This window comes from Zalophus californianus, chromosome 1 (genome assembly GCF_009762305.2).
Source record: "Zalophus californianus isolate mZalCal1 chromosome 1, mZalCal1.pri.v2, whole genome shotgun sequence".
In the NCBI taxonomy this organism is placed as follows: Eukaryota; Metazoa; Chordata; class Mammalia; order Carnivora; family Otariidae; genus Zalophus; species Zalophus californianus.
Genome location: NC_045595.1, coordinates 110,524,941 through 110,597,029, shown reverse-complemented (window position 1 = coordinate 110,597,029; position 72,089 = coordinate 110,524,941). Strand labels below are relative to the sequence as shown.

The window sequence follows — 72,089 nt, the reverse complement described above, 5'->3', positions numbered from 1 at the left end:
TCACTGGCCAACTTTTGAGAAAATGTCTGCCAGATATCCAAGTCAGAATACCTGTCATTTGTCTCTCAGCCATTCTTCCAGGTAGAAGTAGTGCTCCTCGAAAAGCAGCTAGTTTAGTTTGTAACTCAAACAATGGCATGAGTGCTTTTCCTCAGGAAAACATGGTACTTTGGGATACAGCAGATTTTTTTTAATGTATATTTCCCATTTCATGACATAGACTGTTAAAAAGACCAGTACCTAAAGGCCGAGATTTAATAAAATGAGTATTTTTTATGGTTCCTCAAGGACATTCTTTAAGGAAATGAGCAGAGGTGTCTCTGGACTGCAGGGGTGAGGCAGTGAAGAATGCAGTGCCTACTGGAACAGTTTGGTGCCATTGCCTTTACTCATGCTAAGGCACTGGTGATTTTCTCTGCCATCACTTCTATGTCATCAATGCAAATGTCAGTACAGTGAAAAGAGCCAAAGAGCATCTTAATATTATCATGAAAATGGCTTTGACTCGTGGGCCAGCTCCAGTAGGGTTGGGCTTCCCAAGGGTCTGCAGCCCACCCTTGGAGAACTGCTACTCTAGGTGGTCGTGAGGCCCATGACAGCTCCTAGGAAAAACCATGGAGACAAAATGATTGTTGCCAGGCCCTGGAAGAGGCTGAGCTCTGTCACACCATGGTCTGGCCTCTCCTCTGAGTCAATGTGACTTTTGCCTCAAGCATTGCTGACATGGCAGGGCTTTTCAGAGGCGCCTTCGGAGTGTCCTGGTGCTGGGGTGCTTGTGAGGCCTGGGGCCAGGGGGCACGGGAAATTGGCTCACCCAGTCCACATGCTGCCAGTTACACACAACAGTGCGGATTCACAACTACCTTGTTGCCCTATGTAGCCCGTTTAGGTAATTTAACTTGTATTTGGCTTAGAAATGCACTATTTAACATGCTCTGATTTCTACTCGTAATTCTTAAAATACTCCTATTAATGAAGTTATTGAAGGCTTTTCCTTGGGATAAAATTTCTCAGATGCTGAAGAACTATTAAATAATGAAGGTTTTGTGTCCTTCTGGGGGGTATCGAGACTCCTTCTTTCTAGCAGCCTCTTTCCTCTGTGGCTTGCCAGAACGGGCGTGTTGGCAACACAAAGCACAACTCTGGGGGCGTCTCACTGAGCCAGTCCCTGTTTCCAGGAAAGAAAACCCATGTCCTTGAGCCAGAATGAATGCTCTAAGGGCTGGGATTTTTCTTTCTCCTGCTAGAGAGGGAAGAATGACAATGGTTTGCTTGAATCCCCACAGTGGGAAAAGCCATCCAGAAATTCCAGCCTGCCAGACATCTCCAGGCCAGAGATGCTGCTCAACTCATGAATACGCTGAGGAATTTGCCCTGGCACCCTCTGAAGGGTTAAAAAAGGCTCCTGTTCCTGATTAGCCATGATGCTTGAGCTAACTAAAACTGGGGAAAAGGCCAGTCATGCTGCTGGCCTGCTAGAGTGACTGAACACATTTCTTAAAGCACAGAAGCAAGACAGACAACCCGAAAGATTGACCTGAATTTGTCCTGCAAATGGTAGTTTCTGCCTTGTTGCTGCGCTGCTGTGGAAAAAAAAAAAAAAAAAGTCACAATCGGAATACAGCAGGGAAGGAAGTTCCCAGGTCCTCAGAGGAATGGCTCTGAGTGTTAGCAAGTTTTTCCTAATATTTGACCTAAAATGTTCTTTCCTTCAGGACCACACAGGCTTTTTTTTTTTTCCTTCTTAAACACAAAACACAACCGCATCATACATTCTTCCCCTCGCTTCTGTGCTGGGAGTACAAGAGTTATAATGATGTCCTTGGCTCTGGGTCTTTAAACCTTCCCATTGAATTTCTCTAACCTCACGCAACAGGACCAGCCCAAGCCTTGCAAGAGAGGGAGGAACTATACTCAGGGCAATAAGTCCCCAGATCTGGATTGAATTAGTCTGATCTGTGTGCCATTCCTGGCCTCTATGCTTTCAGGTTTGCATACGAACAGTGCTCCGTGTGATCTGCCTTGGAACCCCTTCCCCCGCTGCCCCTTTTCCTTCTCACCTTGAGCTTCGTACTTTAGCTCTTATTATTATGTTGGCAGAATGCTTTCCCTCCCCCCCCCCCAAGCGCAGTTGCGGTATATTGTTTCTGTGCTGTATTAGAAGGAATAATGGATGAATAATTTGGGGGAATGTATACTCTGGTTGTGTCATTAAATAGTCCTAGATGTTGGAGAAGTCACACCCCTCTTCCAGGCTTCACCTGACAGGGGATTGGGAGAGGGCTACATTCGAGGTGGTTCATAAACCTGGAGACCAGAAATACATTTTTTTGCAAGTCCCCTCCCCTACCTCCAGCACTTCCTTCGATGGGTGCTTTGAGGACAGCAGTGTCTCCCGGTGCGGGGGCCAGCTTTGAGGCCCACTGCTGGACTTGTTGGGTTCTAGATCCTTTTCAGTCCTAAAATTTGTCTTCTCCCTGTCTCTCCAGATGCCGGGCTAGTGCACCACTAGCTTGTACTTAACTTGCCAAAGCTTCTGCGCCTTCTAGGTGGTCCACATGGTTTCAGACCACTGCCTGTCACTCCAGGCTGGAGTCCGGACCTTCCACAGCCTAAAAGAGAAGGGCAGTTTGGTGATTTTTAAGGTATTTCCTTTATTTAAAAGAGTGAATTGGGGACTCTGAGAAGTCAGGGGGTGGCAAGCGCTCTGAGCTTGGGTCAAAGGACAGCAGGTAGGAGAGGCACCCACATGCCTCAGGTGCCATGTCCCAGGAGCCACACAAAGAGGCTTCTGGAAAGAAAAGATTCCTACCAGTTTCTGAGGGAGCAGATGGCCTCAGAGGGCTGCCCGCCCCCAGGCTCCAAGACCAGCTTAGCTTCCTACTCCTGTAGGAAGCATGACAAGCCCCCACCTACACTGCTGGCCCGAATGTTGGAGAACTTAGAGCAGTTGGGAGCACAAACATTTACTCTCTGGAGGTGTTGTTTGGTGCTGCTGTGACCGAGGCCAAAAATGCAGCTTCCTAAATCCCCTGTTCCTATTGTAGGGCTCACACTACAGATTAAAGAAAAAGAAAAGAAGTACGAGAAAATAAACAGCGAGTGTGCCAGTGGGCTAGGCATCTGTAGAAAAAGAGGGAAAATCTGGGTGGCTTTAGGGAAAACAAAGACAACCAAACAGGAAAAGATTTCAAAAACACACAAAGTGTGAATCAGACGCGTGAAAACACAACATAAAAGAAAATCCATTCATATAGAAGATAAACATTGAGAAGAGGATTCTGTGTGGTAAGTAACTTAAAATGTTTACTCCAGAAGGGCTAGTAAGGTCTCCCATTTAAAACAGAAGCATTTAGAAATATGATTTGCCAGTAAGATAAATGCTGAAACAAAACATAAAAATTTGAGACAAAATTCTTTTTTTTTTTTTTAAAGATTTTATTTTATTTATTTGACAGAGAGACACAGCGAGAGAGGGAACACAAGCAGGGGGAGTGGGAGAGGGAGAAGCAGGCTTCCCGCCGAGCAGGGAGCCCGATGCGGGGCTCGATCCCAGGACCCTGGGATCATGACCTGAGCCGAAGGCAGATGCTTAACAACTGAGCCACCCAGGCGCCCCGAGACAAAATTCTAACCACATTTTACTTAAATATCTCAAGTCACTAAAAAAAGCAAGATACTTCCAGTTACTCTACTTATTAATCTACACCTTCCCAAGAGAACTTAAAATGATAACATTGATCAAAGAGTTGGCATCAAGAACCAAAGGATAACATTTCAGCTAGTCAGAAAGTTAACAGTGGCATAACTGCTTAAATATTTGGGAGAACATGATGACCGAAAATCTTAGGTTACTCAGTGATTAATATATAACCTTGGAGAAATTTTCTAAAATTTCCATGCCTCAGTGTGCTCATACATAAAATGGGACATTGCTGTTTCATGACTCTGTTGTGAGAAAATAATCTAAAATGCCACCATAATTCTAATTAAAATGTAATTGTGAGTGCAAGTGAGTGAAACCTTCTCAAGAACCAAGAGAATTTTTTTTAGGAAAAAAGAAAGTCTTCCTGAAGTTAGCCAAACAACAAGGAAAAATAGTAATTCAGTTGAGAGGGGAAAAAAATGGCTGACCCAGCTTTCAGCTCTATATCCCCTTCCTAATAAAGACACAAGGCAACCATGTTTTATATCTTTTACTAAGAATTCATTTGGAATGTTTTCCGTATACATTATAAATAAGTTCCAGAATCCAGGTAGCCTAAAGAAACCACATTTTCCTGATGGGTTCTGTTGCTTATAGAAATCGTTCCTATTACCTATTCACAGGAACGTTTGGCCTATTTAAAGGTCGCAGGTGTGTGAGAACAGATGGTATTGAGAACCGGGACATATTCAGGCTGCGAAAAGACTGCCAACAGTCAGCTTGAGGGTAATGCTTTAAGAGCAGCAGTGTTTTTTTCCTTTCCCTTACTCGTGTGTGCATAGTGAGCAGGTTCTCTGTGAGAGCCATGTCCTGGAGATTTAATTTGTTGTGTTTTTTTTTTTTTTTTCTCTCCTTTTCTGTTCTTTAGGAGACAAGTGCCAGATATTTCAAAATATAGGCTAGCTCAGAAAACCACCTTGGAGTCAATGCAGTGAGCTTCCCTGAGAATGGTAGGTATGGAGTGAGTTGGTTGTGCCTACTATTGGGGGTTTAAAAAGGAAGGGGAGGATGGAGAAAGAGATGGAAAAAAACAGCAGAGGAGCTGTTTCCTCCTGGGCAGGGTGGGGACAGGGTTCGCTATCTGGGACAGGAGGGTGGTTGGGGTCGAGGGAGGCAGAATGATATTGGCACCGGTCCTGAACCATCACTCTCAGGGTCTTGGCCTCTGCAGGTGTCTGACTACAAGAACTGAGTGTGCAGGTCAGGAGGAACGTCCACGGCTTAGTGTTCTGCCTGATAACGTGTGCAAGCCACTGGCAGAGTGAATGTGATACAGCAGATCACCCACACCCACAAACCACTGTGAACTCACCAGCTCTGGCCGGCGTCCACGGCCGTGGTCCTAGCAGAATGCCCTGCTCCGGGCTCTGCCCCCAGACCCGCTGCCCTTTAGGGTTGGCTTCACCAGGGAGAGTCAGGCACTCTGTGCCCGGAAGTGGCATTCCCATCCCAAAGGATTAGATCACTCAAGGCTGGAACGTCCCCCACTGCCCACCTGTGAGTCCACGGAGACTAGCAAAGAGCTTAGCGCTCCAGCCGGGGCCAGGTGCTGGGAGCCCACTGCCAGGTCTTGCCAGGGCTCAGCAGCCACTCGCTGTGCACCACGAGGACACCAGAACATGGGGGGACATTGCTTGAAAAGCCAGGAAGCTACTGCCCGCGGTGCTGGGCTCTCTGTCCAGCTTCTGAGAATCAGCCCGGCCCCACGGGGCCAGCGCTGCCTACAGCCCTTCTGTCAGCAGCTCTGTGCCACCTGATCCAGACAGCCCAAGGCAGACCAAAGGGGGGGGGGCGTGGAATAGAGTTTTCCTTTTACTCTGGGACTGACATTTAGAGTCCCAGCTGGAAAGAAGAGGTGCTAAATGCCTCACATCCAAGACAGTTATTAGAAACCCAAAGCCAGATCTGCTTCTTCCCCTGCCCTCACTTCCCTGGGTTTTCTACGGGGCAACATCTTAGGTTCCACAGTCCCCAACCAACAGCCACCACCATCACCTCGCTTCTCCCTTTATGGGGTGGGGGGCCGAGGGGTTGTTGGGTAAGCAGGAGGAGTCATCTAGGTCAACCACCTTGGGCAGGGTTCACAGTGATAAGTGGATCCCTCCCTGTGCCCCACCGGCCACCCCTGCCCCAAGGTGAAGAAGTGGGAGGGGACGGGCTGCAGGGAGGGTGGCATCTCACTGGCCAGGTGGACATCTGCTAGGCTGTGCTCTTGCAGATCTCCCCCTCGCCTACCTGAGCGGGAGATGGTGACAGGGGCTCCATAAGGTCTTGAACTGTCTTGCCAGGATTCACCCAGAGGGCTGCCGCCTGGCAAAGGAACCCAGCAGCAAAAACTGGGAGAGAGCAGAAGAGGCCTCACCAAGCCAGCTCGCCCACATCAGGGAACAGTGTGTTCCTTCGTCCCTGCCCCTTCCTACCCCAGCAGCCTGGAAGATCTTAAAACTGAGCAAGAGAAGGAGCCTGACGGGGAATTCTGAATTCAGCACGTGAATGAGGTTTTTAATTGGACTGCAAGTGACAAGAAAGTAATGGAATCTGCCCGAGATGTGCTAAGGGAGAAGCTTTTCATTTTTCATTTGTTAGTTTGTTTTGTTTGGCTAGGAACAAATCCAATTTGAAGGTAGTGATTAGAAAAATGAAAACCGTTTCATGTTCATGTTTTACCCCACTGAGTTGAGGCTGCTCAGTGAACGGTTATGGAATCATAAGCAGTGAACAGCCCATGGAAGCTTGGACTAGAGAAGCTTCCAGATCCACCCCCCCACCAGATGCCAGATCTCATTGCAGCAGGGTATCCATCTTTAAGAGGGCCACGCCCATCGCCAGGATTCCGGTGTGTGTGGGCACGTCTGGAACACGGTGGGATTAGTCAATCCTGGGCTCCTGTCTGGGCCCTGAAGGGAAGGCGGGAGAAGGTGCTGCGAGTCAAACTTCCATTCAAATTGGGTACGATATTGGAGCGAAAGCATTGCTCTAGAGTCGCCTTTATCTCCGTGCAAACTCTGTGCTCAAGATGAGAAGATTTTGCTTGGCAACCATTGGATCCAAAGCTGTGCTGTCCAATACAGAAGCTACTAGTCATCTGTGACGATTTAAATATAATTAAAACTTCACCTCTTATATCACACTAGTCACATTTCAAGCGCTAAGTAATCCCATGCAGCCAGTGGTTACTGTGTTGAATAGTCAAGATGTAAAACATTTCCATCGTGGCAAAAAATTCTATTAGGCTGCTCTGCTTCTGAGAAAAAGCTGTTTGTTCCAATGATGGCAGAGGAAATCGCCAAGCTGGACTTCTGAGCTATCATCTGGTATGGTCAAAATGACAAATTCCAAACTTCATGGTCAAGTCAAAAGGTAAAGTGGCGTCACAGAGGATAAGAAGCAGCCCCAGGACTGCAGAGGACATGGTGAGCCCTGACACCTAAGTTCTGCTTTAGGAATTTGAGGGAGGGGACAGCCCGGCACTTGGCAGAGACACTGGTCCCCAGGGAGGTGATGGTGGGACTCAGGGGCGGTGAGAGCGCCTGGTGGCAGGGATCCCACTATGGTACTTCCCTTCTGGGAACTCTCAAAAACGGCGTGAGATCTGAAGGACAAGGGCCTGGGATGGACGCATTACAGTATTTTGTTTTACTCACTGGGAGATGAGAAGTAGCAGGAGAGGCCTGGTACTTACCTAATGCTGTGTAACTAATTCCTCCAAAACTTACTGGCTTACGACAACAATCATTATTTATTATCCCTCACCATTTCCCACAGTGGGTCAGGAATTCGGGACCAAATTGGTAGGGTGTCTCTAGCTTAGGGTCTCTCATGGGGTTGCAGTCCAGATGCCAGCCGGGTGGTGGTCATTTGAAGGCATGACTGGGGCTGGAAGTCCACTTCCAAGGTAGCTCACTCACACACCTGGCTAATTGGTGCTGGCTATTCGTACGAGGCCTGAGGGCTCTCCGTGTGGACTTCTTCACACGGGCTTCCTGAGTGTTCTCACAACATGGTAGCTGGTTTGCCCCAGAATGAGAGATTCAAACCTTTGAAGTCACACAGACTTGTACTTCTGTATTCCGTAGTCACACGGACCAGCCCTAATTTGGTGTGGGAGGGAGTTCTACTCCACGAATACCAGGAAATACTAGGAGGCAAAGTTTATTGGGGGCCATCTTGGAGGCTGGCTACCACGTGGTCACATAGAGCCACGCGCTATGTATTATCAGAAGGTATGATGGGAAATCTGTCCGTTGCAAGTGACCAAAATCTATCTAAGGTTGTCTCAAGAAAAATCAAATAAAAGAGAATGTGTCTACTGGCACATATAACTGAAAAGTCTTGATGTCACTGGATGGAGATGGTTCAAAGACATCCCCAGGGTTTTGTCTCATTCTCAGATCAGCTGTCCTCCTGTGGTAGTGAGATGGCCAGCAGTAGCTCAGGCTTGCCTTTCCAGTTTAGGAGAGACTGCCTCTTTCCTGTTAGCACCAACAAAAATCCCAGTTGGCTTCCATTGGCTAGAATATTTATTTCTCAACCAATCACTGTGATCTCTTTCGAATATGGTACTGATTGGCCAGGCTTAAGTCACCTGCTTATCCCTAGACTAGGTGGCTGTCACAACAACAAAGGGTGAATGGTGCTGGGCTGGCAAAATCAACCACCGTTCAGTACAAAAGCACATCCCTATCTGTCTGCTTTCATAACAGAAAATTATATCACATTACGCTCCCCCCTTATGAAGACTGACAATGCCAAACTTCCAACCCAGAAACACATCACGGTTTTCCATTACCCTTCCTACAGAACCAGACAGAGACATTCCTCTGGGAGATTTATTTTGCACAGCCAAGGCTAGAGATTTCTCTGATATCTCTAAATCTGGATGGTGCTTCGAGGAGCCGCGCTTTGGTTTATATTGATCACAATACCTCACTTCCAGCGTCCTGTAGTGTGTCACTTTGCAGAAGGTGGAAAGAGAGTAACTTCCCAGCAGGCCCTTAAAGATGCATGATTAAAATTACTTTATTAAAGAGAAATATGACCTTGTATAAGTAGGGTATAATAAATACAGTAACAGCTCACTCGTCTAGACCCTAGATGGCTGATTTGTAATGTATTCAACCCTTTGAAATACAGACTGTGTTCCTGGGTGGGGAAACGTTTCTGCAGATCAGATAAAGCACTCACACAGCTGTACATTTAACCCCTCATTTGAAGGCTTATTGATTCTAACTGAGCATGTAAACATGTGGTTTAGGACGTGGTTGCTTCTTCTAGCTCCCCAGTCAGTGGCAGATAAGAAACAAAAGACTGATTGGGGAGTGGCAGGGAGTCACCATGTTGCAGGCAAAGAAGCTATCTGACGGTTGGAGGTGCTCAGACTGCAGTGGCATCCTGGTTCTCACTGCTCTTTGTTTCCGGTGCTAAAGAAGCATTTTAGCACTTCCATGTCACGTCTCGTTCAATCCTGGCAACCCTATAAGGTCAGGGCTATTGTTTGCCCCATTTCATAGATGGGAGAACTGAAGCTTCAGGGTGATGTCAGGTATTAAGAAAAGGTCGTTGTGCTTGGTGACATGACTTAATAAAACAGGTTAGTAGGTAGCATCATTTAGAAATGCCTTTTTCAAAAGTGGCTTTTACCGGAGACTTCTCAGGGGATCGAAGGATAAGTGGAAATGTTACTTCCAAGATCTGTCTTATCCCACGGCCACGCAAACTAAGGTGGCTCTGAGGTGCCTTCTGGGCCTGAGATTCTGTAACTTTAGAAATGGTTCTGAGGGGGTTGTCTGTTGGAACTGCCTTCCGAGTTCCCTGTCAGGGCCCGGAAGGGGGAAGTCTGGGACAGTGGTGGGCAATGCAGCCTCTTTTCAGGATGATTGCTAATAACGGCCCCCCGGCAACTCCATGGTGGGTCTGATTCCTCCAGCTACATTTCTCTGGCCCACTTGGCATCCTGGCTGGAAGGACACAAGATCCACTCCTACTCCAGGTGCCCACAGACCTCAGCTGCCCTCATCCCCTGTCTCAAGATTACACAGGACACATTCAAAGAATTCCTCCTTTGAAGAAGGTCGTCGTCTTTGGACTTGAGGTCAGATGCAGGAATTACTGAGGCTCCTGCTTTCATTTGCTCCCCTGCCCTTGGTTTAGCCGGTTGAGAGAAGAAGCCATTGGCTTCAATGTTTTCTTAACCTTGACAAGCAAACAAGCGGTGGGGGGAATCCACTGTGTGTTTTCTTCTCTCACAGCTCGAATTAAGAGGCCTTTCTGGATCCTTCCTAGTGGGGGTGGATGTGGTATTGGGAAGGATAAACATTTTTCCAAGACTGTCGGAGTCACTGAGACTATGTGGTTTTCACAGATAGGGTGTGTGTGTTCCTTCTTGCAGATTTTCACGACCCAGTGCAGTCCCCCGAGGCCTAAAATGAAGCTGGAATCATCCATGCCTCTTTGAATGCCAGTATCTCCCAAGAGCTCAGGAATTTCAGTTTCCTGGAACTCAGACCTATGATGTGAAAGCCTTCAGTTTCTGAGCCTTGGCAATTCTAATATGCCCATTGTTCTTTCTGGCCTGGACCTGGCCCTTGCATCCATTAGAAACACTTGCACAGGACAAGGAAGAGACATCGAGGAAGAAGATCCAAATATCACAATTGTCCTTTGAAAAATACAACTGATTACTGGATTCGAACCTTCTGCTGTTATCTGGGCACAATATTCTCTTTCAAAGATACTTCTTTTATTTTTAGATTTTACAGTGCATAAAGAACAGACACCCCTAGGGGTGTGGTGTTGGCCGGCGCTAGATGAAATTGTGAAGGAAAGGACATTGAATTTCCCCATCTTCCTTTTTTGCAACTTTTTACCACCTCTCAGCAACTCCCCTGCCCCAGATGTCCCTGCTGTAAGGACATTCTCTTCCAACAGGGAAAAAACAAGGCTATGTAATAAGTGAATTCAAAGGGAAAGAATTAGGAATGTGTTGTAATGTTTTATGCTGACATGAAACCATACATTTTAAAAGACAACCTCTAAAGGGGGGGCACTTTGTAGGAATAAGTTTCTTTTCAGGGGCGAGGTCGAATGTCCTAAATTCTCCTCCCCATGAAAATCGCTGGGGTGGGAGCCTGTGCATAAAACATGCCCTTCCCCCGCCTTACTCCTGACCTGAGGGCTCTAGGAAAAGAATCTAAAAGTCAGTGTTCTGGGTCATTTTTGTGACTAGCTGGGCTTGGGAATCATGGCACTCTACACCCACACAAAGCTGAAGGTCTCGTGGAGTTGTAGAAAACTGTGCTTCTTGGGAAAGAGATCTGTGTTCGATTTTTGACTCTGTTACTCGACAAGCGGCTTGAGCTAAGCATTTAGCTTCCTTGAGTCTGGCCTGTAAATCAGATTAATTGTCCGGCTTTTGCTGGGTGTGGAAATCATGCACATAACGGCCTGGCACGAGGTTCTCTGATCCACGTGCTCAGTTAACAATACTTATTAGTGTTCAGTAAGAATTTGCACATGCCAAATGTCTTTGTATCATTTCAAATGGGTGTTCAGAATCTTTTTTAAAATTTACTTAAATGCTTTCAAACAGGAGCACCTGGCTGGCTCAGTCGGTAGAGCATGCAACTCTTGACCCCAGGGTTGTGGGTTTGAGCCCCACATTGGGTGTAGAGATTACTTAAAAAAATTAAAAATCTTTAAAAAGAAGAAAGAAAGAAGGAAGAAAGAAATGCTTTCAAACATATATAAAAGTACATAAAATAGTATAATAACTCTTCCTGTACCTATTACCTTGCCTTTACAAGGATCAGCATATTGTCTTGCCTTCTTGTAATTCTATTCAGTTTTTTAAGTGGTAAGAAATGTAATGGTCCCCACGGTAACCTATGCTTGGTATTTTAAACCTTCCGAGAACAGATGCTACAGTTCTGGGGAAGAAGGATAACATACGCTAGAAAAACCCACTATAGGTCAGCACCCCATTGACAGATAAATGATGGTGACTCTCCTCAGACACCATTCTAACCATACACAATTCATCGCCACAACTCAGGCCCCTGGGCCCACAGGTATGTCCACAAAGAAGCCCACGTCCCGGCCCACGTTGAACACAGTCAGTGGTATTGTAGAGTTAACTCCCACTAAGACAAGTATGTCTCCAAACTGGAAAAACCATAAAGGGGATTCATGTCCAGCCCATCCCTCCAACCAGACGGCATGTTGTATGCAGAAAACTGTGTCAGAGCCACTCTTTGTCAGGGTGAAGAACAAAAGCGCTGAGGAGGCTGGAATCCTGGGCCTGGTGTGCTGGGTGAAAGGTCTGCTATTCGAGAGTGTGAAGGACATTCATGACTTCTTTCTTCCTGACAACCTGTGGCAGTCCTCAACATTTGCAAGGGGACATGTGGTCCTTGTCGTTCGTTTCTAAGGCTCATCGTTCTTGAATCCTCAGTGTGATGTACTAACGCCCCCAGTGAGAACTCACAGCTCCTGATGTTTATTTATTCCTAAGTTAACCATTGACTGGGAAGCAGATCAGCCTAATAAACCGGACTCTGAGCCCAAACAAAATATAAATAGGAAGGAAGAAACAAACCAGCAGCAGAGCTCAGAACTCAGCTCTGCTAACTTCAGAGTAGAAATCCGAATTCAGCACCATCCAATGCTGCTTCTATGAATCCAGGGCAGAAGATGGCTCCTTGGGGCTCGGGCTGCAGGGAAGGGTGCAGCAGCCCAGAGTCACCCACTGAAGTCACGGTAAGTCTGGGGGCCCATGAAAAGAAGACACAGACACTCAAAGCGATGAGAGAGCAGAAGGCAAGCTGAGGGCAAAGCACAAGCTGACACCCCGCAAACCCCCCACCCCCACCGTGGGATCTGTGTGACATCCCTCAGGCACTCCTAGCTGCCCAAGAACAAAGGAAAGGGAAAAACAAATGGTTAACTGATAGAGATCACAGTCATGCAGGACAGGAGTCTCCATCAGTTTGCAAATGTCTTAATGATTTACAAGAAAAAAGCTATCTCCAGAAACCTATAGACTCAGTTTCCTGGAGCCCTAACATCACCCTCCCCTCCACAGGATAGAAAATCTTTCTATAATCTGTCACTCCTCACGACCTCAGTGCAGCTATTTCTACCCATGGGTCCTGTCCCCGTGCTTTTAATAAAACCACCTTTTTGCACCAAAGATGTCTCAAGAATTTTTTTCTTGGCCTTGGGCTCTGAACCCAACCACTTCAAACCATATCAAAAGTATGGAAGCCATGTTTGGTTATCTTGTTTGGACACTGCTCACCTCAGGAATTCTCCAGGAAACCTCCAAGGAAATTTCACACATGCAGTCAGACATCCGAAGAAGGCTGCAAAGCTCCTGATCCCACAGCTCATCACGCATGCCTCCATAGCCTTCTAGAAGGATGGCTTTTCCACAGTGGGAGTGTGGCTTATTGTGAACTTAACCCAGAGCACTGTCTGTCACATACTCGCATTCCTGCCAGGTCACTTGCCTGCCCGCCCAGCTCCCTCCCTGGACGTCGATAACCTACCCCGCCCCCCAACTCCCCAAACAATGCCCTGTGACTACAAAGTGATGAGACTTATCTCCAGAGCCAGATCTGGAACTCTGTCTTGTTACTTTTCAGTCACACTGGGCATGTGACGCACTTGGAACACCTCAGAGGACAAGAGAGGTCAGAAAGGTGTCATGGTTTACTTAAGGGACTAAAACCTGTTAATCATGGCTAAGAGCAGGGAGGGGGGGAAAGGAAGAGGAAAGAAAGGAAAGGAGGAGGGAAGGAAGGAAGGGTGGGCAGTTGGCCACAAGTTACAAATTATCAAGGAGTCCGGCTCCTATTTTATATTAGTTTAAACCAAAATCATTTCCTCATTCGCTAGGACGGCTTACTTCCTTGGGATAAGCTTTTCGTTCAGTCTGAAGTGAGGAGGAATAACAAGTTGCCTAAAAAAAAGAGTTTTCCTTTAAATTGTGGAAAAGTCTCGGAGAGAGAATCCCTTAGCAAAGCCACATCTTGTTCTGACAGTCTTTGAAGCTCTTTATGTCTTAACGTCGTACTGAGTTCACCTTTGCATTTTTTGTTACTGTAATGACAACGTGACTTTCTCTCATGCCTTCCATTTTGACGTTGCTTTCCTCATTATAAATCATCTCATCATAATATTCTTACTCCAAGTGAAGAAAACCCAGGACAAAATGGGGGATACAAATTTAAACATTCATTTAATTCACTTCCACCCCTCCCCCAACTCTGTCAGCAGCCACAGGACCAAACATAAAGCATCTTCCAGGCCCCACTCAGCACAATGGTCATCACCATATCAAAGAATTCCTTGGGCATAATTCAGGCAATGGCAGCTTCCACCTGAAGTATCTGGACAAATGCCTGAAGCCACTGGCTAGCCAGGGCTTCCTGGAAAATAAAGCCCCCCCCCCCCAGGGGTCACTTTTTGTTCTCTTCCTTGTGAATGAAACCCAACAGGTCCTAGAAACTGCCTGCCCACATTTGGTAGGTCATTCCTCCCTTGAAGGAATGGAATGAGGAGCCAGAGAAAAGGCTCCTTCTCCCCAAAGTCGGCCTGGCTATGTCTCTCCTGGGCCACCTGGCCCCCCTCTGGTGCCTTTGTACAGCTGGTGTTGACATCAGGTTAATTACACAGTCCCGTGTTTACACAGGGATCTCTGGAGAGGCAGGGAGCAAGTTAGCTGCACAGAGGTGAGTTGCAAAGCTCACTTCATTGACTTGTCCTTAGTCTGAAAAGTAGTCTTTCCAAACACCAACTGGAGGGTGATGCACACACATCCCCAGGATACAGGCAAATAGCGTCATCTCCTCCTTGTCAGTGAAGAAATGGGCACAAGGTAGAAGCTCCCGGTCCGAGGCCGCACAGCGAGCATGTCAGCCCCCGAGCCAGAGGATGGTGGGGCAGTGTTCCTCCACTCCCACCCTGGGCAACTCCAGCTCCTCTGAACAGCATATACTCTTGGGGTATCTTGAAGCTTGGACAAAGGGAAACAACACTGAGCAGCATGCATTTGCAAACCGCTGCACTGGTTGAGTGCCCACACCTTAGCTTTCTGAAACCTGTATCAGGATTATTGAGGGCCAGCCCTTTAGCGCGATATGTAAATGGACGCTTCTTGAGGGCAGGGAATGTTGATGTTTTCTTGGCTGCAGTATCCCCGGGGCCTAGACCTGTGCCTGGCTCATAGCAGGTGCTCCATAAATCTGAGCTAAACGGTGACTGAATCTCGACCGCGTTCTGCTAGCCTTCGGTGCTAACAGCTGGGCCCTGCTTGCCTGGTACCTTTGTGAGCCCGGCACTCCTTACCCACCTCAGGGATAAAGGCCATTTAAATGAGCTTTCCTTGAGCGTCCCTGAAGAAATCACAGAAGACCACATCCAGAATGGCCTCTATGCTACAGGTTGTCTTAGTCTATTCTATACAAGTATATAGGAGTAAAGTGGTTTGTTCAAACTCCGTTTTAATTCCTGCTCTAAACTGAATTGTGTCCCACTCAAATTCATATGTTGAAGCCCCTCACCCCCAATGTGAGGATATTTGGAGTGGGGCCCTTGGATCAGGCGCTCATGTTCTCTCCTCTCTCTCTCAATTTCTCTTCATGATACAGTGACAAGATGGCCATCTGCAAACCAGAGAGAGGGTCCTCCCCAGAATCTGGCCATTTTGGCCAGAATCTGGCCCAATCTCAGACTTCCAGGCTCCAGAACAGTGAGAAAATACATTTCTGTTGTTTGAGCCACCTGGTCTACGGTATTTTGTTACGACAGTCCGAGCTAACGAATACCCCACACTGGCTTTCCTACTAGCGCTTTGTCTCGGCCATAGGCACGCTGGTCGTCCTGTCCACAGGCCTCGGGCAGAACAGTTATGTAGAGGATTTTCAGAGAAAGCCATGTCTTCACGATTGTGCCCTCAGCTCTGGAAAACTGAGCTGACACACAGGTTCTTGTTAGGTATGCATATTAAGGGAAGACATTGTTAAAACTCTAAGTCAGGCCTGGCAAAATGAGCCTTTGTGTGGGGCAGCTCTCCTAATTAGAGGGCATTTTGTTTCAGAAGCAATCTCAGTGGATCCTATGAATGGGAATCATATCATCACTCCTCATTCCACTTGCTAGAAAGTATGTGTTTCTCTCTAGGCAACTGAGGTTATTTGTGGGAAAACTCCTATTTCCTGGGCAAAAAATCTAAAGTAGGCAGATGGATGTGTGATAACCTGTAAGGAAATACAGTGGAGAATCTTAAATTACCTTTTTAAAAAATCTTGGACTTTTTTTACCCACAAATATGTGGTTCATTTTTCTTCGAAGGGTATTTCACAGACAGTCTGGAAAATGCATACTGTGAAAATGAGGAGCATCTTGAGCCCTTCAGATCAATTTTGGTCCTTACATCTTAGAAATCATAAGTATCAAAGAAACTCTGATTGTCTCTAGTCATGTCCAGCTTGGCATCATACTTTCTTCCAGCTTTGGAGAGGGCACTGGTTCAATGCCCAGGCTAGCAAGGGCTCTGCTAGCCCTCAGAGGGCCCTGTGTGACTAGCAGGCCATTTTGTTAAGTGTTAACAGTATTTGGAAGTTGGCACCCGTAGAGCCAAGGCCTGAAAAGAAACCACTTGGCAGACTTGGGAACATTCTCCTGAACCTGGTGCTGCTGGTTCTGTCCCACACGGGATAACCCTGTCCTGCCACATTCTTCCACAGAGTCGGAAGTTCACTAGGTCCCTGGGCTTGCCGAGTTCAGAGCAGGGAACTCTATGAAAGGCGCCCAAGAATGAGTTCCCTGGAGGTGGTATGTCTGCCAAAGAAGGAGAGAGCGGCCACCAGAGGCTCTCTTCGGACAACGGCTCCGCAATGGCCGCTTCCTGGAGTATCTGTAGATCTGAAGGCCATGCCGCGGGTGCCTGGAAAACTGCTCACACACAGCCATCCGGCCGGAAGTGGGGGCCAGCTAGAAGACTTGTCCTTGAAACAGCACTTATTTCATAGCACTTCAGCTTGAGAAATCATTAACTGTCCATTGAAGGCATTGGGGAAGTGACAGTAATGGGGAGTACGGGGGTCTAAACCCCAAAAGCCACCTGCCTGGCATGGCACTGATATATGAAAGACAAGATGCAATTGTATATGAGAAACTGAGTGGCAGACTTCTCCAAGAATTCTGAGAAATGCCCATTCTTCAGCAGTGAACACGAACTTACTTCATGTATTTAACTAATCAAGACTGAGAAAGATTTTCCAGTGGGAAAATTCACATGCATCCCCTGTATCTCCCAGAATATATAAGATCTAGAAAGCTCCAGTGACATTTTCATGTCTTCCCAGTGCCACGCCAGTGAATGGGCAGCAAGAAATGTTTATACCAACAGTCATTACTAAAGTTTTCCTCACAGCTGAATCTAATTAATTAGGCCTCGCCAAACCTGCTAGCCACACCCAGGACCCAGCCGAAGAACCTTAGAGGACTTAGAAACACCCCTTTGACACTCATTTATTACTACCTGTATTCAGTGAATCACCTCAACAGCAGATACCGCCTTCCAGAACTTCCTCAAAACAGAGTGCTTTATAAACTAAAAGTCAAAGACCTCTGCTTTATTTTTCATTAAGGAATATCTTTCTGTTCTCTAATAGTCATAGCAATAGGGCTCGATACTCTTCAAACGCTTTACAAATATTAATTTTTATTCCACTTTGACTCATATTTTGCCCAGAACCAAGGACATGCGATTAATTTTCTTAAGTTCCATGTCAAAGGATGAGTTAGTCCCCACCAGCCCCATTTGTTTTCCCTGAATGGTGTGAGAATTACTTTTTCTCCAAAGCCTATAACATTTCTAGAATGGGTTAGAAACTCCTCTGAGCAGCGCTACCACCCCTCCCCACCCCGCCTTCCTTGGAGGGCTCTGTAAAGTTATTCCAGAGCAAACTCACATTCATGGGTACTAAGGGTACCTTTGGACCCAGAGTTTCTTTCAACACACATGTATGGGGTGCTGATTGCATGCCAGGTACTGTTCAAAGTACTGGGTAAACAGCATAGATGGTCATGTCCTTGCTCTCCTAAGGTTCATCCTCTAGTGCAGGGTGGCAGGGTAGGGGGAAAAATAAACGAATAAACAAAGAAGTAATTTCTGGTAGTGACAAGTGGTAGGAAGACAACACAAAGGATAATGGAGAGTGACTGGGGATGTGTGTGTTGGATGGTCAGGGAAGATTTGCTTAGGGAATAGCAGTTTAGTTGAGACCTGAATGATAATATTATGTTAACCGTGTCATGTTCTGTCAGATATACTTCTCTATTTTTTTTTAAGATTTTATTTATTTAGAGGAAAGAGAGAGAGAGCGTGCACATGCACGCTCATGTGCAAGCAGGAGGAGGGGCAGAGGGAGAGAATCTCAAGCAGACTCCCCACCAAGCCAGTTGCCCTACGTGGGGCTCGATCCCACAACCCCAAGATCATGACCTGAGCTGAAATCAAGAATCACACACCCAACCGACTGAGCCACCCAGGCACCCCTATACCTGTCTATTTTTAAAGCAATTCCACAAAGACAAATACTCAAATAGAGCAGAGAGTGATTAGGAAAGCACTGTCCTCTCATACTTTTTGGTTTTTGAGTGGGAGAAGATATGCGGAGAATGATGGTAAATTGGTTGTCTCTAAGGAGGTCAACATTGCAGTATCTACCAAAATTGAAAATGCACCATCCTGGGGCTCAGGTCATGATCTCAGGGTCCTGGGATCGAGCCCTGCATCGGGCTTCCTGCTCGGCGGGAAGCCTGCTTCTCCCTCTCCTGCTCCCCCTGCTTGTGTTCCCTCTCTCACTGTCTCTCTCTGTCAAATAAATAAATAAAATCTTTAAAAAAAAATTTTTTTTTTAAATTCACTGTCCTTTGGCCCAACAACCCCACTTCTAGGACTTTTGTCTATAGAAATAATGGCACATGTGCATGAATGCACACATACATAAGTTTGTGTGTGTGTGTGTATAGAAAGATAGATGATAGATAGATAGATAGATGATAGATAGATAGATAGATAGATAGACAGATAGATAGATATTCACCACAGCACAGCTTGTAGTAGCAAAAGACTGCAAACAACCCAAAAGTTCATCAGTAAATTCTAGAACATCCATAGCAAAGAATGTTTTGCCGTCATTAAAAAGAAAGAGGTTGAGCTCCAAGATGAATTAAGTGAAGAAAAGCAATGTGCAGGAACCATGTGTTCAATATACTATCACCTTTTAAAGTATCTATACACACATACGTATTATCTTTGGAGGGGGATACAAGAAACTGATAGCAGTTTTTTTTGCCTTAGCGAGGGGAGCCTCTCTATATTCTTTTGTGACATTTGCATTTTTTATGTATTGCATGTCTTAGCTAGTTAATAAACATGTTTTGACCATCAAAGCTTCACAGCATAAACAATTACGTAATATTCATACAAAATTCTCTTCATGTGTCCCTATCCAGCCAGAATGAGTTTTAAATGTTCAAAGTGCCAAAGCTCCTAAAGTTAGTTGTGCTGTCAACTTGCTGGCTGGCTCAACGTCAGGACACTTCACAGCCTGGGTTTGGTTGGGGTTCTGGGAGAGTAAGTTTATGAAATGTTCCAGAAAAGGCATTTTCTTTAAGACGAACATCCTTTTGGGAAGATTGTGCACTCATTTCTAATCCATTCAAATATCTGAACAACTGACCTGACTGGTGTTCAGAGAGAGAACCGAAAAAAATACGATTTGTCTTCAAAAATACTTCCCAGTACACCTGAAACTAATATGATACTCTATGTTAACTAACTGGAACTAAATTAAAAACTTTAAAAAAAGGACAGAAAAAAAAATACTTCCCAGTGCCTATATGATACTTTCATTTTCCTCCTTCTAAGTTAGAACAGACCTTGTTTTCTAAGAATGAACTTGTTCCAACAAGAGTGTTTTTCTTAGCTCTCATAGCTATTTCATGTTCTGGTCCATTTGTGATTATGGGCTGATAAGAGTCTTCAGCTACTAGTAAAATTTTAAGAAATATGATGAAAATCAAATGTTTTTCAGATGTCTGTATTCCAAGCACAGTCTCTGCGGTTTCCTACAATGCTGTGCCAGGGAAGAACGGCAGATAAGATTTAGAACCTCTACTCTCCTGGGAATAAAATCTGCCCCATGTTAAATAAATCATTTATACATATAAAAGTTTTATTTAAAAGCAAATGTGCCATCAATAATCTGAAACAGCCATGGCAATGACATTCAGTATCTATTTTAAAAATGCATTAAATATGTATCTAGTCGAATCACGAGGAGCTAACTAGTTTGTAGGCAAAATTTCCATCAGCTACAAGGTGGATGTGAGAATGCATGCAGGGGCAGAGCCTGGGGTCTTGGTAGAGTGGCCTGCGGTTTGAGTCTCGGTGGGGCTGCAGAAAGGAGAAATGGCTCATTAGAAAAAGCCCTGGTAACACCCCAGAGGACAGTTGCATGTGAAGCTGAGTCAGAGAGCACAACCTGACCAAGGAGGAGCAAACAGGACAGAAACAGCTCACTGTCAACACGTGGACAGCAGCTTTGAGAGCTCCCTTCAAGCCGTGCCTGTCACCAGTTCTTGGCAGAGCCTACCCCTCTGCAAAGCCGGGTGCAGATGAAAGGTGTTTCTGAACACTGGCTCCGCAGGCCCTTGGTCTTGACGGTGGCAGGAGCTCTGGGAGAGAAAGCCAGAGTCAACATTGCAGGAGGCCTCTCCGGGCGGCTGCCCTGTTATCAGTGCGGGCACAACCTGATCGCTGGCGAGGAAGTTATTAAAAAGTGGGTCACTGCAGAGGGCTGCCTAACTAAGGATCAGAGTCCCTCGCCCTCGGGATCAGGTTTCAGGGGAGGCTTCTGTGGCTCTTGAGGACACACTCCCTGGTATTCTTGGAGGAGGGAGGGAAAGAGTTGTGGTGTGGGCACTGGCAAGTGGAGATGGAGAGAGAGAAAAAGAGAGAATGATTCAGACAGGACTCTAGAAATGAAGACTGAAAGTGGCTCTGTCCCGGGGAGGGGCTCCTCTATTACAGGTAGCAAATATATCTGCGGAGATCAGAGTCACAACGTGGGAATGATCTTGGATTTCAACTTGGATTTTCCACCTTCCCTTTGTGAGATCCTTCTAGGGAGTCACTCTGCTCGGAATCAGATGACTTTCCTCCTGAGATGTATATATGTCTCTAAGGTCAAGGTCTTAGTACTAATGACTGAAGCTATGGATTTATTATTTGTTAATTTGTCTTAGAATCAGAGTTGGAAGGTGCAGTAGGGATCTAACTCACTCACTTTACAGATGAGGAAACTGAGGCCTGGAAGCGTTAAGTAACTTGGATAAAGCTCTCTGGAAAGCTGGGGATAGAATTCATGTTTTCTTTCTCTGAGCAGAGTCCTTTGCTATTTAAAAAGTAATTTTCTGCTTACACATTCTACTCACACCTCTATTCGCTCTCTTTCAAACTGTGTGGTCCATTTCCCTGCCCCACAGAGAAGTGAATATGTTGATTCAGCAGAAAATTTCAGAAAGCTGAGCTGAGAAAGGGAGAGTGAGAAGGAGAGCGAGAGCGAGAGAGGGAGAGGGAGAGAAAGAGCGAGCAGACCTATATAAGGGCCCACCAAGCTTAATGTGACCAAAGGTAATCTTAACTGACAAATAATGTCCAGATTTAATTAACACTTTAGTCCTAAACTGACAGCAGCTCACATATGTGACATACAGATGATAAGATTAACCCATGTCTTCAGGGGAAGCCATGCCTGCTGAAGATCATCAGCTGGCTGATGCCTTGACATGATTTGAGATTCTGCATTAATCATTGCAGGGAACATTCATGTGGCACCAAGGGAGAAGGAATTTGTCATTTTCCAGTTTAGTAGGTCTGAACAAACCACATAATTTGGCATTAAGTAGATTGTGTTTTACCAGAATTTTCCAGCCCCTCAGTCTGTATTGATCAAATCAACGAAATTATTACCCCTCTGGCTACCTGTGAAAAGACAATTTAAAAACCTGGTGCCTCGGGGAGTCTGGGGGGCTGTTGGTGAAGTGTCTGCTTTCAGCTCAGGTTGTGATCTTAGGGGCCCTGGGATCGAGCCCCGCATCGGGCTCCCTGCTCGGCGGGGAGCCTGCTTCTCCCTCTTCCTCTCCCTCTGCCGCTCTCCTCCCACTCATGTTCTCTCTCTCTCTCTCTCTCAAATAAAATAAAATCTTTAAAGATAAAAACGTGGTGCCTGACCTTACATATCCTCATGTAACTCATCTCCTGGTGATGGGGACATGTCCCATTCTGCTGAGACACAGTGATTTCCTCCTTCCCTCACTTGGGGTGGGGCTGCGATGCCCAGTGACACTTTGGGTACATATACTGCCTTATATGTTTATGTGTCTATCTTAGCTGATTTTAAATTAATCTTATGCTTGAAGAATGGGACCCAAAATCTTGTGGCTCTTCTGCCCATCTGCATCCGCCCACTCACCGAACATTATTATTGAGTGTTCACAACACCTGGTTTCTAAAGAAGGTACTAAAGATTCGAAGATACACTCAAAGAGCTCCCAGCTTAGTCTACCTTTAAATAAATAATAACAGCGTAGTGTGGTAAAGGTGTGACAGACTTGGTCTGGATGGCCATTAGAAAGTCTCTCCAAGGGCCACAGGCCCTGTTCTGTTTCTTCTTCCCTTAGTTCATCTCTGTACTTCTAGACCTTCATCCTTGAAGGCAACCATGCCATCACGTTGATGCCTCCCCCCTCTGAGAGGGGGCTAGCGTTAGAGACAGTAAAGGTCCCACACACCCTCTCCTTCATTTCACCTCCCGTTCTTATCCCAGTGACCTACTTTCACGGGTAGATGTGCAGAAGCTTGAAGTCATCTCAAAAGTGGGGTATGAACAATGATCAATGGAGATGAAGGACAAAAATATTGAAACAACTATTTACATCCGTTTTCGTCTAAAAAATTTTAAAGAAAAATCTTAAGGGTCTCCAACTTTTTACTTTTCTGACGCCGGCACCCTAAGAGGCCTGTCCATTGGATGGGCACCTGTCACGTGCAGTAGGCGTGGTACCCTCAGGAAAGAGTGAGGGGGGGTCCCTGAGCAGAGGGAGGCACCTGCATTCTTGTCCCTTTCAGAGTACTGCAACCTATCACAGGTTATCTGTGCTTGGTTGAGTGGGTTTAAAGATGATATTGTCCTAAGTCTAGGGTTGGCAAACTATGGCCACAGCCAAATCCAGTCTGATGCCTCTTTTTGTAAATAAAATGTTATTTATACAGTCACGCTCATTAGTTTACATATTGTCTATGGCTGCTTTCAGACAGCAAGAGCAGAGTTGAATAGTTGCAACAGAGACCGCATGGCCTGAAAAACCTAAAATATTTGCAAGCAAGCCCTTTACAGAAAATATTTGCCAAAACCTGACCCAAATAGTTCAATTTTTGTTAAAATTTGTAAGATGGGTTGTGGTCATAAAAATCTTTATATCACACCTAGATTCACTGGTTATCTTGTGACAAAGTTCTTCAAAGAAAGGTGAAATTAAAGATCAATTACGCATTTTTATTTTATGAAACCTCTAATGTTTCAAAGTTGCTGACCTTGTTTTCTGATGACAAGTAGCTGATTCTAGTGACCTAGAAGATACTTTGGGAAAAAAAACACACACACACAAACCAAAAACCTCCACACATTTCAACCGTATTTTCAAGTGAAAATTTCACTTTTAAAGAGAGAGAAATACTTGTGCATTTCACAAGAAACCTGTGAGAGAGCATTTTGAAAAAGAATATTTTGAAGTGTTTCCATTTTATGTTATTCTGCTTCTTTAAAAAAGGGTAAAGGTATCACATAAAAATTTTCACCTATGCATTCTCAGAAACAGAAGTAGAATTTTCTTGTTTAAACACCATCTAAATGAAGTTTCAGTGGAATTTGAAGCTGTATGGTAAAAATATAGTATATATAATATGTACAATATAAATAAAAATGTGGTATTTTTACATTAGTTTGCAAGAATAACTGATTGACATCTGGAAATAGGAATATTTACTAGCTGAAGTGTAGTCAGTGATGGACTTCTATTAGCTATAAGTACCTTTGTGATACACTTTTTTCAGCTATTAGTAGTAGTACTTTTTTAGTGAGAACAAAAACGTTTGTGTACATTTAATAAATATAAAAACATTACATTTCTTGTTTTTAAATTTTTTATCTTTTGTTTTACATTATTTACTTCATCTTTTTATTGTTTTATTTCTATTTTCATGTCTATCTTGTAATATATATAATCTATTAGTGGAAAAGAAGATGTATATAATTTATGAATAAATAAATATACGTACAATAGGGTATGCTTCCCCCCAAGTTTTTAATGATAGGAATGTATCATCACAATGTTTGGAGACCACTGGTTTTGACTGTAAATTTGGAATTTAGCAGACAGATTTAAATAAAGCTCCACCACTCACTGGCTACATTCTCTTGATCAAACTAATTTGTTATAGGCTTTATTTTCTCAACTGTAAATTGAGAGAAGGCCCATCAGGCACTTAAACACAGAGCCTAACATACAGCAAATGTTTAATAATTATCAAGTGTTCAATAAACCTGAGTAAATACATACTGTAACCTAAATATCTCCAAGTTCTCCAGCCTTCTTTAATATCCAAAAAATTACTCAGTTCCTCCCACCGCACTTATTTATGGGAAGGCCAGTATATGCCCCTGAATTTCTACAGAGGGGACTTACATTTTTTTGGTAGTGCCAACCAGTAGTGGTTGCCCAGTGTCTCTCTCCAGGCTCAGTTGTCTGTCACCTGGAGGCTTCTGTCCTATTTACATGACTCCAAGAGCAGCTTCTTCTGGGCATTCCTTAAGACTCAGGGCTGTTGGAAGACTTTACTCACAGCTCGGAGAGAACACAAGGTAAATATAGTTCAGAACAGGAAACAACTCCGAATGTAGGTGTCACACTACACCCTTCCTAAGTTCATGGACTTCTGCCCACTGCTGGGAATGTCCTACTGATTCTGTCCAGCCTAAGGCCTGGCCTACCTCTCTGTTGTTGGCCCTATTTTTTTCTTTTTGAGAACTTTCTGCCTTCTTAGCTCTTCCTTCAGGGTGCAGCCCCAGTTCCTCGGCTCTCTGTTAGGCCAAGGCCTTAAGCATGGCTGCACTCTGGGCATTAAAGTCCTCCAGGAGTACGGGTCACACTGATGAGTGGATGCTCCCTGGAGTTGTACAGTGAGGCAGCCCTGATGCTTTCCATCAGCAGTGGAGGTGGATAAAAAAAAAAACACTTCAATTTCAAAACCAAGAAGCCCATTGAAATAGAAAACCATTCACCACAGGTCTCTATCTTTTGCTAAACAATCAACAGAAGCTTGTGAGTTTGCTGCTTTTCTTTCCTAACTCCAAAGTTATCAGACTGAGTTCTGAGGCAGGGATCAAGGTCAAAATTTGTGTACTTCCCTCTAGGAGTTTTTACAGTGGAGTTAGGCAATAAAAATGTATTACCCCTACTTTCTTTTTTAGCTCAGGTCCTAGAGGTCTTGATTTCTCTCCCTTTCCACCACCACCAGGACAAAGAGCAACAATACTATCATCACCACCACCACCATCATGACCTACATGAGCACCTTGACCATGAACATCACCTTCACCATTACTACCATAACCATCACCACGTTCCTTCTGTATCACCACTGTGTCACCATTGCTACCATCACCAGCATCACAGTCACCAACAGCATGAAGGACCGCCATCATCATCCCAATGATCATGATCACCACCACTGTAGCCATCACTATTTCCTTATTGGCTTTCCTGAGGCCCTATGGTAATTCTGTGAAAAGTTGCCACAGCTTTCTAGAGTTCCTTTTTTTGGAAAGCCTATAGGCATGTCTGCCAGCTATCTTTTACCACTTTTTTTTTTGCTGATCAAATATGCCCCCGTTTCTGGGAAGGAGAGAACAAAACTCACATCCCAGTCCTGATTTCTTGCTTCCATACAGCCCGACTGCAGTCTCTGATGTTGGCCTCTTCAGACTTGGGGCTGATCCTGAGTCTTGTCACACATATGGTTGCAGTTGCGTAATATTGTTTCTATCCTTTCCATCCTGTTGTGTCCCTGTGTCTCCAGAAAAACTCCCTGCTATATTTCCTGGCCCTGGGGGTGAGGGATGGGGTGGGGTTCCACGATCCTGACAACACTGACTTGAAAAAGAGGGATGGGAATTACAAATGACCCCCTTGCCTTTAGGGGCTTCTTTATGCCCTTGGTCATCCTATGACAGAAAACCCCGAAGTCAGAAAAGTTTTCCAACCACTTGGCATCCCAATAAGAGACTGACTATCTGCTACTCTTGGAGCCAGTTGGTCTCTTGTCTACTCTGCCCTCTGATGGGAGGTTTCTATTAAACCAGAACAGCAAGGAGAAGATTGCCTTTCAACTGGTGGGTGTATCAGTGCAATGGTGGAACCCTTTGCCTAATGGCCTCATGATCTACCACTGCCCTCAGAGAAAATAGAAGCATTGTAGCATGCCTTCACAAATAATAGCAGTACAAAGGCATAGCCTTCCTAAAGGCTCTCAGTTTTCTTTTTGAGTTGAATATGGCCTCATATAGGACAGGGAGGGAAAGGAAATCAGATTTTAGAAAGTAATAATAGACTTTAGGAGCACAATTACAGTAGGGACTAGAAGCAAATATTTGATAGAGTACCTGGACATCCCAAGTAACAAATCAAATAAACTAACTTTGGTTCAATTATTTAGATGGAATGAAAATGGTATATAGCACAGGTGGCCGCAGGCTAGAAGTAAGGTTCTACTGGAACAACTATGTCATTCACTTACACAGAGTCTATGGCTGCTTTTGTGCTATAGGCGCAGAGTTGAGTAGCTATGAGATTTTGTATGACCCACCAAGTCTATAATACTTACTGTCAACCTCTTTATACAAAAAGTTCATCAACCCTTGCTTTAAGTAAAGAATAATTTTCTTTTCCAGGAGCTGGCAGGAAAGTGAGTTGAACTGGTCTTTCTTTGTGTCATAGAAGTAAAGCCTGATACCCCAGTTAGAGCATCAGAAGTAGGGAAGAGTGGAGGCAAGGTTCCTACATAGCCTGCTGGATCTGAGGGCATTTAGTTCTGATTAATAGACAAAGTAGCCTTCCAACCTTCAGTCTAGTTTACTGTATTAGAGATTGGAGACAAGACCCCAACTAATAATAGTTTATTGGCTTTGCTTCCTTTGGACAAATACCTCCTCAAAGATATTGTGAGAAGGTGAAGTGACTGATCCAAGGCAGAACCAGGCATGCCCAGAATTGGGTTTTCCTGGGTTTCTATCAGAATACTGCCTGGTAAGGCCTTAATTCCATCAGACGTTTGCCTGCATTAATGGAGAAAGTTAGTTGAGTGTGCTTGCTGGTAATGATTTAAATTTCTCCTCTCCGAGTAGGCTTATCTCAACATCCATCACAAGCTCAAGCCTGTAATATCCCAGCAAAACTGAAGGATGAGTCCTTTTCTGATGCTGCCCATTGCCAATCCCCCTTCCCCTCCCAAATTCTGAGTGAGAACCCGACTTTCATAGGAGTTCCATAAAGCTAGGGGTTTGGCTTTGACGCTAAGAGGTAAAGTGGACAGTTAATTTATTGTTTTCATTATATTCTGCTTACCTGTATTTTATCTTTGTAGTTTACACTTTTAAAATTTTTTACTAGGGTTGTAATGAACACTGGGTATTATATAAGACTCATGAATCACAGACTTGTACCCCTGAAACAAATAATACATTATATATTAATTAATTGAATTTAATTATAAATAAATAAATAAAATGTGGAGAATTAAGAAAATTAAGAGAGAGGGGCAGGTGCCTGACCGCGTCAGTAGAGCATACGACACTTGATCTCGTGTTGTGAGCTCAAGCCCCACATTGGAAGCAGAGTTTACTTTAAAAAAAAGAAGAAAGAAAATTAAGAGAGTAATGTGAGATAACCTTGGAAAAAAGACAGGCCACACATGAAAAAAGAAAAAAGAAAAAGAAGAAAAAAAAAGTAAAACATACATCAGATTTTGAAGACTAATTTTAAAAAAAGAATGTAAATTATCTCAATAATTTTTTATATTTATTACATATGTCAAATAAAATATATATTAAAATAAAAAACATTTTTTACTAAGAAGTAGGAGTTTATGAGTCTAAAACCAAAGAAAATGTATGCTTTAACTTTGTAGGGTTTATCCCTACTCCCAAATATAGATCTTCAATTTGGCCTCATTTGAGTCCTTAACGCAAGTAAAAAGAAGTCAGTATTATTATCGTGGTATGTATTCTACATGAATTCTCCTTTAATCCTTATACAGACCATGAGGTTATTTATTATAAGGAAATGGAATCTTAAGAGATGCTAACCTGCTCAAGTTACCCCACATGGAGATAATGATGCTAGGATTCCAACCTAAGTAACATAATGGTTTTTGTTCCTGCCCCCCATGCTGCGTAGGCCTTCTTGTCAGTCCATTAGGAAGACCAAAGTTTCACATTAAAAATAGCTCCATTTAGAATCTGGAAGTTTCAAAGACCAGACAGTAGTAAATCCAGCTTTATGTCAGTTTGTAAGCTTTCTGAAACAATGGTTTTCCTTCGATAACCACTTGGTCTTTAAGGAAATGGATACCTAGGGTCTTTGTGAAATAGATAGGAAAACTTCCTAAGGAGTGCCCTTTAATGCAATCCCTCAACTTAACCTTGAAAATCAGTATGTGTGACAGATAATTACTGTTTTTTCTCCCCAATAGCCACCTTTCTTCTTCCTAACAAAATCCCAATCTTGTTCAGGTATGGGCGACAGCTTGCTTAATGGATCACTCACTTGCCCTACCGTGTGAATATTGATTAGTTCTAATCATTAATAGTGATTCTGTCTTTCTTGCTAGGGAATGGTTTAGGCATGGACACATGATAAAACCTGGGACAATAATACAAAAATGGCAGACCACTGGGGTGCTTTTGTAAGGTTTTTCCAACTTTTGAAATTAAAAAAAAAAAGGCCCTAGATGAAGCTCATCCCTTCCTATTTTTGGATGTTGCAAATGAAATATAGTGTTTGAGGCTAGAGCAATAACAGTGAGGGGAGAACCAAGGGAATTACACAGAATCCTTGGAAATGTTGCACTTTTGAAATAATCAGTGTTGAAATAACCTGTTCTGGATTTGTTATGATAAAGAATTCATTATATTCATTATGATGTAAAACACCCTTATGCATTTTTACCAAAACAATCTGATTACCCTGACCCTTTCCACAAGACTCCTCAGAAGAAGGTACAACAGAGAAAAGAAAAGCAAAGCTAAGTGGATGTCCCTTTCTTCAAAGCAAAGCTCAATGCAGTCTTTTTGTAATAAGTTCCTGAATACAAGAAAATAAGACACTTTGGAGTGGAGTTATTCTTAATAAGATTTGAGACTTCAATGAAATCTTTACAAAGACAAGGGTTTCTGATATTCCTTAGCAAAAAGAGGCTGAAAAAACAAAACAAAACCCTGTACCTTGCTAAGGCAAAGGAAGCTACTCTAGATCATGGAGCACAGTGCCCTTTCAAGGAGGAATTCCCAGGGTTCTAGAAGCTAGTCAACAAATGTTTTCTAAATAGCTGTGTACTCTTTCCTATATAAGAACAAAAGATCACCCAAAGGGGGCATGAGTCTGTAAAAAAACCCACTCTTAGACAATCTTGGTACTAAAACTTGCCATCCCTACCTCTTTTTCACCAATTCTCTAAAGCAGTTTGCTTTCTCCCCATCTTTCACAAGGACCGGGCTATCTGACTCACTACAGTGCTATTCAGTAAATACCCCTTAGAAGAAGTCTTAAATGAGGTTTGTCTTTAGCATGGGTATATACCACTCTCAGAAAGCCACTGGTGGTTTACTCTCTTGGAATTTCACACGAACTTTTAAAATTTCCAGCAAGCACGGGAATTTTTATTTGTGGTGCTCTTTTCAGTTGCTAATTTATATGAGGTTCTTGACAATTCTTTAATAGGATTTCTATTATATTTACTACTTGTAATACCTTCTTATTGCTATTACAAATTACCACAAACTTGGTGGCTTAAAATTTATTATCTTACAGTTCTGGGGACTAGAAGTCCTAAAATCAAGATGTCAGCAGAGCTGCAGTACTTCTGGAGGCTCCAGGGAAGACAGTTTCCTTACCTTTTCTGGCTTCTAGAGACGACCAGCATTTCTTGGCTTATGGCCTCATCCTCCATCTTCAAAGTGAGCAGCATAGCATCTTCCAATCTCTGATCTTCTGCTTCCCTCTTATAAGAACCCTTGTGATTATATTGGGCTCCCTACGATAATCTCCCCATCTTAAAACCCTTAATTGAATCACAACTGCAAAGCCTTTTCTGCTATATAATGTAACATATTCACAGGTTCCTAGGGGGCCATTATTTAGCCTACCATACTACTACCACTGGCTAAAATTTTATTGTATACCATGAGCTAGGCACTGGGCTAACTGCTTTACATTTTTTAATCTCAATTAGTCCACAAGCCACATACTAAGATTGTGTAACTTTCTCAGGCTTGTGACTAAACCATTTCTTTCTGATAAATGACAGTAACTCATCACAAAATTGAGTAACAGTGATTGAGAAAATCTGCATTCCCACTCCTATCTAGCACTGACTTGTATATGTCTACAAAGTTAACTATAAAAATAAGATTACGAACTTGTATTTTTAGAAAAAAAAATGTAAGTCATGTGCGTAGAAACTTGCATTTAGAAATAAGGTACATTGGGGCGCCTGGGTGGCTCAGCCAGTTAAGCGTCTGCCTTTGGTTAAGCATCTACCTTCAGCTCAGGTCATGATCCCAGGGTCCTGGGATCGAGCTCTGTGGCAGGCTCCCTGCTCAGTGGGGAGCCTGCCTCTCCCTCTCCCCCTGCCTGCTGCTCTCCCTGCTTGTGCTCGCTCTCTCAAATAAATAAAATCTTGAAAAGAAAGAAAGAAATAAGTTACATTTATGAGTGGTTGGAACTAAAGCTGTAGTTACTGGGTTCATGTAGCTTAGATCCTTGAGACCAATGCTAATTAGATTTGTGGTTGCTACTCCTGAGTGGGACATTTCATTCCACTCAGCTTAGAAATTATGACTTAAATTCTTGACGAAGATATTATGAAATACAGACCTTTAAGTAGGGCCTTCATTAGAAAAGGGTGGGTTAATGCCCCAAATCCATCACTGCTGCTCAAAAACCGATTTATAAACTGATGAGCATTGAAGAGTCCTTTATTATCATGAGAAGCATCTGTTTAGTGTACTCACATTTATTAGATGCAGTCTTTACTGTACTGTGAAATACTATGAAGGGCAGCTGATGCATCTGAACAGAAGGCCTGCCAAATGATAATTTGGCACCTAAAACTTGCCAGGTATTAGAAGGGTTAGAGGCTCTTGAACACTAGTTTGTGCCCCTTAGTGGTCTGATTGAAGGCTTTTTAAAGATTGGATACAATTAAGGAGATATATAGTTATAAAACTTGAATATAGAAATAGTTTAGCCCAGTGGCTTCTAGCCTCTTGGCTATAAACTCTAGCAGCATATGGGAGTTATTGTAAGTAGCCCATTAATCCATTTGAGCACCAAATGTTGTCTGTAGACTAAGTATATCCTACATATCAAACGCAGATATGGCTATGATAAGTAAAACAAATTTTCATTAAAAGACCACTGAATTCATAGAAGTTTTTGATCATTTTTCCTTTTATTAATCATGTGCTTAAGAGCAATTAAGTCCATGAAATTCTGAAATTCTTAGAGTGGTTGGACACTTCTGCTCTAGTTTGGAAAATTTAGCAAAGTGTCCATGGAACACTTCTAACACACAAACACTTCCATTCATGTAAGATTTAAGCTTCAAAAGAGCTCCATCTGACAGGCTCCCAGAAGATAGGCTCAGTGAATTAAAACAATAACATATGAAATAAGACCAACTAATAATGCTGATGAAACCTTTCAATAGCAAATTTTTCTATCACGATAGCTTACGAGAAAAGTTAGCAAAAGGTAAAAAGTACTGTTTCATTTCTTTAACTTGCCTTCAGTAAGAGTCCCTAAATATAGGTCAGGTTTTAAAACCCAACACTGTCTTCTCTAAAGAAAATATATCTGGGGTACCTGGATGGCTCAGTCAGTTAAGCATCTGCCTTTGGCTTAGGTCATGATCCCGGGATCCTGGGATTGAGCCCCATGTGGAGCCCTACTTTGGGCTCCCTGCTCAGTGGGGAGTTTGCTTCTCCCTCTCCCTCTGCCCCTCCCCCTGTCCACTCTCCCTCTAATAAAATCTTTTTTTTTTTTAAAGCCAAATACATTTTCTTTTATTTTAGAATTATTTGAGAGAGAGCACAAGCTGGGACGGGAGTGAGGAGGGGCAGAGGGAAAGGGAGAAGCAGACTCCCCCCTGAGCAGGGAGCCTGACGCAGGGCACAGTGTCCCAGGATCCCGGGATCACAACCTGAGCCAAAGGCAGACGCTTAACTGACTGAGCCACCCAGGGACCCCCGTATCTGGCTTTTAATTTGTAGATAAACACTACCAGTTTGTACAGGACTTTACAAAACATTTTTGCATTATAGGATCTCAAAGTTGGATCATTCTTATTTGTAGTCTCTCAACAAAAACAAAAACAAAAAAGCCAAAACAAAACTCCACAAAACAAAAAAAACCTTCTATTTTCAAATAGGAGAAAACTAACCATATGAAAGGTTAAGTGATTTTTCCAAAATTATAGTATAATGGAAGAGCTTACGTTATTTAAACACACACACACACACACACACACACACCACACAAATAGCAACAACATAAGCAATATGGATTAGATTTTAGAAGCGTTATACAGAATTTTCTGAATACATTTGATTATTTGATCCCAAGTAAGGAAAACTAGGAACATTTTGTGGTCCGTATTACCATCGTTAAATGAAGAAAAACCCCTCTGATTTAAACTGACTGTATAGCACTGTTTGGGTGTTGAATACATTCTTTTTCAGTCATTTTCAGACCTAGTATAATAAAAATTCCTCTTTAATGATCAGTATTTCAGGCCCTCATGATTCTCTTTAATATCTAAATAATCATTTACAAAAATAAACAGGTTTGTTGCAAAAGCACAGAGTTGGGTTTTAGAATTATAATTACAAAGGATCCAATATTTATAAACTTTGCACATATTAAAAAAGCCTTCCTGGGGCACCTGGGTGGCTCAGTCAGTTAAGCATCTGCCTTCGGCTCAGGTCATGATCCTGGGGTCCTGGGATCGAGTCCCACATCGGGCTCCCTGCTCAGCGGGAGGCCTGCTTCTCCCTCTCCCTCTGCCTGCCTCTCTGCCTACTTGTGCTCTGTCAAATAAATAAATAAAATCTTTAAAAAAAATAAAAAATAAAAAAGTCTTCCTGTCTATAGGACTGTATGACACTGTAATATCTTGAGTTTGCAGCCTCTCCCTGGAAATCTTAACCATAGTTTAAATTAAGAGTAAGTTCCAGCTTTCTGAAATGGTGTAAATTATAGTTGTGTCAGTAGGGAGAAAGATTTACTGAATGCTTTTCAGTATGTTTTAAAGCCATGGAACCATTACAAAATTTAGACTGACTCCACAGCTCTTGCTTAGTTAAAACAACATACAATACTACACAGGAATTTAAAAATTATTGCACTGGGGGGAAAGTACTGTCAGAGATGCTCACATTTACCAATCAATCACTTTAAGTTGGCTGAAAGCTAAGGTGCTTGACAGCTGACAAGATTTCTACAATTCCTTTTCATATTTCCTTCAGTACCTGTTGATGGGGACAACCTGCTCATATATTTTCACTATAGCTGTTTGCTGATATACAATTTGTCCCTTTTCCTCAAATATTTACCTGCAAAATAAATATTCAGTCTTCTTTTGTGACTTACAGTTGACTGATACCTAATATAGTTTCTGCTGATTCCTGGAGCACAGAAGTTTAAGCAGCAGGCTCTGACTGGGTCTGTTCATTGTCACTCAATCACACATTCATTCAACCAATCAACGAGCATTTACAGATAGATCATCCACTATGTGCTGAACTCAGTTATCCTTAAATGGAACTAAAACAACAAAAGCTTTAAAGAATTACCGAAACTTTTATTTTTGCTTAGTTTTATTAAAAAAAATAAATATGTCATAAAGCTTTATTTTCCTTTAAGGAGAAAAAAAGGAACAAGTTTCATAAAATCAAATAAGCAATGGTAGGGTGTCTTAACTTGAAAAGATTGGGAATCACTGGTTTACAAGTTTATAATTGAATGAAAGAACAACTGTAACAGCCACAGTTGGCTGTTTCATGCCAATGGCAGCAAACAACAAGATCAACTAGGGCAATATAAATAATTGTGTGGAAGCCCTGATAAGTGCTTAAACAGACTGATTCACTGAGACATCAGGATAGATATATCTTGCTTTAAACAACACAGGAGTTCCTGAAAAGTTCTGTGTAAATGAAATAGCCACAAACATACTAGGAGAGTTCGGTATCTGAAAGAATTCCACAGTGAAAATTCTTTTGTGAACAACCCCTTCCACTTTTGTAAATCCAGGTATTTGCTTTGCTTAAGGCAAGTATACCGAGCTGCTACCTGTCTGAACAGAGGCATTAGCATATACACCGAACATTGCTCCAGCTGGGCCAGTGGCACAATTTCCAAGTTTGTGTTTCTATTAAGTAGTGTAAAATAGAGAGTCAGCCAGGGAACCCAGCTGCATCTGGCAAAGCAGGATGGGGTGGGATAACCACCTTTAACAATACTTCCACCAATCAACAAATACTTTTGAGAGGTCTACTTTGTGCAAAGCACGGTAATAAACCTTATCAATTCAGTTATAGATGTACTTCCTTTCTCTTAAACCTTCAGTCAGGGCCTAGGTCAGGAACTCTAAAATACAGTAATACTACTAATCCTCAAGACTGACTTTAACCAAATTAGCTGCCCAACCTCTTCAGATTGGGTAGACAATAATGGATGAGGACTGAGTTTTCTAAGGCTGAAGTTTAACAACACCAGATCATGTTTCCATATAACCAGTTAGTGAAAAATTTTGCTGGTGACAAAAATTTTTCAATATGGTTCTTTCTTTTTTTCTTTTCTTTCTTTTTTACTTCCTCTGAATCCTCAGGCAAATTCTGCAGAACACTTAAAGTTATTGATACTCTCTGATTGGGTGATACATTTCAGTTCGGGTGATACATTTCAGTTCTGCCAATAGAAATAAAATTTCTTTCCACCCACCAGAATTCATGAACTTATCCTACACCATAAGTGATGCTTTGGACAGGGAATAAGTATGGTAGTACTAGCTCCAGTCAGTTTTATCATTATAAATAAATAGAACCCTCACTTTGCTCACAGCCTCCATTTCATTTGGCCAAACTTCTACCAGGCTTAAGTCACATTTAATTAGTTAGGCTGTTCAGTTTCTTTTTAAAAATGCTTCCAATACCATTGCTGCCTATATGTACAAATGTGAATAAGAGTATGCAATCTGTAGTCTTTTCCACACTGACAACAGTTAGTAAATAATTAAAGAATAAGTGGTCATTTTAAAACTTGTATTTTTCTTTTAAAAAATTTCACTTTCTAGCACTTAAAAATATGGGTCTTAAAAGTGCCCTATTAATGTCCAATGCTGTTCCTACTCTGTCCCACCCATCCAAAACCTGCTACAAATGCTGGATTGAGTTCATATCAAATAATTCAGCAGTACCAAGATTTTTCAAATGGAAACAGTGTTACTGACTTCTTCATATTGGATAACAAAATAAGGGTAACTCTGATCATCATTAAAAATGACAAAAATCTGAGGCTCAAAGAAATTATCCACACAAGAGTCATACAGGTCGCTGGTGACACTGCCCGGATTGACAGGAGGGGGCCTTCTCATGCCATGACTGCCCATCGTGTATCTGCCAGTTAGCACTTTGGCCAGAAACATGAAATGGACTCCTTTGGAGGACTTCTTAGAAAAGTTATGAGAGTAGCTTGCCTTCTTTGCAAAATAACTGCCTTGTCCAAACATTGTAGCATGCTTTCCACAGACTCGAGGGTCAAAGTTGTGCTTGCAGATTCCATCTACCACATCCTGGGATGTTCCATGAAATAAATGTCTCTCATTGATTATCCTGTCACGGCCAAACATTTTCCTGTTCATATATTCCTTTTTCCTAATGCAAAGAGTGGACAGGAAATTCAGAAGAAGGAAGGTACAGATCAATTTAATAGGCAAGATGTAGTCACAATCTTCTCTTTACGGTTTCAATGAAGAGGAAATGTTAAAGTAGCTTTCAAGGGCAAAATGCCATCAAAGATCATATTAAAGTTTAAACTTATCTTTTCCACTGCAGACAAGAAAACCCCCCTTTTTTTTTTTTTCCACCAACACCTGTTCACTTGCTCTCTCTTCCATTTCAAATCTAGTTCACAAACTTACTTTCTCAGGATAACTTCTTTGTCTAATTCCACCTACCTGAGAGTGTCCTCTTCTGAGATTACTCAAACCTGCATGTATTCTTTTGTACTGCATTTGTTTTTCTGCTGACTTGAGAGGCAGCATAGGAAAGTGATTAAGAGCAAAGCCTCTGGTGCTAGACTGCCAGGGTTCAAACTCCAGCATGTATCTTAGCTGTATGACTGGTGGCAAGTTACTGAACTTACATGGTATGTTTAATAAGAGTATATGGGAGTTAACATATGAAAAAATACAAACATACTAGGTTTTGTCAAAGTCCTTTACTATTATGTTCTGCATTTGTCATTAGCTATATTAAGAAAAACTCTTAAACTTTACATACTGCTGACTTACCTTTTATATTTCTCCCAAAGAAACTGGTTTTGGACTCTCAGTATTTGCAAAATTCTATATTTAAACTCAGGCACAGTCTTATGAAAAAGATTATAAATGATTCGATAACTTTTGTCCTCTACAGAAACAGGCACTTGGATGAAGTCCTGAGATGGATGCATATAAACCCAAGTTTCAGGGTAAAAGTTTGCTGAGGTGACCCCATCAGGGCAGATGATTTGTGATGATGAGGTTGCTTCAAGAGGTGGAGGAGCCTGTGTGGGAACACCACCAAGTGTCCTAGAAGGGAGAGGAAGGAATGTCAATGTAAAACATTTAAGTACATCTCACATTATAGTGCTCTATAGCAGTATCTAAAACTATAATTTGTATAGCTTAAGTGCTTGTTTAAAAAACTATATAGAAAATGCTATGTATTAAAAAAAAAAATCTTAGGGGGGGCCTGGGTGGCTCAGTTGTTAAGCTCTGCCTTCGGCTTGGGTCATGATCCCGGGGTCCTGGGATTGAGTCCCACATCGGGCTCCCTGCTTGGGGGGAAGCCTGCTTCTCACTCTCCCACTCCCCTTGCTTGTGTTCCCTCTCTCGCTGTGTCTCTCTCTGTCAAATAAATAAAATCTTTAAAAAATAAATAAATAAAAATAAATTTAAAAAATCTTAAAGTAACACTGCCTGTACATAGATAACCTATTATTAGCTTCTTCCTAGCCTCCTCCTTGTGGAGAAAACTCTGGAATGTACAAGGCAAGCACGCAAGCCAAGAGCCAATTTATAAATATCTTTACTTTGAACCCTAGACTCCTCTTTTTGCCTATATAGTTAAGGAAACTCTGTTTTCTAGAGAGCAATGATAATTTATATGTATTCTTCAAACTTTGCTGTACTAAGCAGAAAAATTTACCATTACTAAACACTAGGTAGGTGGGGGGAACAGATTGATGGGGAGACAAAGTAAGGTAGGCAGGAAAGAGGGAGCTTACAGAAAGATGACACAAAATATTAAAAATAAGCTTAGGGACGCCTGGGTGGCTCAGGCAGTTAAGTGTCCACCTCTTGGTTTAGGCTCAGATCGTGAATCTCATGGGTTGTGGAATCGAGCCCTACATCAGGCTCCATGCTCAGGGGGCGTCTGAATCTGCTTGAAGATTCTCTCCCTCTGCCCTCTGCCCCCTACCCCTGCACGTACACATGTGACTCCTCTTTCTCTTTAAAATAAATTTTTCAAAAAATTAAAAAGCTTATACTTTTTGTATAAACACAAACAAAAATCACGGGAGTAGGCACTGAAAGCTGACACTTGGTATTTGCTTCATTTTTCAATATCACAGGTAACAACAAAGTCATCAACTATATTCAAATTTATAGCTTTAGGTGTGCTTAAGATGGAGCTAATACTTTAAGCTTTAGACACCAGAATGTATATCCTTGAACCTTTAAATTCAGGTCTGTTACACTTTGACAGGTGAGTTTCTATTAAGTAGTAGCTGAATAGTTATTCCTGCCCAATTAAATGCTTAAATTTAAATTATATTTCTTGGCCATTTTCAAAACAGAACAAAAAGGAAGAATCAGAGAGAGAGGAAATCCTGGCCCTGTGACCCAGACTCAGGGCCAGGGTACTAGAACACTCTTCAGCATACAGCGGTCACAAGGAAGCATTAAGTCTGCCAAATGGATTAGGAAACTAAAATTTTCAAAAGAGCTTTGTGACACAGAGGTTACAACCATGAGTGAACGTGCACCTAATCTCCAAGAGCATATCTTATCATCACCCTCTTCATAATCATAGCCACCTTATAGTAAGCACATACTATGGACAAGCATTTTACATTTATCACTAATTGTCATAACAACCCTGCAAGATGGCTTGGTTATCTGTACTTTTCAAATAAAGAAACTGCTAGCATAGTAGCAAAGAACAGAGACAGGATTTGAACCCAGGCCTATCTACATAGTTTCTAGATGCATATTCTTTCCACTGCTACACACTTCACAATTCATATATATATATATTTATATATAAATATAGGAGAAATAAATATATATATATACATATATATATATACATATATATATATATATATACACACACACACACATATATATATATATATATTTTTTTTTTTTCTCAAGGTTTAAAAGTGATGGATGTATATCAGGGTTGCAATGCAGGTTTGCCTGACTCCCACTACCACCACCGCCATGTCACAGTCTTTTGACTTTTAAGAGATGACTTGATAAGAAGCTAAAAAGCTATAGAAGCACAACTGCCTTCTCTAACACCTGCCCCCTTCAAGTGGTTGTGCCTATGATTTAGCATGCCTCAAGGTCCCTTGGGAGACACAGATAGAGTTCTGGGAGGAGCCAAGGCTTACAGAATCCCCCATGTACTTTTAAGTTCAGGGGTCAATTTAAAGGGGCACTGGCTTCTCTAACCTTCCTGACAGAGGCATAACAGTTCTTGTCCTCTGGGGCGTTTTCATAAAGCCCTGACAGATTCCTCCAGAGCCTTCATTCACTGGCACATTTTTCTGAAGAGAGGCCCCACTGCTTTAGTAAGATTCTGAAAGGTAACTCCTTCAAAAGCCATCACTATTCTGGAGAAGTGGCAGGAAACACAGAATATAAGCTATTTTTAGCTGTTCCCTCTATTCCTGCTCTGCAAAAAGAGTAAGTTCCAGCCTACCAGATTTTCCAGTATTATTAGGGATTGAAGTACCAAAAGAGGTCTCTCTCTTTTTTTTTTAAGATTTTATTTATTTATTTGTCAGCGAGAGCAAGAGAGAGAGAGAACACGAGCAGGGAGAGCAGCAGGCAGAGGGAGAAGCAGGCTCCCTGCTGAGCAGGCAGCCTGATATGGGGCTCAATTCCAGGACCCTGGGATCATGACCTGAACCCAAGGCAGACGCTTAACCAAGTGAGCTACCCCAGGCATTCCCCAAAAGAGGTTTCTGAATTGAGGGAGGAAGGTAAGATTCTCCCAACCACTCTGCCCAAAATAGGTTTTAGGTTGCTGTCACAGCCGTACTGAAATCCTGGCACTGACCAAAGAAGACTCACACATACTTGAAGATAAGCCTGTGTAAGTAAATCCTATCCATCCTAAAACAATAAATTAGATTTATATTCATAATTATCATCCATTCCTATCTACAGACGCTTACTTTTAGTAAGCCAACATCCTAATTGGGCTAAAACATAAAAATGCACATAGACAGCTGTCTGATTGACTTCTACACTCCAGTTGCCATGAGTTAGAAATAGATATTCCAAGCACAGTTACAAATGTGGCTTTATTTTCTGAGGATGTTGAGTTTGTATTCAGCTCATGGGTATTCCAATGACATACCATGTGCTTCACAGCGCTGTACCAGCCTTCTTCAAAGAGGCAAAGTTGAAGGGTATGGAACTTCTAGTCAAGGACCTCTGAAGAATGGATTTTCAAAATTCAAGGTCATCTTTTACAGTCTCCTTCCCTCCCCTTGCAATTTCAAAAGATGTTTCCTGACTCACTTTCAGTGATGAAGTAAAAACTAATTCATTTTATCCTTTGGGGGAGGAGTCAAACTCTATCAGGCTTTCCCATGACCATAGGGTGACTGTACAGGACAGATGTCCTTTCAGCTAAAATGAACTCCTAAACCTCTAAATCTGAGATTTGTTTGCTTATGCAGCCTCAGCTCAAGTATTCCAAGATTATTAAAGAATAAGCTCCTTTTTATCAGCCTCATTAAAAAGCAGCAAACACAAGGAAAAACTATTTTCTTTGTAACTATGAGTGATGGATGTTAACTAAATTCTACTGTGGTAATCATTTTGCAATATATACGTATGTCAAATCATTATGCTGTATACCTTAAACTTAAACTGACAGAGTTGTATGTGAGTTATAGCTCAATGAAACTGGAAGGAATTAAAAGCACCAGGGAAACTCTCATTTATGAGGAGTCAAATTTGCAGGAAATTCATAGATTAAGTCAGCCAGGCCCCTCTCCTCACCTCCCCTGTTCTGGCATTCCCAATTCCTAGGCATCTCTGATTTCCTGACAACTGTGGCCTTTTTGACACTTATGTTTTAATCTGACCCTATGCATTTACTAACACTTAAAAACAAAACTTTCTTCCTGGCTAAGATTAAAATCATGGTCTTTCTGGAATCAGTTTTTGCAGTCTGCTTTTTGAAACTAATCCCTCTCAACTTTCTTCCGACTAGGCCAGTCTGAGTGCCTCATAGCCCCAGACTCTAGGGCACATAGGAACTGAAGGGCTGCGTTTACCCATTCCACCCTGGTGAACTTGCTGTTTGCTTCTTTGCTCTTTTCTCACTGAAATGTCTGCATGATCTCTTTGATTTGCTAAGCTCTTACTTTATACCTGATTATCACTGTTCCAGACAAGAAAACTAAAATAGGAGATTTAAGAAAGAAAAAGGAAGAGATAATAGAGTGACTTTCTTTGTTCTCTTGTTAAGACTATGTTACAAATGGTAAGGTGCCAAATTTGTGGCATTAATTCTACTACTGCTTATATTATTTTCAGAGTTCATACTTTTACAAAATAAGCCTAAATTAAAAAGAGGGGGAGGGGTTATTCCATAATTATTTGTCTTAGGATTGAAACAATCAATGTTCACCATTCTGTAAAACTCCCCCAACAATGCAGCACTCGAATGAGCATTCTTACTCTCACTCAGAAGCTACATCTTGCTTGATTGGCTCAGCATGCCAAGCTGCTGGTCTCACTAATGAGTTCTACCGTCTCACTAGGAGGACAATATGTTCCTAACTACTGGACGCTGACACTATCTCCAGCTGTGCTAGTGAAATCACAGAAATGGCATTTTTATTAGCTTCTAATAAAAAAAAAAAACCTACAAGGTAAGATTTTTCACACACGGACTAGGAAGAAAGCACACATTTACCCAAAGCCAACATATATTTCTAAAATAAGCCTTACTAAAAATTGCTTTTGGATACTGAGCATTTCAGGGATTTTTATTCATTTATATTTTGTTTTTAATGTTCCCTTTGCAATCTCATAATTAGAATCATTAAAATTCTGTCATTATGATCTGGGAAAAACACAGTTTGAGACTGAAATTAAAAAAAAAAAAAAAACTAGTACGAATATAAAAACAGCATCTCTAAGAGAAAAACCAGTATTACTCTAGACCTCCCCAGTCCATAAACCCAAGTAAACCTAGCATTATTTTAAAAATCAGGCTCTAAATATGGTATATCTGATGAAGAGTATATAACAATTTTCCTAGAGTTACTAACTTTCAAAGATGGCCATGCTATTGTTAACATGCTCTACCTTTTTGGCATCTATGGCTATCTGGGGGTGAGGAAGAAGAAATGGCACTTGGGAAAATGGAAGAAGAGCTCACCTACAATTCAGAAGGTTGAATTCAGTCTCAACCTAGAAGTATGACAGGTAATTTTAATGAGTATTACAGGAAGGTGGGCCTTACTTAGGAAATGAGAATGCAAATTCTTTGAAAAGAATCTTTCCCATGAAAATTTACTCAAGGAAGTAGAATTGGAGAATGCCACCTTGAAGGACGCTCTCTACTTGCCCTGGAAGTTTACCTGTACTGGGAAGCAGTCCCATTACATGGACAGTTATCATCAGGAAACTCAATCTTCCACATAGGAAGCAAATGCAAACTGCCTCATTCCAGATATAATTACTTTTTGTTGTACAAAAATGTTACTTCTTGCTTTCCATTCAAAAAAATCAGTTGGATAATCACTCTTTTAGTTAGGTTAATTGTAGCTTATCTGAACTCCACTCTTTGAAGAATTAAACCCATAGAATAACTCAAAATTTCACATTCTAGAAGTAATAACCAAGTTAGTCTCTAATTAAAATCTTTTACTCTTTGGTATTCAGTTGTACATTTACATAAAATGTACTCTCATTTTATGAGAGTAAAGATAGGCTTTCCACTGACACTTACTGTAAATATGGAAGCAGTGTAAAACAGGAGCGGAAGAGGGGTCTCCTTTTTATTTCTCTCCTGAAGAATGAGTTGTGGAGGATGTAGTGGTTGTTCCACATCATAAATCGACCTCTTTCAGACCTCGAGAGTTGGCTTCTTCAATCAATCGAATAACAGACTGGAGTAGAAAATAGAAGGTAAAGTACAAGAAGTTAGAAAAAAGCAATCACTATGAAATATGAAAAAATGTTACTATAACTAAAGACAAAAATAGTTAACCTTGCTGTTAACATCAGAAAAGTTTCAATAAAGTACACAGAGTCAATTAATTCCCTTTACACAGGATTTTTGGGGAGGGAGGTATGGGGGCAAAGAAACAGAATAGAAAGATGTTCCTTCTTCAGAAGAGCATGGATTTTTGCCTTATGAAACATGTGAGGCCCCAGGAACTACTCTGTTCTATTTTGAGGCCTTAACAATGTCCTGGAGATTTTTTTGTTTATATTTCTTAAGGAAATTTTCAGAAGAGGATTAAAGATGGTACTGTATACAGTTCAAATAACTAGTTAAGTTCCAAATCCAAGAAGTCTTTCAGAGGAAAAACACAGGGACATGTATTCTGAGAATACATTTTAAACAGCCTCTTATTCTCCTTGGAAGGTATTAGATACTAGTGATTACTTAAAAGAGTCTCAGAAATCTTAATTTCCTTGTGTATTATTAAGCAATTAACATACTAGGTAGTTTTCTTTTGCTATTGCCTTAAAAGAAAACCTAAGGGTAAATAAGTCAGTTCTCCCTTTTTGTAATGCTAGAAATGAATTTAATCAAATCAAAGAAGTCAAATCTTTGGGAATGTGAAATTAATCTCTAAAGTCCATTTCACTGTTTTTAAACTTGACTCAGAATTCTCATTCAGAGGCAAAGTAAACCCATCATCATTTTTAAAATCTTACTTTGTGATTTATGAGCTATTCTTACCATCTCAGACTAAGGATACATGTACACATATGACAGAATTTTAAATGACTGCTTTGCCTGACCACAGCTCAATAAACATCTTCAAGTATTTCTTCCAGGGGCTTAAGAGTACTTGTTTCCCATTAGACTTCGGAAATGCTAAGTGTAACACATGATCCAATGAACATGAGCCCAGGAGCCAGAAAATAGCCAGAATTACACGAGTGCTCATCTCATTAAAATTATTCCAAAGGGCCACTGGGTCTGAATACTTGGTTTCTACAGTATAAGATACTGGGGAAAGCATTTTACCTCTCTGATAACAATGGTCTTTATGGATTCCAGATTAATGGAAAGAAATACATCCTCAGAAAAATTGAGAATAATGTTAATTATATCGACACGACTCAATTTTACATTAGTAAGCTCTTTGATTTGTTGTTCTGTCTAGTTACTGTTGTAAAGGATTAGAAGGAAAGGGCAGTGAAAGACAAGAAAATTTTAAATGCACTTTTTGGAAAAAGAATCTGTAAATACCTCAGGATACTCTCTCCATCCAAAGTGGTCCCTACAGAAGAACTTCCAGATTGTGTGATAAATAGAGTTTACATTGCTAGAGGGTGGTGTGGACAGCCTTCGTAGTTGGTCAAATTCAGTTGTTTCATACACATTCATGGCATTCAAATCTGCCCAAAATTCTTGTCCTCTAAAAAGAACCCCCCAAAAGAACTGTTAATACATTGCAAAATAGAAATATCTAAACATCTATCAGACATTAAAAATACGTAGTATAGCATGCTATAGAATTTTCAAAACTTATTTGGAATAAAAGGACATTACAGGTTGTTTCCTCATTTCCTACATGCCTTTTCTTAACAAGACCAAAGGTTCCAGGCCACGGAGTCATGGTAGGACTGACTGATGCTTTCCCACAGTATCACAGACTTAAACCAATCAACATAATCCAACCCGCCCCCAAACCCTGGTGTTTCAGTCAATCAGGGAGTCAGTTTTAAGATGAAGCTGACATAGCAAGCAGATAGAGAAACAAAAGGAACTTCTCTTGAAGCTTGCCCCTTTTTTCAGAGGTATCAGTTTAACTAAGTCAATAGAGAATACACAGTATTGCCTGAATAAAGGGGGAAAAAAAGAAAAAACAAAAACAAAACACCCAGATGAGACCAGTATTGCTATTTTACCCAATATCAATACTATCTTTTATCCGGGGGGCTGGAGGGGAAGAAGTTGGCAAAACATGAAGAGAAAAATAGTTTGGATTACTATGAAGTTTAGCTATGAGAATATTTTTGTCATTTTGTTATCTGGGTCTGCTGCTGCTGAATCAGCACTTCATAAATATCTCCATACTATTGGGGGAAAATCCCACTATATGAATCAGTATCTTTTAAGATACTGAGGTGGTCCAATTAAAACCTTTGTCTTTCTTTTTTAATGGATCTTCATCTAGTGTTTGAAACATCTGAACCGTTATTTAAATAACTGGAAAAATGTTCATTGTACTGTTCTTTTTGTGTATGTTTCAAAATGTCCTTAAGAACATATGAAAAATAAAATACATCATGAAGTAACATCATAGGTATCAGCAGAGTGACTAAGTTTCCAAACACATTCCTTCATCTTTCCACACTTTCCACAATGAATTTCTAAATGGATGTCTATAATACACAGGATACTCCAGATCTAGTGGCACTCACAATGACTGGTTCATGTGAAATCCAGGTGTCTGAACACATTTTCCCAATAATTAACTTATTTCCTTGCTGTAAATTAGGATTTTGAAAAGGGTATTAATTTTGACCTATGGGTTTTGTTGGTTAGTACAACACTTTCCAAATTCTTCTCTTGGAACACTTGTTTCAAGGACTGTTAATAGGTATTCTGTGTAAAAAGCATTCTGTGGTCAAATGTTTGAAAAAAACTTGGTTACACAAAGTTAAACAATTTACTTACTGCAGCCACTCCTCAGTCCCTTTAATATGCTAAGGTAAATACTGAAGTACCATGATGAGGGCTATAAAGTATCCTTCCAAAATTGTGACAATGCTCTCTTCCTTTTTTTCCATGAATACCTATTAACATCTCTCAATAAACACCCTTGGCAAATGTCAGGGAAAGAAAATCTATTTCCCACCCTCTATCCTAATGTTCATAATTTCTGAAACAGATTCTCTGTGGGGAAAAAAAAAAACAACAAACTCAAGTCATATATCCAAATAATGGTGCCATGAAGCACGTAACTTATAAAAAGCAGGATGTTCCTTTAAAAATTCCTAAGGAGTTCCCCCAAACCCCTAATTTCCGGCTCAGAAAGAGACTGACAAAGAAAAAGAAAAAAGAAAGAAAGAGTACTGACTAGCAGGACATGATATTTAAAGGAACATATACTTTAAGTGTGAAATGGAAATAAGACAAAAAATGTAGTTCCAAGTCACATTTGGACACTTGTTTAAAATTTTTATGTTAAATAAGGATATTTAATTCAAAAGGAAAAAAGTGTTTCTGGAAAATTCTTTAAAAAAAGAAGAGAAAAACGCTGAAAACTAGAACTCCTATACCTAAACTAAACTTCACATTAAGTTGCTTAAACAATTTTCACTTAATTTTAGGAGAATCTGATACTGAGCCGAGAGATATTAACCTGTTTCTCCTTCTTAACATAATTTCCAGTTCTAAATAGATTTTCTTGCTTTAAGTTCATTTTCTAGTAACTGTTCCCAACTATGAGTTAAATCCTCAGTATTTTCTTTAAGGAATTCTTAGAAACAGCAGTTATTATGTTAATGTGCATTATAAACAACCAATGCTTTTTGCTGTTAAAGTACCAGATTTTATTCTGGACATCACTCTAGCAATTTCTGTTTAAGCCTGTATTATTAAGACTTCATAGATAATGATTTGCATGAGAAAGACATCTAAAACTGCAGCTTTTGCCACATCCTCTGTGCATTTCAGTCCATTGGGCATTATGAAATTTCTATGACAAATCCTAATTTACTACAATCAACTGTTCTTTGGATTGATGTATCAAAGTACTGTTTTAGCTCTATTTGATTTTCAATATGCTTTTCTAGACTTTGCAGAGACAAAACAACAAATTTGAAAAACATTAAATTATCTTTTTATAAGATTAATTTTACCACCTGCTCTCCCTTAAACAGGGAATGCTTAAAAAAATCAAAGCCAAGAGTTTCTTTTCTCCTCCATCTGCATCAGTAAAAAAATGCATGCGATACCGATGCCAAATGTTCAACATACACCACTCTTCTTTATCAAACCATTGTTTCCTATTATGAGAAGGCAGTTATAAGTCATGTATGTGTGGTAATGTGATGGTGGGCTGTATTAGGCAATACACAAAGAATTAAACAGATGTAGTTCCTGGCTTCCAGGGGCCTTCAAGAGAGAAATAACTAACAAAACATAAAACCAGAGTCCACACATCTGCCTATCTAAACTCATCAGTGGCAAGTACATCCTGGGAATGAGAGGATAAAGAGTAGGCAAGCAGCATTATGGGACAGGAGGTGGTTAGAGGTGTCCAGGAATGGATAAAGATCAGGAAAAGTTAAGAGGCTTTATTTTATTCAATCCAAGAGAGCTCTCTCTAAGAGAAAGAATTTTATGAACCGTTTTAAATAATAGGAAATAATGCCAGTAAAGAAAGAAAGTAAAAATAGTACCAGGGTCGTATAGAAGAACAAGAAAAAAAATAATTCTTCAAGAGTTTCACTTCTTGGAAGAAGGGTAGGGACAGGGAGGGACAGGAGCAGTGCAAATAGCTGGGAAAAGGAAATCTTTTAAATAGGGGTACAAAACAGATAAGGAAATGTGAACCAGGGTAAAATAGGCAACATGAGAGATGTCAGTCAGGCCATGAACTGAGGAAGTAAGCCCAGGGTCTCAGACCCTCAAATTTAAGAGTATGAATTTAGAGTACTGAGCAGACGGTGATAAAGGGTTGAAGCAATAAATATAGGATGTGTGAAGACTGAGCAAGACAGACAATGCCAGAGATTCAGAGGTAGAGGGAGCCTCTATAAAAGTAGGGTGCAATAATCCTGGTAGATGAGAACCCAATCTGGCCTAAGGATGTACCCACAAGGGATGGCCAGAAAAGAGAGAGTATGGGAGATAGCCACTGTACAGGATTTAGATTTGACTAAATATATCATGTGGCTAAATCAATCAGTACTGACCTTACCCAAGATATAATCCTATCATGATGAATCAGGGAAAAAAAATCTTGTAAAAAGATTGATGATTTTTGCTACAAAAGAATGAACTAGAATTGTTAAAATATGAACAATTCTGTTTCCACGTTTCACCAACAAACACACCACCACACATACCAATATAAGAATCCAGATACAAAACGAATTTAAAATTCTGAAAAGAACACCCATTCTCATAATTTAGATGCTTTATAACAATGATTCTCCTCCTATTCAACAATATCTTGACATACCAAGTAAGACATTTCCCAATATTTATTATCTATGCATAGAGCATCAACACCAACATTAAGTCAGAAAGAATGTCCCACAACCATTTCTTCTATGTATATTTCAGATACAAAGAACGTAAACAAGGCCATGATGTAAATAATAAACAGAGCTATAATGAAAACCAAAACTATTTAAAAAAAGTTGGGGCGCCTGGGTGGCTCAGTTGTTAAGCGTCTGCCTTCGGCTCAGGTCATGATCCAGGATCCTGGGATCAAGCCCCGCATCAAGCTCCCTGCACAGTGGAAAACCTGCTTCTCCCTCTCCCACTGCCCCTGCTTGTGTTCCCTCTCTCGCTGTGTCTCTCTCTGTCAAATAAATAAAATCTTAAAAAAAAAAAAGAAAGTTGAATGAAACAGAAATTAGTAAGAACATGATCTCTTTGTTAGATAAATGGTTTTTGGAATTATGCATTTGGGAGCTCAGTAAGGAATGTCACCATCTTTAGACAATTTCTCTGTATTTTATAAGTTGTTTGAAACCAAGAAAGAAATGTGAAAAACAAAAATCTTAGGTAGACACATTGATTAAGCACTGGGCTATGTGCTGGGGATAAGATGAAAAGGGCCAGAGTCAGTAAGGAGAGAAAGAGAAACAAGCAAACCCAGTGGTATGGTGTGAAATGTGGCACAAAGGTGCTCTGGGAACAATTCAGAGGCAGAGGGCCTACCTCTGCTGGAAAAGGGGGTCAGGAAAGGTATTTATTGGAGGTATCCTAGAGTAGATGAATGAGAGCCAAGTATGGCTGGCCACCAAGCAGACAATGGGAGGTAGGACATCACATGCAGAGTGACTGACATGTGAAGAAGCCAACCAAACAAGGCAGGAGAGAGCCAAGAGCATGCAGTACATACAGTTCATGTGGGAGGTCAGGGTGTATGTGTGTGTGAAGGGAATGATAAGAGTAAGACTGGACTGGATAGGTTGGGCTGGGGCCAGATAATGAAAAGCTTTGTATGCTGGGTTAAGAGGTCAGGACTTGATTCTGTGGGCAGTAGAATCACTGGTGTATTTTCAACAAACTTGAAACTTCAGACTTGCTTTTAAAAAACGACTCCAACAGTGGTGGCATGGGAGGACTGATTTCTTTATCTTTAGTAGGAGAGGGATGGGGAATGGGGGGGGAAGGGTGGAGACAGGCACTTATTTGCTGAATATTTATTAGCATGTTTATTATTAATAATTACTCTTATGCTTAGCCATCTGTAACTATTAGAACTGCACGAGATAAAAGATGATAGAGACCTAAGGAGGCAACAGTAGGGAGGCTTTGAAAGGTATTTAAGAGTCAAAATCTAACTGCATAAGATAGGATTACATGTGAGGCTGAAGGGAATGTAGAGTCTAGGATGTGTCTCGTGTTTCTGATCTGGATGACTGGGTAAGGTGCCATTACATGAGACAGGAATTGTAAGAGGTGGAACACGTGTAAGTGGGAAGATGATGCAACTAAAATACAGATCTCAGACTTTAGCAACAGTCAATTAAATATAAATTTTCTGGACCCTACTCTGAACAGTTTTAACCAGAGGGGCTAGATTTCAGAAATGTGTCTTCCATCCTCTAAGACTGAAATGGTTTCTACAAGGATAAACCTGTGATCTCAAAATTAATTAACACCTGCCCTAATCAGCCGACTAACTAGACACAATTAATAGGTCCTCTTATTTTATTACTGTGATGTAGAGTGAAAATTTCTCCCAAAACTGAGGGTCATAACAACAGAATGATAAAGATCAATGAAGTATAGAGACTATTTAAGCTCTTCTGCTATGGACTTGAGACAGGCATGACAGATGGGACATGTGTGCTGCTGCTAAAGAAATTTCACAGGCACACAAAATATAGCTGGCTTTTGATACCTGGCTTTGATGTTTCCAGAACTCATTTAGCAATGCTGGAATATCTAGCAGCTTATATTCCTTCAAATATGTTACAAGGTGATGAGAATCAAAGCCATGGCATATACAATACCAACGTATTTTGTGAGAGCAGTGTAGTTATTAAATTTCAGAGGACCTACGTATTCTAACTTTATGGTTCAGAAGCATAGTAAACTGCCATTTTATTCTGTTACTAATTAAGATTTTGCTAATACTGACTCAAATAGCACAGAGTTATTGAGGCAATAAAAAAATTTTCTATAAATGCTTACATACAAGGCAACATCATCCAATATTTAGCAGAGGTTAAATTCTATATTTAACTTCTACACTATGACATGGGTCTTAGTACCAACTGATTTTCCCCCTTTGTATCCAGAAGTAGCTATAGCCACAGACATGCCTACAAATCAAAATTAGAAGCTTACATTATTATGCATATGGCCCTCAGTAGTTATGAGTGGGCCTAAGAATCAAATGTTGACAATTAAATCTGTCCACCTCTAAGGAGACTGACTAAATCAAGACAGGATTGCTGAGACTTAGCTCACTCTGTAAAACAATTAACATCAAACTTGGATCACGGATTTAGCTTATGGTTCTAAATACCTCAAATGATTTTGGGTAGGTAAAAATATTCTTCACTTTAAGATACAATGAGTTTCGGGGCGCCTGGTGTGGCTCAGTCATTAGTGTCTGCCTTCGGCTCAGGTCCTGATCCCAGGGTCCTGGGATCGAGCCTCACATCAGGCTCCCTGCTCCACAGGGAAGCCTGCCTTCTCCCTCTCCAACTCCCCCTGCTTGTGTTCCTCTCTCGCTCTCTCTCTGTCAAATAAATAAATAAAATCTTTAAAAAAAAAAAAGATACAATGAGTTTCTAGGAATCAATTCTTAAAATGGTGATCATTTTAAGGCAAAATTCTGACTGCCTGCACTGCTCCCTGGTGCCTCCTGAGGCATCTTCGAAACGGGGTGAATGAGAAGGCAGAAGTTAGTGAGTGGATGCTGTCTAGATCACATTGATCTGTGTTGTGTGTTAAACACCATGTCTGATTTACAAATTGTGAGAACCTAACTGAGGTCTTAAAGTCATTATAGAATGAACACTGTGAAATAAAAATGACAGGATAAATAAGAGGAGAAAAAAAGGCAAATTTCCTACATGAAAGATACCATTTTTAAGCTTTCTGTAATTCTATATTCTCCAAAAGCATGTAGGGGAACTAAATAAACACTAACATAGTTTATTCTCAAAATCCTTTGTACTAGACACATATGAGTACACCTAAGTGCTTCCTAAACCCTAAAAAATACCATTACACTGAAGTCCCCTCTGTCCCACTAAAAGCACATTATAATATCCACTTGAGGAAAAGAACCTGCTAAAAGTTTTGTTATGTTGGGCTTTTTGTTTGTTATTACAAAATTATCAGATCAAAGGAAAGAACACAAAAGAACTTTCTAGTAAGATGTGGATAAGCCTAAAATCTTTAATAAATAAAAATTACACCTTTGAAATCAGAAGATCTCACTGCTATCTATTTACAGAGGCATGGGATTAAATTTTGCACTCTGAAGACATCAGAAATGTCATACAGCCTTAACTTTTAGCCAAGTTCAGTCACATGTCCTGAGGCTCCTAGAAGGCAACTTAAGTGAGACATACTTCTCAACCATGGCCAGAAGAGGAAGTGAAACTTAATTTCTACAAAACAGCTGGGATAGAAAGCACATAACAGATTTTTAAAAATGTGTATCATACCTTATACTGCCTTAAATTATGCAGTTACTGCTTTTTATGAAGATGAGTAAATATCCCATTTGTAAAATGAAACATTTTTCCATCTTACCTCAAAATAGACAATGAAAATTGTTTGCCATGTACTCAGGGCACCACACTGATTAATTCAATTTTGTGAATACAGAATTTGACAGCATTGGAAGAGGGCTAAAATATATTTGCTTATACAATTTTTCTACTTGATTATAAAATCAATTGTATGTAAATGCTAAAATTACTTTAAAATAATTGTTTTCGGGCACCTGGGTGGCTCAGATGGTTAAGCTTCTTTCTGCCTTCAGCTCAGGTCATGATCCTAGGGTCCCAGGATCGAGTCCTGCATCAGGCTCCCTGCTCAGCGGGGAGCCTGCTTCTCCCTCTGCCTCTCTCTCTCTGTCTCTTATGAATAAATAAATAAAATCTTTAAAAAAAAATAATTGCTTTCAAATAACCTCAAATACCTCATAACTCATTTACACATAAATGAAATAATTATAATTATCATAAAATATATCCTCTAATAATCACCAGTAAAAAATACAATCTATTAGCTTAATTTATAGATCATCTTTTAAAATTACAAACTCCTTAAAAAAGGGTTTTATTCAGAATTTTCTCAACTTAGCCTTGTCTTTTTTCCCCACTTAGTACAGATAAACTAAATGACAAATGAGCAAATTAAAAATATACAGTTTGATGGCTTATTATGAGAACCCAGAGATGACTAAGAAGCTCTCAAAACTAGAGATTTGAATGTATGCAAACTAACCATACAGAGAATTCATCATTTCCTGAGTTTTTTTAAGCAAATTTCTAAAAGAAAAAAAAGACTTCCTACAGAAAACATATTAGGAGATACTTTTTTTATTATCTACATTTCATAAACTATGACCACAAAACCTTTCAATAGGGCTTTAAATTAGTAACTTTTTCTAGGGGAGAGGATTCTATGAAACCAAGTTTCTCTGACAGATTCAATTTTATCAATAGTTAAGATAGCCTAAATTATTTTTTGGTAACAAATTAATTGTAGAACACTTTATACAATGCTTCTGATGTGTGGCAGCATTTGGACAATCGAAACGTCAGAAAGCAAGCAAGCAAAGGGCCTTCTGTTTCATATATTCTACCCCCATTCAAGGATGTCTTTCTTTTATTACCTCAGAAGGCAAATCTACTATTTCTTCTGTGCTTATTTTTATTCTCTCAATGCCTGGAAATGAAAGAGCAAAGCCAGGTGACAGTCAGAAACCAAAGACCAACCGCAGCAGGAAATTATTTAGAGTATTTTGTGCCATTTGCCCTCTCTACGCCCTGATCAGCTGCAGGAGCTGTGAAGATCACAAGGTGCAGGCAAGATTCTGAAAGCATACACACTACCGCAAGCAAAATCACCCTTGGGCCTCTATCCCTGCCATTCTTTCCTGACTATTCAGTGCTGGTAAAAATTTCAAGCAAAGAAGGTCACCCAAACTCTATGGCTATATGTCAAATGAGAAGGGGCAGTTAAAAAAAAAAATCTCAATCCAAAAAGAAAAAAAAATTTTAATTTTAATTTATTGACACAGAGAGAGAGAGAACAAGCAGGGGGAGTAGCAGAGGGCGAGGGAAGACCATGCTCCCCGCTGAGCAGGGAGCCGGATGTCTGGCTTGATCCCAGGACCCTGAGATCATGACCTGAGCCTAAGGCAAACACTTAACCCACTGAGCCACCCAGGCGCTCTCAAAAAGAAAAAAAATTGTAACAAAGAGAAATTCCTATAAGTATGGCCTAAACATATTTTCCAGTCATATGAGAAGTGCTATGTTTCACATAAAGAGTATTCACAAATCCTTCCTTATGCTCAGAAGCAAGAGCCAAAATAAAGGACATCCATTTGCATAAAGAATACAAATTTCCTGAACTCCTTCTCAAATAACTTAGTCATGGGAGATTCTAATACACTCCTGACACATTTTGTGGCACACATACTTGCAAATCACTGGTTTCTGTAAAATGTAAAAGGGAACAGTCACTGACATTCTCACTAAGAGCTTACCCTTTCACTGTGATGACCATGCAAAGGTTCTTTACTGGCCAAGTGGGCGTTACCAGTAAGTAAACAGCACATAGCAGAGAAAGATCAAGGAGACAGACACATTTTGTAGTGTGGACACAGCAAATAGGAATGCTTAGTTAACTCCCTTCTGTGCTTGTCTTAGCAACAGAACAGGTTAGTTCAGCAAGGAAAATTGTAAGTTTCACAATTAGAAGTTTAATATCATCAACTTCTAATATTTAAGTTACTGATCACAGAATTTGTTATAGTTAGCACAAGACTGCAATACCTTAATTTTGCACAAATCAAGTATAAACCTTATAAACTACCAAGTTGAATAAATGGAATTTATTATACATAAAATCCTTTTTTCACCCACTGATTTCAAAATGTATTTCAGAACTTACCCCTTGCAATTTCAAATTTCCTTATTAATAAGGAATTAATCTGTATTAGAATTTCAAGGCTTTTAGTTCATGTGTCAGGGACTGGGCTGGATTAGGTTTAACACAGGGATTTTAAATAGAGGCAAGTCTGTGCAGTATAATTCCTGGTCCCTAGAAAGCACTACCATAAATAATCTATAAATATAAGAATAATACATTTGGTTTTGTTAAAGAAGTTCTTCATATCTAAAATGTAACTTGTTTGCTTCTAGAAATGGTGAACTTTAGAAATATTTTCTTTTGTATAGTTTGTGCTTATGGTGTTGCAAAGTACAGTTCAACCCAAGATCTTAAGCTAATACTTAAAAATTTCAAACCCAGAATGAAACAGAACATAGCTCAACCCTCTGCACTCAGGTATCTTCCAAAAAGATACAAAATCACTCATATTCACTTCACTTCAGTTTAAGACTCCCAGTTTTATTTTAAAAAAGAAATTCTGCTGCTTTTATGAAGGGAATTTCTTGCAAAATTTACCGGTATTTAATTATCAGAACCAGCCTTATAAAGTTGTGCTAGAATAATCAAGAATCATCTTATAGTTCAAAACATGTTTTTTCCTTTGCAAAAATGATACACACAAATACTTAAGTTTTCCTTCCACAAAAAGACAAATGCAACTCTCAAACAGGACACTAGTAGTTATTAAAGGTTGCTGATCTACATTAAGAGGACCTCAGGTCCTAATGTAATCAAAATTATTACAATCAGACAAAGGATGCAAAATCTGGTGGTCTCAAGTCAGAGGATAAGAAATAAAAGAAGTCAGAGGAAACTAGTCATAATATCAAATGGCTGGATTTTAGTAGCATTTCTTGAGTAGCCCAGGTTTGTATGAGCTACATACTGTTTCACCCTTTAGAAAGAGCCCCCAAGCCCAATATAAAACTAAGGATCACCAACTAAGATCAGAGATGCACAGATAGAATTTATAAATTTACTTGCTTTATGGTAGAATGCAAATCCAGAATCTAGAAATTCTAGTGTAACAGGAGGAAATAGATTTACAGGAACATAGTAGAGTTAATCAGTCAAACTGCAGTTTTTGCATGTCCACATGTACAGAATGAAATCTCAAATGATGAATGGAGCACACTTATTTTTTCCCATTTATTTACAATAAAACATAAAAGCTCTAGAGTCAACTCAAGAAAATGCATACTGTATCATGCAATTATTTTTAGGGACTGCCAGATAACCTTATAAGCTATTTCCTTCAACTCTCTGACTTAAAAGTTATAATTTTTGGCTTTTGCAAGGTTCATTTTCATTACTGTAAATACTTCAGGAACAGACTGACCCTAACCTGAAACCAGGTGACAGCTGCTTCAAAAAGTCTAATCTGCTTATTAACAAAAACCCAGAAAGGGAATAAATGGATGATTGCTATTGATTCCCATGATAGCTCTACACAGACCCAGTAACTTCTCTGGATTAGTATAGATAGAAGCCAATTAGTTTTATTTCATATGTAAATAGAGCATAAAGAGGTACAGAAAATAATTCACTGGATTGCTTTATCCTAAAGCAGAAGGCACACATTTTGAAAGTCACTTCAAACACAGTTCTTGCTTATGGAGCTCTCTCTTTCTCTTAGGCAGGAATTTTTAAAATAAATTCAAACTCATCCAGCTGTGTATATTCAAGAAATACCAAAAAGTCACAAGGCATAGTAAGTTTCAGCTGTTCTACTCTCTCCAGTGTTATCAATAACACATAATGAGTTAGTTCCTATATCATCACAGCTGTGCAGGCCAGAGCTAACTTGGCTAATTTAACTATTCCAGTATAGTTCAGTCAGGAGCTTGCTCTACTTTAGATAATCCACTCTGCAAGTCAAATAGAAAATAGCAGCATATGCCCTATATTATCATTAATAGCACTTCTCCCTGTCTTCTTTCACGGAGTTCCTGTGAAGTCATCTAATGGAATTGTCCCTTAGAGTGAAAAAAAAAAAAACTTCTAAGAGCAATTAACAATCAAAATCACTCAAAAGTAAGACTGAAACACCACTCTAGGCTTAAACCATAAACTAGTAAAACTCCCTCTCATATCAATAAGCTTTAATTCCAAAAGAGGAGAAAAAGAACACTGGCCTCTGAGAAAAATTAACCATGGAGTCTAGGTTTGTACTTTCTTCTTCACCCTCCTCTTTCAGGAATTCAGGATCAGAAATAATCACTTAACTTGGGATTTATTTTCACCTACAGATTACCTACAAATAAAGTTTGCAGAGTGCCTTTTCTTCATGGATGGTAATAACTAGAAGACTATTCTGTATTCTGGCACACTTTAACATGAATATAATATGAAAAACAGTGGTGATCTCAGTTGCTAAAGAGAAATTTGCACATCCTTCACAATTTCAATTATCCACAACAATATTCTATACAGTTAGTAAAGAAAGCTCTTTCAAAACTGCTTAGTCCTGCCATTTAGTATCATTTTCTACTAAGGATGAGTGCCTAAATTGTCAGAGACTGTGTTTTCTTAATCGAAAACACAACATTCAATGTTGTTTTCTTAACTGTGTATTTGGAATTTGGAAATTCTCCAAAGCCCATCCCGTGTGCAAAAGAAGCCTTGGCCTCTAAATATGGGGAGTACATACATACAACTAGCTACCAGTTGATGTCAGCAATAAATATCTGGAGATATATAAGGGCAGAGTGAGAAAGCAAAGTGGGATTGTATCATACTTTGGGATAAAGACAAAATTGGAAAAGAATAATTAAAATAATTTCATTATAATGAATCAAATAAGCATTAACTATTGAAATCCTCTTTTTTTTAAAAAGTGTTTTTAGTACCTAGGGATCTTGACTAAAGAGTTGGAAGGGACCTGTGACCTTACCTAGCTAAACTTCCTTTCCAATTTCCTTCTTGAGAATAAAATGAACACTGCACATCTAATTTGGATTAATTTAGATCTTAAATCCAATACATTTGCAAAACAAAGAATTTTATCTCTACAGTTTGAAACTATGAACTTTTGCCTCTGCTAGAGACCCAGAACTATGAACTCTCCCCAAGTTCCATACATGAAGTAACAGGGATATGGTATATAATAATGATTTTCCAAGTCATATAAACTGCTGGAAACAAGTGGGATAAACAGTTGTCATTCATTATTTCTGTAACCAAAGACTGCTGGGCCAGACTTGGGTATATACACAGCTGAACACACACTTCCTGGTTATGTGCAATCTGTACAGATAGACCAGCTTTACAGGCCTGACCACAGAGATTAATAGCTTTAGCCAAATAATGTGGTAACCATGTGAACCTGGGCTGCTCCAGCTTGTTTGTGAATCTCTCAGCAAGGCTCAACATGCCGTTATCTGCATCTTGTTGCCAGGAAACACAACATCGCTTTGGAATACAAGGAAAACCAGGTTGCAATGACCACAGGTCAACTTCCCAAAAGCCTAATTTTTGACACTTAGCTATCTACAATCTTATATTTCTTACTGGTGTCTATGGAGAACTTCACTTTACTAGTAATTAACTGTTAATACTTTTTGCTATTTTTATCAGAGCAGGACCACTTACATTTACAGCAGCAGGACCATTACAATTACAGGAGCATTAGTAATTACAAAAATTCACTCATACTTTTCCTCTCAAGTGTCAAATGAATGTTAGTTTCATTAAAACAGATGTGGAAATCAAGCACTCACTCCAACTACTTTATAACTGATACAACAATGTATACTTATGGGTCCATATCTAATTCTTTAGCCAAATAATTTTACCAAAGAATATAATACCCAATATGCGCTGACCTAAGAGTTCTTGGATTTTTTGAGATCAAAATATCTTTCTTGCCTTGCTCATGGTAACAGAATGTAATGTGTTGGACAATAATCCTGCTAGTTTCTTCCTGACCAATTCAAACAGATAGAAACTTAATGTACCAAGATGCTGAAGTACTCAGCAGACTGGAAATTTGCTTCCTAAGAGTGAAGTGGGAGGCCACTATTCTGCAGTTTTGCAATCTGGAGATGGAAGGATTACAGTGGCTTTGAGAGTATATAAAATTAATTACCTTGACATACCAATTAGAATTGCTAGCTCAAGGGCAACACAGATTTTGGACAATACCTTATTAAAAGATTTTTGAGATAAAATGGAAAACATTTTTCTTTCCTCCAATGCTTGCTTTAAAAAAAAAAGTACTTAGCTTTATTACAGTATCTAAGAATTTTGATGCCCAAGCAAGACAGAATCTTGAATATCTAATATTATCAAGATAATACATTGATTAGAAAGCTACATTCTTTTTTTTAAAGATTTTATTTATTTATTTATTTGAGAGAGAGAGGGAAGAGAGAGGAAGAGAGAGGAAGAGAGAGGGAGAGAGAGGGAGAGGGGGGGACAGAGAATCTGAAGCTGACTCCACACTGAGCGCGGAGCCCAATGCGGGGCTCAATCCCACAACCGTGAGAGCATGACCTGAGCCAAAACCAAGAGTTGGATGCTTAACTGACTGAGCCATCCATGATTTAAGCTACATTCTTGCTATTATCTTACTTTTATCCCAAGGGGCTCCTATATAATAATGCCTTAAACTTAGTCTTATATTGTTTCTTATCTTGTTCCATGCATCCCTTTTGAAACACAAGATGCAAAGTTCTAGTCTCATGATAATTAAGTTGCTAAAAAGACACAGATCTGTGTACTATACAACTGAAATAATGCACTATTAAGAGAAAACCATTTACCTAATATTAGAAGGGAGCAAGTTTAAACAAAACAAAACAAAAACCTGGTTTCTACAATGTCAACAATGCCCTGGAACTACGTTGAACACAGGTTAACATCAAGACTAACAAAATTAGACAACTTAGAAATGGTTTACTGATACCATTTGATTGCTGACTCTCCAGACACTTGGGTTAGTGTAACCCAAGTTATCTGTAAACAATGAACAAAGATGACTCTTAAGAAAGTGTTTCTTTTGGGGGCATCTGGATGGCACAGTTGGTTAAGTGCTCTACTCTCGGTTTAGGCTCAGGTTGTGATTGTGAGGTCATGAGATCCAGCCCCCCACCCGCTCAGCACGGAGTCTGCTTAAAACTCTGTCTCCCTCTGTCCCTCCCCAGACTCCCCACACCTGTGCATGTGCGCGTGCTCGCTCTCTCTAAAATAAATAAATCTAAAAGGAAAAAAAAAAGGGTTTCTCTTGGATTTGTGGATTAGGATACTCAGCATATTTTTCCTTCCTAAGGGTCATGCCTTTCCATACTACATCAGGCCATTCATCATCTGTGAAGCTGTCAGGTTGCCCTCACTGTCTCCCAAGTCAGGTAGCATGGACAGATGTATTCTTCTCCCCTCATATAATTTTAATCCTTTCTCTTGGTCATAGACAAATAGCTATTAATATCACATATTTTAATTCCTATACTACACGAGAAACAACTAGAAACATAAAGATTAATGTTTACTATACCACCATTTTACACTAGCAACTTCACAAGTGGCAACTATCATTTTCCTCCTCATTTTTATGTTAATTAGATAGGAATTCAGATGTGGAAGTTTCAATTCCCTATGAGTGACTATTGCTTGGGCATCCACACTTAAAAGAACTGAATTATTTATGTACATGCCTTGCATACAAAAACTTGAGGATAATTTTTTATGTAAATGATAAACATATCTATTAACATAAATTTTCCCTTCAATTCATTATTCAGGTCTAAGAAAACAGCCTGAATTGTAGAACAATCTTATCTGTAAGATAAACAGAATAATAAACTTAATGGTAAAAAGCTTTAAGGAAACTGAAAGAAATTTAACATGTTTGGGCATGATTCAGAAGTTTGGGAAGAAGTACACAGAAAAACTGTACCATTCAAAATGGAAAGAGGGCCACAAAAATCTCCAAACAATACTATTTCCCTTTAAAAAACAGCAGCTACTCAATATGCAAAACTTCAAAATAGATAAATTTGGTATTCATTATTTATGCTATTATAAGATTAACCTTGGATTTTCTTTCAAAAGCAAGATCTCTTCTGTGATTAAAACAGTATCTGATTCGGGCACCTGGGTGGCTCAGTTGGTTAAGCGACTGCCTTCAGCTCAGGTCATGATCCTGGAGTCCCGGGGTCGAGTCCCGCATCGGGCTCCCTGCTCAGCAGGGAGTCTGCTTCTCCCTCTGACCCTCTCCCCTCTCATGTGCTCTCTCTCTCTCAAATAAATAAATAAAATCTTTAAAAAAAAAAACAGTATCTGATTCACAGCATTCAATGTATATGCAACTTCTCAGGCACACACATAGTGCACAGAGTGACATCTGAATTGTTCAAATCATAAAACCTTCATTGTCTGGTTAGGTAAACAGTCTGCATTCAACCAACATGAAATATCAGGATATAGCATACAGCCAAAAGAATAAAACCTGTTAGGTTACTACTGAAAGAAACCACCCTAGTAAGCATTTAGCCTCTTGACCTCTATAGGATTTAACAACAGCTTTAAAGGAGTTATAAATACATACCCATACTTCATTCTCATTCTATCATTCTCTGGATTACAGTAAAATCTTTCCAAGTGCTCCTGGGAATCAGTGGATACACTCTGCCACTTCTGAGTAGTTGTCCTCTTGATCTGCCAATGATATGGCAAGACCGTGTGGTGCTTCAAACAATCCCTGCCATAAATACAAGTGCCTTGCAAAAAGTCCATGCAAATTTCAATTCCGTTCTCTTGGTGAGTATGGTACTGTAGCTGGTTCACCAGCTCAAACACAAGGTCAAGGGAAGCCTCTTCACTTTTGTCCTGAAAGAGCTCAGTACTCAACTTATCACTGGTGTCCAAAATGTACTGAATTGTAAAACTGTTGTCCTGGAAAACCCCTGGAATGTAATCCATGACTTTGTCTATGCAGTCAGGACTAGCAGGAACATCACTTGAAACTGAATGCAAAAGGTCAGTCTGGAAGTGCCCTGCTGTAGAATCTGCCACTGTCCCCCTGAGAGTTTCAGGTGGAAAGCTGTGATCCTGGATTGGAACCACTTGTTCTGGAGCATCAGCGGAAGGATGGGCTTCTGGTATTTGGCCCCCAACACTTGTCCCATCAGGAATCAGGACAGACATACTATTTTCTGCTGGTGGACATGACGGACTGATTTCCAGGGGTTTTTTCACTATAGGTTCATGTAAGCTGCTCTCATCTGCACTCTGGTTTCTAGATCTGAAAACACCATCAAGTGAGCCAGATTCTAGCAAAGTATTTAAAATTGGCCTCAAAGACCTCAGGGTTCCGGTTCCCAATCTCTTCTGCTCCTTTTTCTTAAAACAAGTCTTCAATGGAGTGATCTTCTCAGACAGTCTCATTTGGCATGAAAAATCATCAGGAGGAGAGGGAGGCTGCACTACACAGTCTGGCTCAGGTTCGGTGGTTTCCATTTCCATGGTGTGGATTAGCTCCAATTGCTCCTCAGAGTCTAAAAATCCTACCAGGAAAGGAAAGAAGATGATCATTTACAAGCTGACAACAACTGGTTCCCATTCATTCATCAAAATGTTTTGTTTTAGTCTAAGTCCCTGAAGTCACTCCTCTTATACCATATTTTATCTTTATTGGTCAATTTTAAATTTTATTGAGAAATTAAGGCTCCAAAGCAGCCAAGGCTATTCAAAAGCCCACAGCAGGTAAAGGTAAAGAGATAGTACTTTCCAGTAGGCTCTTGATATTTATTTATGGACAATATACAATTGGTTATTCTGCTGGGGTATGAATTTTTACTGTAAGTCTAGGGTGTGTTGGGGGGTAAGGAGTAGAAATAAGTGTGGCTAATAGATGACAACAGGGAAACCACATCTCTGCTTTGTGGTTCTCTTCAGAGTTGTTTATCACCTATCCCACGAGGTGATAAAACCTGTTTGTTAAAAAAAAAAAAAAGTTCACCAAATGAAGGATAAACTTCCAAGTTAAAAAGTGAGTGAATTTAAAGCATGAAGATATATTCAAGAAACAGGGGCTCTCAAATGAAATGTTATATGACAGAAAGCCAGGAGCATGTTGAAGCATTCCTAAATTCCAATATATTCCCCAAGGATGTTAAGGGTCTATTTTTACAATCCCCAAAACATTACTACTATTGGAGGAAGTATACCAGTTGATTGTTTAGCAACAGAAGCTACCTATCAGCAGCAAACACTATACGCTGTCTTAGAAACCAAACACAACTTCATAATTCAGAAAGGGCCTCGTTATCCTTGCCTTCAGAAAAGTTACATACATGATTTTATCTATTAAAACAAATGAAGGCATATTATAGAAAAATAATACAAGAATATAAAACATACACTAAATGTTAGATTCCTAATGAACTACTGAGACCAAAAAAAAAGTGCTCTCTTCAAAGAATCAGACCCCTTGAAAAAACTAAAACTTAAAGTAAAAAGCAAACTTTGTAAAATGACAAATGGTGTGTCCTCCACAAGCTAACATTCATTAACCAATTCTGAAAATATTTACTAAGCATTGTACGAGGTGGAAGAGCTGGTAATGAGCAGTTAATCTTCTCTCTTGGCCAACTGACTAAAAGAAAAAGAGATCATTGATGCAAGGGCCCATGACTTCATCATTTGATGAAGATTATGCCTAGCACAATGCACACGGTGGGTGCTCTATAATATTTTTTAACTGAATCACTGAAGAAAAAGCACCTGTTATATGACTAGTTCTGTTAGCCTTTATAGGTCAACAACAAAACAATAAAACTGACTCCCCAGAAAAGTGAATATTCAAGATCTCATTGGAGAGATTCATGAATCTACATATAAAAAGTTCATAATGATCAAACTCAGAAATAAAACAGTACAGCTAACGCTTGAACAAGGCCAGAGTGGGGATGGTTCAGGGAACCCAACCCTGGAAAAATCCGTTTGTAACTTTTTGACTCTTGCAAAACTTAACTACTACTAGCCTACTGTTGACCAGAATTAACAGTTGATTAACACATGTTTTGTGTTATATGTATTATACACTGTATTCTTACAACAAAGTAAGCTAAAGAAAACATTGAGAAAATGGCAGTAAAGATAAAATATGTTTATAGTACTGTCCAAAATCCGCATATAGGCGACCCTGCAAAGTTCAAACCCGTTTTTCAATGCTCAACTGTATATAACCAGGTGTTAGTGCACACGGTAAGTACAAAAGAAAAACGCAGAAAAAGAGTTCAGTGTGAGTTGGCATTGTTAGGGAAAGCTTCACAAGGAGGGACTTGACATAAGACATAAATCAACTGGAAAGCAGCCAAGCCAGGCGTTATTATTCATCACTCGGTGCTCTTGCCTCAAGGCACAATTGGCACAGATTGTGGTATTCCCTCTCCACCACCCTAAACCCGCTTGTGTCTTCCGTGGCGCGCGCGCGCGCGCACGCACACACGCACACACACACACACACACACACACACACACACACACACACACGGCCACGCCACTCCTATCACATCCAATCAAGGGAAAACAGACACTGAACCAATTTTATTTCTAGGGGTGTGTGTACACACACACACACAAACACACACACTGTAACTTTTCCTGTTATTGCGCTCCGTCAGGCTCGGAAATAAAACTGAGGAAGAGGCAGAGAACTGAGGAGTGGCTGGAGTGGGGAAGTCACTAGAACCTAGTTCCTCAATTAGTTTGCATAACAGAAAAATAAAGATTGCACGGACACTTCCTCCGGTCCCCCGCTGCAGGCGACCTACCGCTCCACCCTTCGCCTCGTGATATCCCCCGTCCTCCCGCACTCCCGGTCCCTGGCACCGGGCACAGAATTCACCCGCAGCAAACTCAGGGCTCTCGCCCACCAGCCGCGGCGCGACTGCCGGACGCCGAGCCCGGGTCCGAGAGACGCCTCCTGCCGGCCGCGGCGGTTTTCGCAGCTCCGCCCCCCAGGCCGCGCCAACTCCGCGCAGCACAGCGGAGGCGCCGCCCGGCTCGGCCAATTCCCGGCGTTCCGAAGCATCCCACCTCCTCCTTCCCCCTCAGCAGGCACCGGAGCGCCCCCGAACCCTCGCTGCAGCCTCGTCCCAACGAGGGACGCCCGCCCAGGCTTCCCTCCATCCCAGAAGCCCCTCACGGCGCCTTCCCCAGTTAATTTCTTCCTCGCCTCCTCAACCGACCTTCCTGAGAGGATCTTCCTGCGAGTCTCGGAGGCTCGCAGAAATAAGCCGTGAAGCGCAGGGGGAAACGCGGTCGGCGCCTCTCGGGGTGCGGCGAGGAAGGCGAAGTCTTCTGCGCCTTCAAAGTTGATCTGAAAACAGCCTGCAAACTTCTGGGCTGCAGCCGGAATGCGGGTCTGCCGGAAGGCTCCCCTCAGCTGCCGTGCCCGGCCCCTCGATCTGCGAAGTGCTCTGCTCCTACGCCTCAGAGCGCTCGGGGTCCGCCCGGCGGGGGAGGCCGCAGAGACGCGCCCCCCGCGCCCACCCAGACCAAGTGGGATCGCGGAGACGCCAGCGACCCCGACTAAACCCTTCAGTTTAGTGTCTTTCTCCAATTTATACACCTGCCCGAGGCCGTAAGTGATTAAGAAGTGTAAACCAATCCCATCCCGGTACTGACGGGATCCGAGTAAATTCGGTAGAAAAAAAACGCAAAGTCTAAATATCAATCACCCTAGATCCCTGAGAGGCTGCGAGGCCGGCGCCCCCGTCCGCGCCCGCCATCCCAGCTAGGGTCTCTTGTCCGCCCCTCAGAGCCCACCCGGAGCCCTTTACCTGATCGCGCAGCCTGAGAGAACGGACCGCAGGAGCCGAGTCGCCGCACCGCCGGCAGCGTCCGCGCGGGAGGATTGGCGCGGAGAGCGGGCTTGGGCGTCTAAGGGTCGCAGGCCGGAGACGCGACAAGCAGCGCACGGGCCATTCCGCCGCCGGAGTGCAGAAAGCCGCGACCGCACTCCCGATCCAGCTCGCTCGCCTGTCACCCCGAGCTCTGCTTTAAAGTGGCTTCCGGTCGCCTCCTCTCGGCTGCCCCGTCGCGGAGGCGGAGCCTGGGCAGCGGGGGAGAGGGGTGGGGTGAGAGGGCCGGGCGCTCAGTGGGTGCCGGGAAGGAGGCCCGCCCCACGTGCGCGTGCGCGCTCGCTCTCAGGGAGGCGCGCGAAGTGTGCGAGCGGCGGCCGCGTGCTCCCGCGAGGGGGGCGTGTCCTTCCGCGCGCCGGCTGGGTACCGGCGGGTCCAGGTGTACGCGCGTTGGGGAGCGCGCGGCTGTGAGGAGGGGTAGTGTGTGACGTGTGGGGCAGGCTCTACCTGTCTGCAGACACATGGAGGGTCACTGTGTTCCGAGGACACCCAGGCACCCGAGAGGATGTGAAACGGAACGAGCCGTTTCTGTGCGGTTGGCTTTATTTGCCTCCTCACAAGACGCCTCCTGCCCTTGACGCCGCGGAACCCCGAGAGGAGGCAAACGGCTGCTACCGCCGCTGCGGCCAGACGGGGTCGCCCGCCCCATGCCTGACCGGTCGGCCCAGCAGCGCACCCGGGTCGCCAGCCTACCCGACGCGGTCGCAGGCGCGCCTGTTGGGCAGGAAACGTAGCCTAACAGAAGGGAAACCTAGCTTTGGGGCTTTGACAGTAAAAGCGCGAATATGTCCTGGAAAGCCCTTAAGTACCGTAGTGACTAATTTATTCATTTAACAAATATTTGAGTGTCTGTTGTGTGCCAGGCATGCAGCTAGGTTTAGGCTACGGCCCCGATCAGCTCAGACGCCATGCCTGCCTTCATGGAACTTGCAGAGCACCTTGTACTCATCTTTAAAATATACACCGCACGTGAATTTGCTATAGTTTCTGGACTGTAAAATGTCTTGGATGGTAAGCCCTTCCTATACTGAATAGCCTTTCAGTGGTGGAGGAAGAACCACCTCGTTAAATTCATATAATCACTATATATCGGAGGAGAAGGACCCTTTTGCTCAAAGTTAATTATGGCCATGTCCCCAACAGCTGGCAGAAAGGGAGAAGGGACCACAGCTTGCAAAGAGATGCTCTCTGCCCGTGGTCTGAAATCTAAACTGAATTCCACAATTCCGAGACTTTCTGGGTTGAAAAACCCAACTATTACCTTACAAAACATGAAAGCCTGTAAAAATAGCTAAGCAGCAGTAATAATAGAGATAATGGTTTCAAGCTTTCTTAAACTCTTCTAAACCAGACTGGGTGACACGCCAGCAAAAAATAGATTAAGGGTAGTACCTCCCCAGCAGGCTTATTTCAAATTGCATCAAGTCATGGCCATTCAACTAAGATAGGAATGATATGGACAGAATTCAGACACTAATAGGTAAAACAGAATTTTCAGGCTTAAAAACTGTATTAAGACAGTATCTTGGTCTGTGCCTACTCCTACATGGAGTTACCTAGAAACAAGTATCTAAGTTTAAATCTACCATTTTACTCTTTGCTCTTTGTCTCATCTGTTCTATGGTCCTTACATTTCATGCCTTCTTCTTTCTTCTTTTTTTTTTTTTTTTTTTTTTAGATTTTATTTATTTGACAGCGACACAGGGAACACAAGCAGGGGAGTGGGAGAGGGAGAAGCAGGCTTCCTGCTGAGCAGGGAGCCGGAAGCAGGGCTCAATCCCAGGACCCTGGGATCATGACCTGAGCAGAAGTCAGATGCTTAACAACTGAGCCCCTCATGCCTTCTTTTGGATTAAATACTTTTAATTCTATTCTTTTCCACCAATTAAAATACTACATTCTTTATTCTTTTAGTAGTGATTCAGTTATTTATTGCTGTGTACAAACTACCCCCCCAAATTAGTGACTTAAAACATCAATTCTTATTTGCTTATGATTCTGGATTCTCTGGCTTAGGAATTCAGCCAGGGCATAGTACATGTGGCTCATCTCTGCTTGGTGATGCCTACGGTTTCAACTGGAGTGGCTCAAACGGCTGGGCCTGGCTCAACTAGGGCCATATGTCTTGGGCCTCTCTTCCGGCTATTGGCTGGGTTCCCTAGTTTTATTCTACAAGGCTTCTCCTCAGGACTCATTCGGGCTTCCTCACAGCATGATAATCTCAGGGTTCCAAGAGGGAGCAATCCAAGAGGACAAGCCTCAATATGCAAGCCTTTGCTTGCATCATGCTTTTTAATGTGTCTTTCACCAAAACAAGGCACATGACCAAGCTCAGCATCTATGTGGGAGGGGCCCACCAGAGACCATGAATACAAATATGAGAAGGTGTGGTTCATTGGCGGTCCCTTGGATTAAGGGCAGATCACCTTAGTCCAGGGATTAATAGTTAAAAGTTACTAGTTAAAAGTTACTTCCAGGCTGTAGCCCTTTGGAATTCCAATTTAAAGTCTTTCTTCCTCAGGCCCTGAACACAAATCTTTCACCTTCCATTCCCTCCCCACTTCCCTTGAGGCAGTTGAAAACTCTAGCTAGTTTTCAGCCTTTCCACTACGACTTTCAGAATGTCAGTTGCCCCAGAGAGATAAATGGCGCCAGGTTCTGGGCTCACCACTCTTGGATCTAGGCTGCTCAGACTGTTAAAATTTTACTACTCCAGAGAAGGTATTTTCTACAAGGTCCACCTCAAATATGACCCCTGGAAGAAATGGAATTGGAAGGTCCTCCTACAGAACAGAATCAGGAACTGACAGATTAACTGACCAAGGGCATAGATTTCTTGCTATAGATATCCAACAGGATTGGAGATGTTCTATGGACCAGTGATCACTGTGTGTTTCCCATTTTCCCCTTTCCTGAATGGGACTTTTACCAACATCCTGTACTTTGTCTATCTACCATTACTTATTTTAGGAGTATTGAGACAAATAACTTTTCTTTAAAAGTTGGTTGCTAGAGCACAGTTGATTGGCAGTACTCCATATCATTGGAACTTCTGGATCCTGGACTCTGAGCTCATTATAGTAACTGGATGTGAGACTTTGAGATTGTTTCTCTTAGGGAGGGGAGGAATATTCCTTATATGAGAAGGGGGAGCAGACACTACTTACTGCCCCTTTCTTCTCAGAAAGAGCCTGTTACTTTTGAGGTGGGGGGTGGGGTACCTAGCCAAAAAACTCATTTCCCAAGATCCCATACACTTATGAGTGGCCATGGCATATAGTTCTAGACATATAATGAAGATTTCTAGAAAAGCATTTCTTTTCCTTAACATATATAGACACACCTTCCATTTCTTCTTCTTCCTCCTAGAATACTACCATAGAATGGAGATGGAGCCTCATGATGAAAACAAAAGTGAACATGATGTGGGAAATATAAAGATGGGATCCACAAGCCAGGGATTCTGGAGCAGAAAGGTAGGAGTCTGTGTCATTCATGACATCTTGAAGCTGCTACAGCAGTCCTAGACTGGCTATCCCTGAACTCACTGTAACCCCAGTTTGGTTAGACTGTTTTCTGTTATGTGTAGCTAAACATGTTCTTAGCTAATACATAAACTATGGTAGTTATTTTCTAACTAGTCTTCTTGCTTGCCAATTTTACCAGTTAGATAGCAACATGACCATATGTCAGAAATATAAGAGCTGTCACAAAGTAATACATCAATTCCTATAACATTTCCTGCCAATTTCACAGGCATACCAAATTATATGATTAAGAAATGTATGTCTATTAAAGAAAAAAATAGGAAGTACAGAAGAGACATAAGAATACCCATAGGTGAACCTTCTGAAGTCCCAGTTTAACATTTTGCTACAGTTGTGTTGCTCTTATTTTATTCGAAGGTTTTTTCCCCCTTATCATTATAACATTACTGTATATTCATATTTTGTTTAACACCATATTATCAACAGCTTTCCATGTTAGCATGATATTTTAAGAAAATAGTCATCTAATATTCCAAGTAACTATGACAAGTTTTACTTCACTGGTTCCTTGTCATAGAACTTGTCAATTCACTTTTTTAAAAAAATATTTATTCACTGAGTATCTACTACATTCAAGTCCCTGGATTAAATATTGTAAGTAAACATACATGAATAAGTGGCTCCTCTCTGAATACTCCTTAAAACTACAAAAGGCACAAACCTATACCTGCAACGTATATGGCATATGTAGGTGTGCACTTTCTATATATGGCCCTAAGACATTTAATTCTTTTTAAATATATTTATAGGATTAAAACATTCTGATTTCCTTTCCATGTATTCCTTTTATCACTAATTTCTGTTATCCTTGTCTGCTGGATTTGCCTTGGCACGGCTGATCAGTTCAGTAGAGTACTTTCAATGAACAATTTATTCATATAAAAGCTAAAACTACTCACTTGAAATTTCAATTGACCTAAGACCTCCCATTTTCATTAGCATAATACATGCTATAAAGTGTAAGTATCAATATGTTGCTTTCTGTTATTAGTATAGAACTATTAGTATAGTATAGAACTATTAGTATAGAACTATTAGTAATCATTAATTCCCCAACATCCTTCTGGTAGAAAGATAATCATTTCTGGTTACCACATCAAGAAGGAAACAGTGACTAATGTGACTCAGCACAATGAAAGACCCGAGATTTGAAAACAGAGACCTTAGCTCTTAGCAATGCTATACTGAGGTTACATGGAGAACACAACCAACTTGCATAAATGGCAGACTGAGAATTCCTTATCTATGAGTGCTAAGTCCAGGCTATAATGTTTTCTGTCTATGTTTATATAAACACAACTTTGTTCTTTAATTCAAAGGAAGTTCATATGTGCATGTATCTATTATATTCAAAGTGAAAGAAAAGTTAAACTTATTATCTAGGCAACTGAATTACTATTGTTTTTAAACATAAAATCTATTATTGAAAATTTTGTGTTGATGTCCTTATTAATGGGTCAACCCTTGGAACTTACCTAAAGAAAGATTTCCTATTTTCCTTTGAGGGAGTGCTGCACTCTTGGGATTCTAGAGTAAGAAAAGATTTTGGCTGAAATTTATTTACCTCAAGTGGATTTTAAATATGGTGTTGATGGGAAAAGATTAGAAAACGCTGCTAGAGAATACGTCAGAGCAACTAAAAGTAGGGAATTTAATCAGCACAAATTAAGGGTGAATTAATTCAAAGCTCAGAGGTAGGTTGGTTCAGAGTCAGACATGAACATGCCGTGATAAATGTGAACTTAAGATTCATATTTTCATAAAGTGATAGAATATTCACTGTAAGGACCATTTTCCAGTTTTAAAAATTCTTCTCCTTTGTAATCTCCTCTTTCTTGAAACTCATTTTTCTCCACCTCTGATGAAACAGTAAGGTACCTCTGTCTGGGAAAGATGAGGCTATAAGGCCTAGCAGAAAATTAAATAGATAAAATATGAATAGCATGAGTTCTAAAATGTTTATGCCAGATCACAAACTATTCTGTTTTTCTAAGATTTGCATTTGTCAACTGCCTAATCATCTGCTGGACTGTTCTCCTCACAGGATGCATGACAATCAAGTATGCTCTTCAATTCCCCTTCAGTTTTGGACCTGTTGAGTAATTCCTACAGTATATAATCAAAGTGCTGTTTGATGTAACTGGTTTTGTGTCTATACAAAATGATTCCCTCAGAGAAGTCCTCAGATGTTGTCTGGATCATTCATTCAGTTGATTTAGTACACATTTATTGGGTATGTGTGTGTCAGGCCCTAGTTATGCAATGATGTCTAAGATAGTTCCTATTCTCTGTCAGTTTCTTATAGTGAAGTCTGTGAACTGACCACCCAGATGACCTGCGAAAGTCTGCTGCAGGTTCTCCAGCCCCATCCAAATCTGAATCCAAATCTCAGAGGCCAAGGGATTCTCCAATTTGAAGATGTTCCCTAGGTATGTTTTAAGAGTTCATAGTCTTTTAAAACACTTGAGATGGGCTGAAAGACTGGGAGAGGAAGGAGACTTAGGGGGTATGGCCAAATAGAAAAACAAACAAATACACTTATGGTGTGGTAAGTGCTGAAATAGAGGTGTATAGGCAAAGTGCTAAAAATGTATAATGAGGAGGATTTAAGCCTAACTACATATTGTCAGAGGAGAGAATTACCAGCAGCAGATTTCTTGATATATCTAAAGTTACTATTCTTTAGCATGTTAAGAAACTCAGTTTTTTCTATTTGGAGTATACTTACATTTAATAAGGAAAAAAAGCCATTTACTTTTTGAAAAAGGGAATTCCCAATTAATTAAAGACGATGCAAATTATGTTCAGAGATTCATCTGAGTTAGCAGCCCTTCTGCTTGTGTGTGAGTTTATCTTAAGGATAGAATTAGAGTATATGCACAGGTTTGGTTACAAAGCTGTTCCTTGCAAATAAATTGTGTCCAAAAGCTCATTTTCATCAAGTCCCAGAGTCAGTTCTCTGTGGGACAACTTCCCTGTCCTCACTTATACTATCGTGAGACATTCTAGGCCATAATAGTTTCTCTTTTTGCTATTCAGGCTCTGCAAAGCCAATAGTCAAGACTTTTCTCAGTAACAAAAATGGAATTTAGAATTTAACTCATCAGTAGTCCTGGCCAGCCACACTGCGACGTATCATGTACATAGTATAAGGTTTCATGTTGATGTCTAAACTTAAAATGGTAATTTTGGCATACTGGACTACCCTAGCCATTCACTGAAGAGGGGTAGTTTTGATGCCTCCCTGTCTTTCATTTGACTCCTCCACTAGGCAGATAACTCCTGGACCATAGATTTTCAGGTTGACTTATACATGAGAATTACTTGAGCCACTTTAAAAATAAACATTTCTAGTCTCTACATAAGACCAGTCAAATCAGAATCTCTCAGGTGGAGCTTGTGCTTTGAATAGGAACTATGTCTCATTTATCTTTTCCTCCCTAGTTCCCAA

At 41.0% G+C, this 72,089-nt stretch overlaps 1 protein-coding gene across 1 annotated transcript; it reads right to left on the bottom strand.

The window, feature by feature from the left end:
• Positions 1-33,985: 33,985 nt before the first annotated feature.
• LOC113918234 (TCDD inducible poly(ADP-ribose) polymerase) lies at positions 33,986-65,283 on the bottom strand. Its single transcript, XM_027586494.2, is given in 7 exon segments — positions 33,986-36,051; positions 36,690-36,968; positions 42,649-42,760; positions 42,763-42,808; positions 44,128-44,296; positions 60,770-61,727; positions 65,010-65,283. Coding segments are annotated over 6 exon segments (1,971 nt in total). The 5' UTR covers positions 61,687-61,727; positions 65,010-65,283; the 3' UTR covers positions 33,986-35,603.
• Positions 65,284-72,089: the final 6,806 nt, after the last annotated feature.